This window comes from Carya illinoinensis, chromosome 11 (assembly GCF_018687715.1).
Source record: "Carya illinoinensis cultivar Pawnee chromosome 11, C.illinoinensisPawnee_v1, whole genome shotgun sequence".
Taxonomy (NCBI): domain Eukaryota; kingdom Viridiplantae; phylum Streptophyta; class Magnoliopsida; order Fagales; family Juglandaceae; genus Carya; species Carya illinoinensis.
Window position 1 is genome coordinate 9,406,463 of NC_056762.1, and position 72,089 is coordinate 9,478,551.

At 34.6% G+C, this 72,089-nt stretch overlaps 3 protein-coding genes and 1 long non-coding RNA gene across 8 annotated transcripts; 1 reads left to right on the forward strand and 3 right to left on the reverse strand.

Annotated features, from left to right (window-relative positions):
- Positions 1-13,313: 13,313 nt before the first annotated feature.
- Positions 13,314-26,013, reverse strand: LOC122281546 (protein Daple-like). Of its 4 annotated transcripts, none has more exons than XM_043093126.1 (10): positions 25,849-26,013; positions 24,987-25,018; positions 24,862-24,882; positions 24,060-24,119; positions 23,056-23,158; positions 21,592-22,189; positions 14,589-14,724; positions 14,276-14,443; positions 14,077-14,185; positions 13,314-13,991 (listed from the first exon to the last, which is right to left on the reverse strand). In XM_043093126.1, exons 2-9 carry the CDS (start codon positions 24,993-24,995, stop codon positions 14,129-14,131), a joined length of 1,152 nt encoding a protein of 383 aa, XP_042949060.1. In that variant the 5' UTR covers positions 24,996-25,018; positions 25,849-26,013; the 3' UTR covers positions 13,314-13,991; positions 14,077-14,128. The 4 variants fall into 4 exon arrangements, with proteins under 4 accessions (XP_042949060.1, XP_042949059.1, XP_042949061.1 ...); XM_043093125.1 differs by having other exon boundaries at positions 24,987-25,050; XM_043093127.1 differs by lacking the exon at positions 24,987-25,018.
- A 576-nt stretch (positions 26,014-26,589) lies between these two features.
- Positions 26,590-28,514, forward strand: LOC122281075. Its single transcript, XR_006230130.1, has 2 exons — positions 26,590-26,926; positions 28,018-28,514. It is a non-coding gene; the product is annotated as an uncharacterized LOC122281075 (long non-coding RNA).
- Positions 27,784-37,629, reverse strand: LOC122281074 (zinc finger protein 346-like). Its single transcript, XM_043092327.1, has 3 exons — positions 37,196-37,629; positions 32,271-32,762; positions 27,784-28,576 (listed from the first exon to the last, which is right to left on the reverse strand). Exons 1-3 carry the CDS (start codon positions 37,565-37,567, stop codon positions 28,007-28,009), a joined length of 1,434 nt encoding a protein of 477 aa, XP_042948261.1. The 5' UTR covers positions 37,568-37,629; the 3' UTR covers positions 27,784-28,006.
- Positions 37,630-63,921: 26,292 nt separating this feature from the next.
- LOC122280595 lies at positions 63,922-66,541 on the reverse strand. 2 transcript variants are annotated; one of them, XM_043091560.1, is made up of 2 exons: positions 66,382-66,535; positions 63,922-65,930 (listed from the first exon to the last, which is right to left on the reverse strand). In XM_043091560.1, the coding sequence occupies exon 2, from the start codon at positions 65,857-65,859 to the stop codon at positions 64,243-64,245; it is 1,617 nt and encodes a 538-aa protein (XP_042947494.1). In that variant the 5' UTR covers positions 65,860-65,930; positions 66,382-66,535; the 3' UTR covers positions 63,922-64,242. The 2 variants fall into 2 exon arrangements, with proteins under 2 accessions (XP_042947494.1, XP_042947493.1); XM_043091559.1 differs by having other exon boundaries at positions 63,922-66,541.
- Between the last annotated feature and the right edge of the window lie 5,548 nt (positions 66,542-72,089).

Below are 72,089 nucleotides of genomic sequence, written 5' to 3' on the forward strand. Positions count from 1 at the left end.
GAGCATAGCCATTGGCAAGAGGCACAATGAATCAAATGATTGTGTCTGTGACCTTCGTCTCTTAAAAAAAAAAAAAATCAAACGATTGTGTCACTCTACACTTCCTCAACCAACACTTACATGGAAACCATCACCATAGAAAAGATGCAAATCCAAGAGATATACGTTTAGTGTGTGATCACCCTCCCTTAAATCTACAAAATGAATGAGCACAATGAGATTGTGGTGCCAGTTGAGGAGGGATGGTGATGGAAGTAGATCACAATGCAGCATTGGGATTAGTTGTGGTGATAATGGCAGGGTGGTTATACAATTCTGGTGATAAAACTGGCAAAGAAGCAGGTTAGAGGTTGGTGGTACTCACTGTTTGTGGAACAATTGGAAAGCCCAGGAAAGTATGATATTATGAAAAATGATAGTTGCAGTCACGAGTGCGTAAACGTCATGTAATCACTTTGAAAAAAGTGAATAAATAAGAGACCAATATGAAAAGAAATTAATTTTTTAATAGTAGAATCCACTGTTTTTTAAAATGACTGCATGACGCTTACGCATTCCATAACTATATGTATCGTCACTCTAATATTATATTACATTTATTGGATAAGAGGAGGGCAACCAAAAAGCATGGCCTATTTTATTGTATTATGAATATCATTATTTAAAGATACAACTCCTTTGGTTTTCAAGCTAGAGGCTAGCAGGATCAAAACTTATAAAAATAAAAACTATTTCGCAATTCAAGGACATTTCTAATCAAATTTATACATCATGCAGTCAAATATCCTATGTTAATGACAACCTACATACCAAGAAAAAAGATTGAACATGTAAATGTATACAACATCAAATATTAGAAATTTACCTGATGACTTTAAAATCTCATGTAAAAGCTCATTAAGTTCAAGTTAATGCAGATGAAGCACAAACGATAAGGCAAGGAAAATTATACTGAATATCTCTCTTTGATTTGCGTTATCATATAAACTAATTTATTAAATTAGATATCCTGATTTGACAAATAAGAGCAGTACAGGTGGGAATTTGTGTTAGTAGGTCTTCACAAGCCATGGATATTTGATTATATGAATCAACCTCAATACGACCTGTTAAACTAAACCGTTTAGACCTTTCAATCCTAACATGGATCTTTTAAATAACGAGTCATGTCATTTCACCCATTTTAACATGCTTAATAATTAATTAAAAATAGGTCAGTATAACATACTCATTTCAATCCATTTTATGTAAATGAGTTGAACTCAACCATATAACCCATTCGATCTAATTAACATAATTTCACATAAAAAGTTAAAATCTATATTTATTGCTAGCCACAATATCTCAAAAAAAAAAAAAAATAAACTACCTACTAATAAGAAAATATCAATATTTTTTGGATCTTAATCTACAATAAAACTAGTAATACAAACCCAACAATAACAAATGTAAGCATAGATCCACACTTAAAATCCCAATAATAAAAACATAAGTATATTGAGAAATATGTACCAATATTACAATCTAACAATAATAAAATTGTAATTTTGAAATAAAATTTAAATCGGTTATTGTAGATTGACCTATTTATTAATCTTGTATTAACGGGTCAACTTATTTTGACTCGAACACATTTATATTAAACTCAAATCTATTAATTTCATATTGCATTCGTATTAGATTCACTAGTCATATCACATATTGCCACCAAATTCTGATCAATCTCAGTAGCGACAGGTAATTTGCTGACCCTAGTGGTGCAAGGTGAATAAAGTTTTGGTAGTATCCTGAGTTTTTACCTTAGCTATTGTCAAGCTTATGTTGACATCCGTTTTCCCCTCAGTCATGTAAGTAGCATAGTTCATGTACTTACCTTCCACTAAACTTGATAATGCTGTAAGTCTAGATGCATTGATTATATCAACTAATGAAGATGAACAAAGTCTAGCAAAAGCTCCCAAAGAGGAGGTTGTTTTCCATGAATCATAATCAAAAGGGTTGGTGCCAAAATTTGTTGTCATTATGGAAAGCTTAGAAGAAGTCCTCCTTGAATAATTTTGTTTTTACTTACCATCCAACTCATCAACATGGTTTGAGGAATTATGTTTTTTCTTATCATCCAACTCATCACATGGTCAAAAGGGTTTGAGCTAGAATAAAGAACATATTTAGGATCAACTAAGTTATGTTCTGCAATCTTCACTCGAGATTTATTTAAACCAGACATTTTGCAATGATAAATATGTAGACTTCAGTCACAAAAACTTTTTGGCGTACACAATCTTGCAAATGAAACTAGTATCTAAACTAGTAAGATACTATTGAACTTAACGAAGATCAATAATGATTATGCAGAAAGAAACAAGGACAAATATGAGTGGTTGCAACGAGCAAGAATTGAAAGGCAACAAACTAAATAGAAAGAGCATTTAGTATCAAAATAGGTAGCTCTCAAGAATGAGAAATGGCTGATGATATAAGTATAGGGGTGACAATTCGTGTTTTCGAATTGTATTCGTATCAGGTCAAGTCATAAACATTTGATTATATATGTCAATCTGAGTCTGACGTGTTAAACTAAATGTGTCAAACTTTCAAATTCTAACCCGACCTATTTAGATAACGGGTCGTATCGTATCATCTGTTTTGATCCATTTAATAATTAATTAGAAAAATGTCAATATGACACAACTCATTTTAACTCATTTTATATAAATGGGTTGAATTAATATGTATAATCTATTTGACCTAATTAACATAATTTCATATAAAAAGTTTAAATATATATTTATTAATAGCCACAATATCAAAAAAAAAAAAAAAACTACCTACTATTAAAAAAATATCAATATTTTCTAAATTTTGACATAAAATAAAACTAATATTACAAACCTTACAATAACAATAGGAGCATAGGTTTAGAATTACAATCTCAACAATAAAAACATAAGAATACTGAGATATACCAATATTATAATTTAATAATAATAAAATTATAATTTTAAAATAAAATCTAAATAGATCAAAACGGATTTATTCGGATTAAGCGAGTTGACCTATTATTGATCTGTTTATAAATCGTATATTAACAGGTAAACACGTTTTAACCCGAACTCATTAACATCAAACGTAAATCTATTAATTTCGTGTTGGATTCATAAATTGTGTCACACATTGCCGCCCATAAATATTACCAAAGGAATAAAGAAAAGTTAGTCATAGTTTTGTGTTAGTTGTTTTTTTTTTTTTAAATAAACATTCTGTGGGACACTCTGACAATAAAAGAAACAGAGTAAAAGGGAAAACATCAAACCAAAAGTTGAACTATCATATCTGCTAACAAATAATAAAAATGCACTTAAATAATAAACATACTCGTATACTCTGCTAGCTTGCTAAGTCGGAAACAAAATGCAGGAAAAGTCTTGAATACGAGGTTCTTCAATCTGGGTACCTCAGAGATTCCACCAAATGAATGAGACAATCCTGCAAGAATGGAGAGTTGCACAAAACAAAGCAATATCTATACTATATATAAAAGAGGCACTTGATTGACTTACAACTATTTCCATTTGTATAATTATGTTTTTTTTCTTTTAATTCATCTTTAAAAATATAATTAAATTTCTGTTATTCTAATATTAATTAGAATAAAATAATAATAAGAATGAAATATTAATATCATACAAATAATCTCAATTAAAGATTTTGATTTATTAAATTTTTATGAAATAAATTAACAACGTTGAGTATTTTTATATGAGAGAGAAGGCGACTTCAAAGGAAGACTTGGCAGAGGGTGTGGGGGCAGAAATACATAAATCGCATTAAAATAAAATAAAAAGTCTTGGGGTAGGAAACTGTGCCAGTTTGAAAGCAAGTAAATTTATGGTAGTCTTGTAGACGTCTTTGTTGACTTATTTATTTATTTATTATCTTAAAGACCAGTTCATTATGGTTGACAACTTGATGCGTATATATTTAGAAATTAAAGTTAAAAGATGAATAATAATTATAGTTGTGATTGTGTAAGAGCATTGGCATTAATTTGACCAAATTCATCTTTAAATTTGGCCAATATTAATACTTTTTCACATTTGCCTATTCCATCAAAATTTAATCTCTACATTAGATTAGCCATTCATTCTCTATATAATAATAAAATATTATTAGATTAATAAATTTTTTACCTAATTTATTTTTTCACATTTTGTAATTCTACCAATTAAATGTTAATAATAATTATATTCTAATTAGATTAATATTAAAAAAAGTATTATTAAATGTTAATAATAATAATTATATTATATTAAATTAATATTACAAAAAATTATTATTAAATGTTAATAGTAATTATATTCTAATTAAATTAATATTAAAAAAGTATTATTAAATGTTAATAGTAATTATATTCTAATTAAATTAATATTTAAAAAAGTATTATTAAATGTTAATAATAATTATATTCTAATTAAATTAATATTAAAAAATTATTATTAAATGTTAATAATAATAATTATTATATTATATTATATTAATATTACAAAAAGTATTATTAAATGCTAATAGTAATTATATTCTAATTAAATTAATATTAAAAAAAGTATTGTTAAATGTTAATAATAATTATATTATATTCAATTAATATTAAAAAATATTATTAAATGTTAATAATAATTATATTCTAAATGTTAAATGTTAATTATATTCTAATTAATTTAATTTATTTGTTTGGAATGAGAAATTAATATTTTAATGTTTGATGAATGAATAGTGGTCTTCCATCTTTAGCTAACCACTGTCGCAAAAGTCTAAATTATTTTAGATTTGCCTAATCCAACGTGAAGGATTTTTGAACCAAATTGTGTAAAATTTGACCAAGCATCTCATTTAGCCAAGCCAATGTGGATGCCCTAAGTGTCGCATAATTATTTTAAAAAAAGTGAATAAATATAAAACTCATAAAAAAAATTAATTTTTTAATAGTGAGCTACACTCTTTTTCAAAATGATTGTACTGCATTTACGTACTTTACGATTATATGTACTATTACTCAAGTTAAAAACTCGACCCGACCCACCTCCTCTTCTCAATAATTTTATTTTTAAAATTTATTCACAACTTAGTGTTTAATTCAAAGTTTTTGGGTTTCCATAATTAAAGAGAAGCAAACTAAATTAGACTTTTGAACATTTTTGTGTAAATCTTGAATAGATTGTAGTTGAACGACAAACAAACTGTTAATGGGCTCATAGGCCTACAACACTTATAGGCTTGGAAATGTAACTAACAACAGACTACATACTGATCTCAGACTTGGTGCAAAACAAATTCAAGATGTAAACAACCCAAAACAAGCAAATGGCCTAAATGGCCCAAATCCAACAACGGCCCTAGGCCCATCATGAGTCACTTCTCTCTTAACTGCATCTCAATCCTCTTCCTTCTCTCATTCTTAACTTCAGTAACCCTAAAGCTCCTATTGTTATGACCCCTTGGTAGTCTCGACCAACAAGTAGCTTAGGTATACAACAATGTCCCCCTCTATTAAAGCACCTTGTCTACAATGTGCAGGAAACAAGCTTTTAGCTTGTGGTAGCTTTAGCTTGTGACCCCACCATGAACTGCTATGTAGGTATTGTAGCAGCTTAGCTTGAAATCTAAATAGTTAGCTTTGATGGTATCCTGATTTGAGATTCAGCTTAGAAAACAGTCTTGAACCACTTAACTCATCTTGCAATTACTCCAACATTAGAATGGGAAACTTATCCTTCATAGTGACCTTGTTAAGAGCCCTGTAATCAACATACATCATTTATATTCTGTATGTCTTCCTGACTAACAATACTGGAGAGAAATAGAGATTTTTGCTGGTCTGAATTACCCCCAAGCTCGGGAGTTCTTGGACAATCCTCCCTATCTCATCCTTTTGAAAAAAAAGGGATGCGTATAGGGCCTAATAGAAACTGGTTTAGCCACTAGCAGTAGATTAATCGAGTGATCATGAGTCCTAAAAGGAGGGAGACCTTTTGGCTCCTTGAAAACTTTAGTGTACTATTGCAACATTCTCTTCATAGGCTCAGAGTGGTTCTACCCCAAAGTGAGTTCATATTCTTTTATGAACTGTAATATTACTCCCTTACTCTCTAACTTGTTGAACTTGTTGCAAGAACTTTCTTCCAACAACTATGTGGATGTCATTCCTTGGAAGGTTATGGATCGTTCCTCTACAAAAAAGCTACATGGTAAGTTGTTTAAAGTTCTGTGATATTGTGCCCAAGGTTTGTCGCCATTGCACACCCAAGACCAAATCACAATTAACCAATTCTAACACAATTAATTCCAAGGTGAATGGGACCCCCTGAATCACCACCTTAACTCCTAACCCCTTCCCTTCATTGAGCAATTCATCTCTATTAGCTACTCTTACTTTCACTTTTTCTTCCAAACAGATTAGTAATTTGGACCTGTTAGCCACAATGGGGTCTATGAAATTGTGGATGCTGCTTGAGTCTATCAAAACTACAACCCACTACCCTGCAACCTTCCCCTTAACCTTCATAGTCCAAGGGTTAGATGATCCTACCAAAGCATGCTGGGAGATCGCGGGTTTATTGGTTACCTTTGGTAGTTACACACTCTCCTTACCCAAATTAACTTGTGAAATCTAAGTAGGTAATTTGCATTCTCCATCCCCATCATCATCTACTTCCTTAATAAAGAACAACTTTGAATTTTTACATTTGTGCCCTGGATTTCATTTGGAATCATAATAACTCGATCACACCCACCTGCACTTCTCAATAATTTTATTTTTAAAATTTAATCACAACTTTTTGTTTTGCTCAAATTTTTTGGGCAGAATAGAATGAAGGAATATCTCTAATGTCTCTTCTAAACAAGGAAAACCAGTTCAACCAATTTTTCTTTGACAAGAATATAAAACTATGCCAAGTTGGGTTTCTATAATTAAAGACAAGAAAACCAAATTAGACTTTTGATCATTTTTGTATAAATCTTGTATAGATTCTAGAAACTAGAAAATATACATATATATATATATATATATATATTTTTAAAAAAATCTAGACAATGATTGTGAGGAGACATGAAGATTATAAAGGTTAAAATTTAGAAGAACTATTTTGACTAGAAGTTCTCGTGAGTGGGCCATTCTTGATAAAACAATTGAAATTGTGAAAAACAAATTCTCATTTTTGAAATTTAAATCAAAATGATCAAAATATCGGGACATATATATATGTGAAAGTGGCCAAAAAAAAAAAAAAATTGATAATTGGAAGTTTACCAATTTTAATATATTTTAAGCTTGCATATTTCATTATATATAACATTAGAGCATTTATGTTATAAATTGTTGAGGACACGTTTTGTGCCTTTCTTCTACTCTACTTAACCTGAAACTAGAGAGAAAATTGACTAGGTTTAGGCATGTGATGCCACTTGTGAGGTGGGAAAATCTCAAGGCCCAAGAACCAGGCCCAGCCCACCTATTTGGCTGATAAAAGATAAAAAGGAACAAGATATGAGAGGAGGTATGGGGTCAAGATGGTGCAGGAGGTAGGGTGGATTGTCAGTAAAAGTGTCAGGGAGGCATTGGGGGGGTGGGGGGTTAGAAGGTAGGGGAGGGGGTGTCGGGGGGTCATTTAAAAGGGAAAAACTCTCTCTCTCTCTCTCTCTCTCTCTCTCTCTCTCTCTCTCTCTCTCAGTTCCTTCCTCAGTTTTTCTCTTCTTCTTCAACTCCATCTTTAATCTCTGGACAGAGGACTCTGACGCAGGTTTTCTTCTCCAGCAAATGTATCCATAGTTTCCCCTGTATTGTGAGGGATGAAAGGCCATGAGAGGCTGTAAATGATAATATTATAGTAAATTTCTTCTCCTCAAAGGCGTGGATGTAGGCATTATACCGAATCACATAAATGTGTGTGTCCATCTATTTTATTTTCTTTGAATTTATTTCTTTTCACCGCCATGAATGTACTCGCTGACACCATACAATAACACCAAACCGCTACCAGGGGCACTAGACCACGTCGTTCGAGGCTTGTGTTGCCATAGTGGGTCGAAAATGACTCTTTATTTCATTCTAGCTTGTTGTGCGATTTTTACAGTATCAATAGTGGCGCCATCTGTGGAATTCGAACCCACGACCACATAGGCACTGTGAGGGAGGAAAATCTCAGGGTCCAAGGACCAAGCCCAGCCCACCTAGTTGGGTACTAAAGGACAAAAGGAGACAAAATATGAGAGGAGGCATAGGGTGTCAGGAGGGTGCAGGAGGTAGGGTGAGCTATCAGTAGGGGTGTCAGGGAGGCATGGGGGGTCAGAAGACAGGGTATAGGGTGTTAGGGGGTCATTTAAAAGGGAAAAACTCTCTCTCTCTCTCTCTCTCTCTCTCTCTCTCTCTCTCTCTCTCAGGGGCTTCTTCCTTAGTTCTTCTCTTCTTCTTCAACTCCACCTTCAATCTCTAGACAGAGGACTCCGACACAGGTGTTCTTCTCCAGTAAATGTATCCATAATTTTCCTTGTATAGTGAGAGATGAGAGGCCATGAGAGGTTGTAAACAAAAATATTATAGTAAATTCATTCTCCTCAAAGGCTCGTGGATGTAGGCATCATACCGAACTATGTAAATTTATGTGTCCATTCCTTTTTATTTTCTCTGTACTTATTTCCTTTCACCGCCATGAACGTATCTACTGACATCGTACAACAACACTGGACTACTACTGGGGGCACCAAACCATGCCGTTCGAGACTCGTGTCGCCTCAGTAGGCCGGAAATGACTTTTTCTCCTCTTACAGCTTATTGTGCAATTTTTACTGCTTCAACAATAGCGCCATCTATGGGATTTGAACCTACGACCACATGGGTACTGTGATGAGGTATTGTGAGGGGGGAAAATCCTAGGGCCCAAGGACCAGGCCTAGCTTACCTGAGTTGCTACTAGAAGATAAAAAGGGACAAGATATGAATGGAGGCATGGGGTGTTAGGAGGGTACAAGAGGTAGGATGGGCTGTCAGCAAGGGTGTCAGGGAGGCATGAGGGGTCAGATGGTAGGATAGGGGGTGTCAGGGGTTATTTAAAAGAGAAAATTTCTCTCTCTCTCTCTCTCTCTCTCTCTCTCTCTCTCTCTCTCTCTTTCTCTGGGGCTCATTCTTTAGTTTTTCTATTCTTCTTCAACTCCACCTTCAATCTTTGGACAGAGGACTCCGACATAGGTTTTCTTCTCCTTAATTGTATCAATGGCTTATCTTGTACAGTGAGAGATGAGAGGCCACGAGAGGTTGCAAACAAGAATATTATATTAAATTTCTTATCCTCAAACGCCTGTGGACGTAAGCATTATGTCGAACGACGTAAATATGTGTGTCCATCTATTTTATTTTCTCTGCACTTATTTCCTTTCACCGGCATGAACATATCCGCCGTCGTACAACAATATCGGACCGCTACCGAGGGCACTAGACCACGCCGTTTGAGGCTTGTGTCGCCTTAGTGGGCCAGGAGTGACTCTTTCTTCCATTACGACTTATTATGCAATTTTTACAGCTTCAACATTTCTAATGCCTAAGTCAATAGAATTTTACTATACTCTAATTGTGTATTAGCTCTCATGTTTTTTGTGTGTACCTTGTTCAGTATTTATATAGGATTTGCTGTCTTAACTTGGTCATTCTCTCTTGTAGGTTCGATTCTTCCCTCATTTCTTTGAATGGACTATCAACATTTAAGCTTCTTTTGAATGGCTCCCCAATTTGGAAGGCCTTAGTAATGCCTATATGTGTGCTCTAGCCTCTAGGTCTCCTCAACTGGCGAGTCCCTTTATCTTCATCTCTTATTATTCGAATGGGCCCACGGGCTTAGCCGAAGCCACTTCTTACTATGTAGGACTCATTTGCAAGGTTAGGAAGGGAAATGACCCAACATAAATCGTGTCAATTTTAAAATATTTCAAGTTTTTAGATTAAACATCTTATTTTGATATTTTCTTCACTTATTTATATCTTATTAAAAAAAATATTCATATGAAATAAGTTAAGCCAAAGACCAAAAGGCCCAAAAACTTATAAACAACATTTCTGTTATATCTTTCACAAAATAGTGTCGATTATTATGAAGATGGGACCCCCTAAAAAGTGAAAACTCCAATTCTTATGTAATCCAATTGGAGAACAACACATGGCAAAGGGATTATCATTTGAATAAATAGAATAATTATATTTACAAATCATTATAAAAAGATATGCCATTTATACACTGGCGTGGAGGGCATAACCTCTACACGTTTTCAAGTAGAAGAACTCGTATATGAATAATTAAGTTCAATACTTCAATCACCATAAGAGGTGTGTGTTGGATCAATGAGGAAGATAATGTAAATGGAAAGGCACATGACAACTCTCTCTCTCTCTCTCTCTCTCTCTCTCTCTCTCTCTCTCTCTCTCTCTCTCTCTATTATTGTTCAAAAGAAGACAATTATGTGGACAAAAGCATTTTTCCATCAAATTATGTTAAATTTTTGTATTTTTAATGACTCTGGACTTCACTTGGTTTATCGACACAAGATATCGAATCACTTAACGATTGTCTAAATTAGTCTTGGTATCATTAAAGATGGTGTCAACAAAAAAAATCAATCTGATCCAATCAATTCTTGGGATCAGATAGAGATAATGATACATCAGTGGCCTAGCAAGACAAAACATTCTCCAAGAGCTTGAAGTGTGTAATTTTTCATCTTATCAAAACCCCTTTTGAGCTCCACATTCCCCTCACCCAATATTTAGCACTATATTCCCACATATGCATATGAGTACTACTAGGTATAAGTTTTAGTTGTGCAAATCTTGCACAAACTTTTTATAAAAAAGGAGTGCTATTAAAAACTATTTTTTATATTCTTTCATGGTGGGGTCCACTATTTTAAAAAAGGACTACACAAGATTTATATATTTGAGATTTGTACAAATCATTACACTATGCATAATGCTCATATGTCACCACAAACAACTGAGTTTGGGCCTCAAATCTACCTATGTACTTGAGCTTTTCCCCATTTGTTTCCAAGGCGCTCCATGTTCTTTTAACTACGTAGATGAGAGCAAATACTTTCAAATTTTAACTTTCAAACAAGTTAGGGTGCCCCTTGTTTCATTCTCCAAGCTCCATAATCCAAATTTTGAATTGTAGTAGAAATTGCCTCGACAACAATAAACATTTGTTTAAGAAATCATGAGATTAAAGAGAGATGCATGGGATTTAAAAATACAAAACAAAACAAAAGCAAAAAGAAACAAAGGTGGGGGACTAAAGTTATCATATAGAAGTATCTCTTCACCCCCCCTCTTTTGAGGTCTTTGTTCCTTACTATTGTCATGGATGAACCACCACCCTATCATTTCCCCCCGCTTTTCCCTTTCTCCCCCCTTTCCCTCATTCTTCTACTCCTCATGGAATGAGTTTTGGTTTTTAATTCATATATCTTTAGCTTAGGTACATTCATGTCCACTCTTAGCTTTATTTCGCGGATGTGATTGCCTAAGCTTACCTTATTTGTAGCCTCTTTATCCCATGAAAAATATCTATTCATTATCTTCACACACCACATACCACATGTATTTTTATTTTTTTTTCTTACCAAATGTGTGGTGTAGGGATGATGAGTAGAATTCAATTAGTTTAAGAAAGAAATAAATAAATAAATATGGTATGTAGGGATGATGATTTGCAAAACTCAGTGTCACCTTCGTCTCATGTAACCAATGTCAGCATCAATCACCATGGCTATCATAACTTACATCACTTTTTCACTATGTCTAGCCCTTCAGCTAATATTTGAAAAATTAGATATTATAATTGTTATATATTTGTTTGAGCTAAGCTTTCAACCCCTTTTAGACCTTTTTATGAGAGTAAAAACGCTTATAAATACTTTTACAACAAAAGGCTTATAAATTGAGTTTCGCATAACAATTAAATTAATGTGACAATCCATGTTACTCAAATGCCACGGTAGCATTAAATATATATTAGTAAGAATATATCTAAAATATATTAAAAAAATGCTAGAAATTATAGCACTATCTCTCCTTGTTACTCCCATTCTATATATTGATGTGGTAGTGCTTACCCTTAGAGCAATCATTGTCATAAAAGATGAGAATTTAGGAGATTAAACACTATCATGCTTGCAGAGTGGGAGTAATGGTGGTAGAATAATGGTCTACTTTGGGGTGAACATTGGAGGCCACCACACAGAGATGACTAGATCCATCCTTGGTGTGGCCACACTGGCCAGTACTCTCCTAATAGTCATCATCGGTCAATTTTCTAATTAATATTTTTTTTAAAATTATTTTAAAAATCTCTTAAATTCATTTTTTAATTATTTTATTATTTTTAATTCTGATTTGACAGAAAGAGACATGGATTTTCATATCACTTTAGTGACTAACTTTACAATTTGATGCTAGTGTACTGCATAACTTTGATCGCTAGCGTGCCCACTAATACAATTTTTTATTTTTATTTTTATTTTTATTTTTATATTTTTTAACATATTTAAATATTTTTTAAAAATAATAAAAATATACTAATACATTAAAAGTCAATTTCTTAATTATTAAGTAAAGAAAAAATTAAAAAATAAAAAATAAACGATCAATATGAGAGGGCAAACTCATGGATACATACTAGCATTTTCCTATAATTTTATGGAAAATTCTTCTTATCATCCTCACACTTCACATACCATATTTATTTTAATTTTTTTCTATAATAAATATGTAGTGTGTGGATGATAAATAGAATAATTAAATTAATTTAATAAGAATAAAATGAAATAAAAAATTAAAAAAATAAAAAAATAATATTTTAATATATAAAGTGTGTGGTGTGGGATGATGTGTAGCATTTCTCATTACAAATTTTATTTTCTTAAAAGAAAGAAAAGAAAAAGAAAGTAATTGCAATGAGTTATAGAGCACAATATATATTAATGCAATACAATCTATTTTTATTTTTACTTTTACCTTTTTGAGAAAAAAAAAAAAAAAATAGCCTTAATATCTGATAGACTTGGAGATTTTGTTCAACTCAATTCTATTATCTGAAAAACAAACGTAGAAAAGGGTTGAAAAAAAAAAATGACATTTTGAACTGTGAGAATTCATGAACTATGCCATTAATACAGTTTTAGTTAAGAAATAGGTGTTAAAAACCAAACACCCACCATTCTGGAGCCCATGAACTTTATGCGCACGTAAGATATATCTGGGGGATTACGTCTCACACAACATGCAAGCAAGGGATCGAAATGGATCCTTTGCATGAATCATTATACTAAAAAATTGATACATAACTAATATTCTTGACTGCATAAGCACTAACAGTCTGATATAGAAATAGAGACTACATGGCTTTTTGACACTTTTGGCTATTAAGCCAACGTGCTCAGGAACATAAATATCTATATCTCTTCCTGAATCATATGCCAGAAAAGTGAAAAAAAGAGAGCCTGTGCAGTGTCTGCAGCGTGCTCCATTGGCATGCTGTGGAGATACTGTAATATTCAGTAAACTTTGCACCCTGTGCATGAGGAGACTATTGGACTTCAGAACTACCCAAACATTGGTGACGACGCATGTATACAAATTGCACTTACAGCACAACAGGTCGCATAACCTCTTCTTCGATTCCCAAGTAGATGGGGGGCAGCTTTATACCAGGCATCGTCATCCATAGTAAAATTGACAAGTTTTACTTTCTAAAGGTTCTTGCACAGAGCAATCTATAAAAAGACTCTTGAGTTTGGTACCCTTGACAGCTTCACAGTGTCTGACAGAAGTATCAGCCAGGCACAGAAAGATTAAGCATGCATCTAAGAAAAGAAAGAACAATATTCATGTTCTTACTGAAGTAGAGCACCTAACATAAACGCAAAGGATAGATCCACGGGCAAGGGACCTGTGCAAATACTATGTTGGTTACGCTACTTTGACATTGAGAAGAATGGAAAATTTAGATGGGAATTTAGAGTGAAAAAACATACCTGAATAACTTCTTCTACACACAGATCCTCAATCCTTTTGATAACACAATCTCTATACTTCATGGAGATGCCCAACAGCAGCAAATGATTTCCTCTTTTCTTTTTGGACCTTGATCACAAAACAAGATTGTGTCTTTTCAACCATAAGACTATTCCCTATGAGGCTGACAAGGAAGATTGCAAATATAAACATCAATACCTGTGCCTCTAACTCAGAAATTCTCTGTAAAGATGCCTGTTCAATGTAAGCACGACGCTTGCACTCTTCTTCAAGCAAACCGGTAATTTGGTACCTTAGCTCGGCCATTTCTTGTGCTAGGTCCTCTGCTTCTTCCTTTGCTTTCAACTTTTCCTCTCTCAATTCTTCCTAGAAACCATTGCCAGATACAATCAAGTCATGTAACCTCGAAGTCCAGAAAGGATTAAAACCTAGCGCACTGATCCCACTTGAAACATACTGCAATTAGTCATTTAGATCATGTTGAAGGCAATGCTTCCACATATGGTCATACCTTAAGTTGCTTCACAAGTAGTTCATATTCTTGGATCTGTCTTGACATATTCTCCATCTTCGTTCTTGAATCGGCATCAACTCTGCACTCCTTTGCCAACTGTGAAAGAAGTGGACCCAAGACTTCTCCACAAGTGCTTCAAGTATTATCCAATTATTAGTAAAGATGTCAAAACAAGAATTTTGACAGAAAGAAGCATATTAAAGTTTATAGCAATTGTCTAAAGGAAAAGGGTAGTGTTGAAAAAGAAATTTTGATCTCCTGTAAAGTCCATTCTCTATTCTCAAATTTACTATCATTATTTCCCTCCAAATACACCAAATGAGGCAAGAATGAACTATCTTCTACGCTACTACAATCTGTTGATTGTCACTTAACTCTCTCCAAAAATTCTCTCTCCGTACAAGTGCATTTTTATCTTTTCTTTTCACATTTCTGCCGTCGGAGATGGTTACTAGTTGATATTAACGTCGTCGGAAGGCAGGATGGGTTTCAGGCGGGAGTTTGCGATTGACACTAAGTTTTTTTCAGTTGTGAGAGAGGGTGGCTTGATTCGCATCACTGAGAGAGGAAGGAGGTTTAAACAAGAATTATTGCTTGGACTGGGGACTACGCAATGGCTAGGTGGAGCTCTGGAGGGCTGTGTGACAGATAGAAGAGAAGATTTCTTTTCATCTAGGAGGGAGGGTCACAGGAGTTTTATTATTCAAAGGTCCTCAAATAGTCGAGGTCGTTTCGTTAAGGTGGCAGTGTATGGTGATGGGGGACGAAACTGTTGCATTATTATCCCTGAAGAGGAAGGTAGTAATGGCTGGAGTAAACTACGTGAGGCACTGAAGGAGAGTTTACAGATGGTGAAAAACAGCCATGGCAAACCTGGTGAAGCTCTAAAGAGAGGGGGTGAGAAGGTAATTTCTTACAGAGAAGCTTTACTGAAGGAGGGGACGCATGCGGGGTTAACTGGTGCAAGAAGGGGTACTGTACATCGAGCCCATAGAGATCAGTCTAGGGAGACAGAGAGTGGCAGAGACGTGAGGGAGTTGGTACGTGATATGCAGGATCAGTTGAGGATGGTGCAGGAGGAGGTGTCCTTGGTGAGGAAGCTGGTCGAGGCATTTAAAGAAGGTGTGGAAACAGTGCGTTTTAGGGAAAGCAATTTAAGGAGGGTAGGAGGGGGAGCAGGCTGGTATGAGGATTCGGGCTGGGCTGGTCGTGGGCAAAGCCCACAGATCATAGGAGGGGCAGATATCATAAGGGGAAGGGCTGGAATGGGTATCAGGTGGGCCGGCCCTGGGTTGGGCCCGAGCACCAGCTGAAGAACTCGGCCCGGCAGGAATGGGCACGGGTCACGGGTAAGAAGTCGGGTCATTGGTCAGGCGATGGTCTTCTACCGGAATCTTCGTCGCGCCGGCAACAGAATCGGCCGGCCGACCAACAGATGACGCCGGCGACGCCGTCCGACCACCAGTTGATACCAGAAGTCACAAATCCCGTTGACACGACGAGCAACCATCAGCAGACCACGGTGCAGAGTACTGAGATGATGCCGACGGTGGTTCCTCCTCCACCCCAACGGCATCAGAACATGCCAGTAGACCATCCAACTGCGCCGGAGAGCCGGGAAGTTTTCTTCGAGCCTCAGACCACGCCGTTAGTGCCTCTAGTCATCCTTCCCTCATCACCGAGTGCCTGTTCTCTTAGGGGGTCTGTGCAGAACCAACCGACGGGGCTTGGGGAGGAAGGGGGGGGTCCGGCGAGACCCTTAGGGGTAATCTGTGATATTGTAAGAGTGGAACACAGTGAAGGAGGAGAAGAAGAGGATTCGGCCAGTGAGCTTTTTCTATCTGATGAAGAGAGTTCTCAAAGGCTCTTACAGGGGATTAATGAGCACGAAGGGGAAGGGGGTTTAGAGATTGGAGAAGTGAACTTGGAGGGGCAAAAGGATTTTAGGATACAAAATCCAATTCCTCTTAACTGTATGTACCCGGATCCTTCTAGTGTTTCAGATTGGGTGTTCCAAACGGTGAATGATATAAAGGACATGATGGGACTAAAGTGTGAAGGTTATGAAGAGCAATTCATGGCATTACTCACCGGCATTGAAGTGGGTCGTCAACAACAAAGGAAAATGGGGTCCAAGAAACAGCGGGAACTCAATAGGCTAACATGGTCCATGAATTCTGAAGGTAGCTCAAGTAGGGAGAGGTCAAAAGGGAAGGGGCTGGCTTACTCAAATAAATGAAACCAAAAATTCTATCGTGGAATGTCCGGGGTCTAAACGATGCCAGTAAGCGGCTTCAAGTAAGAAACTTATTGCGTGGTTGGAAGCCGGACATTGTTTGCTTACAAGAAACGAAATTGAAAATAGTCAATACAAAAATAATACGAAGTATATGGGGCTGTGTTCATGTCGATTGGGTGTATTTGGCAGCGAAGGGAGCCTCGGGAGGAGTGTTGGTGATGTGGGATCAACGGGTGGTGGAGAAATTGGAGGAGGCAGTGGGGTTGTTCTCAGTGGCATGTTCTTTTAGGAGTGTGATCGATGGGTTTATGTGGGCCTTTGCAGGTGTTTATGGACCCAACGCAGATAGTGACCGAAGACTTCTATGGGATGAACTAGTTGGATTACACAGCTGGTGGGATCTTCCTTGGTGCATAGGCGGTGATTTCAATGTAACAAGATTCCCAAGCGAGTGTTTTGGAAATAGACGAATGCGTCCAGCAATGTCAGATTTCTGGGAATGCATTTCTGAGATGAACCTAGTGGACTTACCACTAGCGGGGGGCTTATACAAGTGGGCGAATAATCAGACATGGTCTAGGTTAGATAGATTTCTAATCTCCCCGGAATGGAAAATTCACTATCCAAAGGTGTGGCAGAAGAGATTGCCTCGGTTGTGCTCGGATCATTGGCCCATCATGCTGGACGGTGGGGGAATTCAAAGAAGGCAGCAACACTTTAAGTTCGAAAACATGTGGATGCAAACTGAAGGCTTTGTGGAGAGGGTCGGACAGTGGTGGTCTTCATACCAGATTCAGGGTACTCCTAGTTTTGTTTTTGCTGGAAAGCTAAAGGCTTTAAAACAAGATCTAAAGCTTTGGAACAAGCAGTCCTTTGGCAATATCGGGGAACTCAAGAAAACAAAGCAGTGGGAGATACAAGAGTTAGAAAGGATTCAAGAGTTAAGGCCTTTGAATCAGGGGGAACAAGCCCAAAAATTAGCTTTGGTTGTAGAGCTCGAGAGGATCACTCTAATGGAAGAGATCTCGTGGAGGCAGAAGTCTAGAGCTATATGGCTGAAGGAAGGTGACCGTAGCACTAAGTTTTTTCACAGGGTTGCCAATTCACACAGGCGATCCAACAACATCGAGATGCTGAAGATTGATGGGTCAGAGTGCAGGGATGTGCAAGTGATTAACAATCACGTGGTTAGTTTTTATGAACAGCTTCTTATTGAGCAGGTGGGGTGGAGGCCTAAGCTAGAGGGGTTGGCTTTTGAGTCCATTGGACCTTTGGACTCTAATCGTTTGGAGAGACCGTTTGAAGAGGCAGAGGTGTTAGATGTGGTAAGGAAAATGGCGAAAGTCAAGGCTCCGGGTCCAGATGGGTACTCTATGGGTTTTTTCCAAACTTGTTGGGAGATCCTAAGGGAGGACTTAATGGAGGTGCTGCAGGAGTTTTATTCGTTTGGAAAGCTTGAGAAAAGCTTAAATGCCACTTTTATAGCCTTAATACCAAAAAGGGCGGGAGCGGAGAATATACAGGAGTTTCGCCCCATTAGCCTAGTCAACGGGGTCTATAAGATTTTATCCAAGATACTGGCAAATCGCCTTAGTCAGATCGTTGGAAAGATTATTTCAAAGCCTCAAAATGCATTTGTAAAGGACAGACAGATCCTAGATGCAGTGTTCATCGCCAATGAATGCTTGGACAGTAGATTAAAAGCGGGTCATCCAGGGATTATATGTAAGCTAGACATGGAGAAGGCGTATGATCATGTTAATTGGGACTTTCTAATTGATATTTTGGGGAAGTGTGGTTTTGGGGAGAGATGGCGTATGTGGATCCGATGGTGCATTTCTACGGCGAAATTCTCAGTCTTAATAAATGGAACCCCTACTAGTTTTTTCAATAGCACACGAGGACTAAGACAGGGAGATCCGTTGTCCCCATTACTCTTTGTCATTGTAATGGAGGCTTTGAGCAGAATGATCTCAGTCCTGGTTGCAAATGGGCATATGACTGGTTACTTGATTGGAACCCCAGGAGGGGGTAGTATTAACATTTCCCATTTGTTGTTTGCAGATGACACCCTAATTTTCTATGAGGCGAACCAACTCCAAGTTAGAGTACTGAAGGCACTCCTACTTTGCTTTGAGGTAGCGTTAGGCTTGAAAGTGAATCTAGACAAATCAGAGATGGTGCCTATTGGTGGTGTTCAGCGTCTAAGACACTTGGCAAATACTTTGGGGTGTAAGACTGCTACACTCCCCATGACATATCTAGGCCTTCCGTTGGGGGCCCCCTCGAGAGCAGTTGCGTTATGGGATACAATGATTGAGAGAGTAGAGCGACGTTTAGCAGGTTGGAAGAGAATGTACTTATCAAAAGGGGGTCGGGTAACGCTAATAAAGAGTACCCTATCTAACCTCCCAACATATTTTCTTTCCCTGTTTCCTATTCCGGCAAGGGTGGCACTTCGTATTGAGAAACTACAACGGGACTTCTTGTGGGGCGGAATAGGAGAGGAGTTTAAGTTTCATCTAGTCAGGTGGGAACAGGTTTGTAAGCCCATCTCGAGTGGGGGGTTGGGCATTAGAAAGCTGAGAATCTTTAATCAGGCGCTACTTGGAAAGTGATTGTGGAGATACCATAGAGAACCAGAAGCTCTCTGGAAGGTGGTGATTGCAAATAAGTATGGAGAATTATGGGGTGGTTGGTGTTCTAAGGAAGTGCGAGGGGCTCATGGCGTGGGATTGTGGAAACATATTAGACAGGGATGGGAGGTTTTCTCTCACTATACGAGGCTTCGTTTAGGAGAGGGAAACAGGATCAAATTCTGGTATGACACCTGGTGTGGCAATTGTGCGTTTAAGGATTTATTCCCGACATTATTTTTGGTTGCAAGCGACAAAGAGAAATCAGTGGCAGAAGTCATGGTGGTCATGGGGGAGCAAATTCAGTGGAATATCAGTTTTAGCAGGGCTGCTCAAGATTGGGAAATGGACACTTTTGAAGCCTTTTTCAGCCTCTTGTACTCAACCAAACCAAGTGTTCAGCTTCTAGATTCGTTGTGGTGGGTACTGTCGGGAAAAGGTATGTTTTCAGTTCGTGTTTTCTACAAGGCTCTAACACAAGGGCAACCCTCACAGTTTCCTTGGAAAAAGCTTTGGAAACACAAGGCGCCCCTCAAAGCGGCTTTCTTTGTGTGGTCCGCTTCTTTGGGCAAGATCCTCACAACGGATAATTTGAGAAAACGAAGGGTGATCATCGTAGATTGGTGTTGCATGTGCAAGAAGGGGGGAGAATCTGTTGACCATCTTTTATTACACTGTGAGGTAGCTCGAGGGTTATGGAACGAGGTTTTCTGTAGACTAGACTTGGGTTGGGTTATGCCGGAATCAGTTGTGGCGGTTCTTGCTAGCTGGACAGGTCTGAGGGGCAACAACCAGATTAAGGCAATTTGGAAGATGATCCCGATATGCATTATGTGGTGCGTGTGGCAAGAGCGCAATGATCGGACTTTCGAGGATAAAGAGAGATCAATGGAGGAGCTGAAAGTCTTCTTTTTTAGAACTCTCTGTACTTGGGCTATTGCTGTTAGTTTTAATGGCCAGAATTTACATGAGTTTCTTATTTCTTTCGATCCTACGTAGTGTAGGACATTCTTTGTACTGAACGTGGCATTTTGCCTATTCTTTTGAATATATCTTCTTACTTTTCTCAAAAAAAAGGAATTTTGACAGAAAACAAAGTGACAGATATAAATTTATGCAATAATTTAATAAGCTGTTAGGGTTTGAAAACAAAACTTACTGCATCAATTTCTTCTCAAGACAACCATAAACAACATTTTTTTAAAAGAACTTTTTTTAGCAACCTTATAAGACAAACTTATCGTATCCAAAAAAACTTCAAAAGATGGACCAGTTTAAGGCCTAAATGGTAGTGCAAGGTAGCCATATGAATCAAAATTGATGATTTATAATCTATTGAAGAAGAATTTTTTATTTTTTATTTTTTTAATATCATTGGGTGTCCGGGCCAGCTTGCGCACCTTGACTAATCCCATGGGATCTTGAAGTTAACGGCCAGACAAACCTCAAGTGGCCCTGAGGGAACTCGAACTAGTGACCATTGGAGAGCAAACCCAAGGCCTGATCAATTGAGCTACTCCTCAGGGTAAGAAATTTCTTTTATCTTCTAAGATCATCCCTCTAAGATTGTGCCTTTTCCAAGTTAAAAACATAATTTCAAACATCCATCCCCCACCCACCCAAAAAATCATAATATCATTTTTCATTGTCGTTTTCATGAAACACACTATAATTTCAGGCACATGATAAAATTTTCCCCTAAAATACAAACAGTGACAGTTTTCATGAAACACATTATAATTTAAGGTACATGATATTCAACCAGTTACCAAGAAACAACCACCCAGATTTGTAGTAAAGCACCAATAAAATGACTGCACCAACAAAGACCTCAAGATTCAAGACAGATCCCAAGTGGTGGTAGCCACTAACCAATCAAAATATAACTAATTATTATTCTAATGCTACAAAATATGATGTCTTGATAAGTGAAGAGAACGAATCAGATAGATAACAGCGAATAAGAATTTATGGCTAGAGACTATTGATAGATGGTTAGCAAAAGTCCATGTGGCAGGTCTAAAAAGTGGACTGGAAAAAAAGAGCTTCTTCTCTCTAACACATTACAATGTTTCTGGACATAAATCACACACAAATTAATGCATAATTATAAAGTGTAACATACCCGAATTCTTTTAATATACTAAGCTTATCCTCTGGCTTGCTCAAGCAGATCTGAGACTTCTGATAGGATCTGTCCTTGTTTTGCAGCCATTCTTCAATCCCTTGACAAAATAGTCTAGCATTCTTTTCAGACATATCAAGCTTCTCTTTCAGTTCCTTATTTTCCTCATCCAGAGATTCAATAATTTTCTGTGCATCCTGAAACTGAGCCTCAAGCTCTTGAATAATCCCATTCATCCTAGCTCTTTCTTCAGTAGTTTCCTCCTGGATTTTATTAGCCTCAAAGCAACTCTGTTCCAAGGCCATGATATCAAGTTTCATGCTTTCTATTTCACATTGAGACTCTAATGCCATGGTTGCGATGGATTCCTCTAATTTCTCTATGCATAAAGCTGAATTTTGTAACTCTGCTTCTTTTCTATCTAGTTCCTGCAGCAAGAGCAAGCGCTCTGAATCAGACCTCTTTAGCTCCTCCCTTGACCTGTCAACTTTGTCATGTAAATCTTCAATGTCTGCTAATTTCAGCTCAAGGCTGTGTACATGCTCTATCAGGCAGTTCACCTCCGTGTTCCTCACATTTAGTTGATCCTGCAGGTAATCTGAGATGAAGCTGTGATTGAGTTAAAGAGCACCTTCCATCAATGTGCATATGCTGTTACATTTTCATTGACAATACCAGAAAGGATGTCTGAAGTAACCCATTTGACGGATGAAAAATATCTAAAGAAAATTTTTTAACTCTATGAATTATATATTATATAAATATCCAATGGTTGAACACAACTGATCTTGTTGGTGGAACCGACATATACATGAACTGCTTTCCCCTAAACCATGCACAAATTCTGCATGAACTATATAGAGAAGAGAGGGCATTAAGCCCCACCTCTAGATATGATTTTTCAGGATAACTGATCGGGGAATAAAACTCAAGAGCTGAACAAAACACCCAAATATTTATCCTTGCATAGGGTTATCCTAAATCACCATGGCCATGTCAAAGTTTCCTCAAGGTAGCTCCGTTTGGATGTTAAGAGTATCTCAGATCATCTGTGAATAGTAGTGAAATATTTTGTGAATAGTATTGAATAGTTTGTGAATAGTCGTGAACCATTTGTGAATAGCAATGAAGTAGTCTGAGAATATCTGAGAATAGTTGTGTTCCCAAACAAGTCCTAATGTAAGGACAAAGAACTAAAAAACACAAAGACACAATGGATACATTGCTCAAACAACGATATAAAATTTGAGTTTCCACAACCTTAGAACCATAGAGCAAGTGAATGTATTCCAAAATAATGGACGTATTACAATTTTACACATGAAAAAGTTAGCTCATCTTAATATTCTTTTGATCAGAATGGCATGAAACAAATTCCTTAAATAATAAAATGAAAATTGTACAATCACTTAAAATAATGGAAAACCTAAGAAAACATTTATGTATAGATACAAGAATAACTACCTATTTCTTGAGAGCAGTTCAATAGCTCTTTTTCCAACTTTTGAATGTGTTTCTTGTCTTCTGAACGAGCCTTTGACAATGATTTCACATGTTGTTCTAGTCTCTGCATGAAACAAATGTCTTCATTTGCTACGATGAGATTAAATGCTTGGTGTGTTTTGCGGCAGTGGACAAAATTTCTTGCCGTGAACACATTTAAAAAAAAACTATAAAAAACCTATAAAAAAACGAGTCTTCATTGATATTCTGTCAGAATATATTCTTCTTGTTAAACATATACTTCTTTATGGACCAAAGAAGAGGAATGGAACAAACAGTTAAAGCCATCTTTTGTTTGTTTTTTTTTATGTCCTTTTATTCGTTTTACCTTTTTTGCCCTCTGATTGACCTTCTGATTCAAATGAGAGGTTTTCATCATGTTATTCTGATAAGTATCAGAATACAATTTGTGCACAAATTGGAGTATAGGTATATCCGACTTGGACACTCTTTGTCCAGCAGCTGACTTGCAAAGGCATGGTATCAAGTACAACAATATGGTTTATAATATTTACTGGGTGGATTTTTCAATCTACTTTTACATGCCATAACCCAAAAAATGCAATTAGAAGATTGGTATGAGAGGTTCAACCATAACCACCCATGCAGTGTTATAAAAATTAATTATTACCTTTGCAATCCCATATCCAAATCATGCAGTTCAAAACAGGGTACCACTGGATTCCAAGAGTAAATTTGCAATACTACTTTTTTAATCTTGACTAGTTCCTCTATTACAGGACAATGTGAAAGACAATGAACTGAAAATCAATAGAAAAATAAACACATCAAGAGGCCATGGAAATGGGAAAATAAGTATTTCCATGATTCATCCAAAGGAGAAAAATCAATGACTTCAGCTTATAATAAAAAATAATTCTTTTTTTTTTTCTTTTTTTTTTTCTTTTTTTCTGTTTCATAACCTAATGGAATTGAAAGAAAACCATATAGCATGCAAACATTACCCGAATCAGTTCAAAGCTTTCAGATTGTGAGTCTTTCAGCATGTTCTTTTCTTTCTTTAACTGCATGCAAATAAAGAAAATATGTAGATAGATCAATAAGGGGATGAACAAAAATCAAGTAGAATGAAAATTGAAATTTATACATATTAAAAAATTCAATTACTAACAAACAGCCAATGGCTCGTAAATATTACTAAACCAAAGTCTTCTGAAAAAGGACAACTGGCCACTTCTTTTTCTTTTTTCAGCTCTCAATCATTAATACTAAACTCAGAAACGATTTTAGGAAAATGGAAATGAATGGCTCACGCGATAATGTTTACAAGTTAAAACCTCAAAATGTTCCTTGCAAATTATTCTTTGCTAGAGTGGGGTTATCTTGGGCAATGCCGAGAAGGGTGGTTGAGTTTCTAGCAAATTGGAGAGGCTTACATGGTACTCACAAATCATAGTAATTTGAAAGATGGTTCAGATTTGTCTATGGTGGTGCCTTTAGAGAGAGAGGAATGAAAGAAGTTTTAGAGGTCACAAGCTGTCAATGGATGAGTTTAGAATATTTTTCTTTAATATTTTATTTCTTGTATTTCTTGTATTTCTCTCATCAATAAAGTTCTTACTTACTGATAAAAAAAATCATTGATGGTGATTTTGATATACAAGCAAATATAAATTAATGACAAGAACTCAACTTAAAAACTATCTGCTTACAATACTCTCAGACAATCTTAAAGCCACAAATCGCAACTCCTCTAACATGTTTAGAATTATATTTAAAAGTAGATACAATAGGCACAAAACATACCTCTCTACATCTAGTCTCAATCTGAAAGAGTTCCTCGATGTCAGAAAAGTTTTCAGTGTCAGTCTTTGTCTCATGCGACATACGTGCAAGTAAAAAATACACAGATGTGCAAAACAAATAAATACCTGTATCATTTCTTAAAAGATTAAGTCCATCCCTAAAAATAGGAAGAGCAATACATGGCATCATCTATAATAAACAAATGATGAACTTAGATGATGCAACATAAAGATAATATGCAGCGTAATTGTGTAACCTTTCAATGAAAGCCCAGAAACAGAAAAAAATACAAAAAACACACAAAAAAAAAGGAAGCTAAAAGAGGCAAAAAGAAATGCGAGAAGTTGGTTGTATGTCATCCTAAGGACACAAGAATCACAGTCCATTCATCTTTCCGCAAAATGGGGACAGCATTGATAATGAACATTCATTAAAAAAAAAATTAATTAATTAATTAAGAGAAAGAAAAGAAAATTTACAAATTGAAAAAAAAAAAAAAAAATCCCTTCCACGCATTGACATGAGATAAAATCCATCCCCCCCACCCCCAACAAACAAAAAAGAAGTGCGGAAATATTTTCCCAATGTTATCTAAATAAAGGGTAAATTGTATCAATTTCACTTTAAATACTCCCCAAATTTGAGTTTAGTTTAGGTTCCCACTAATATGTATGATGGAGCAGCTCCCGAAAAGAAAGTAATAATATTCACTGAATCCCAAAGAAAATGAATAAATATATTCACGTTAATAGGTTTACATCTCTCTGAAAAGTTGAAAACCATATCAGAAAGAAAGAATAAATAGAAAAAATAAAATAAAATAAAACATAGTATGATTCATTTGATGCTAAAATGCAACCCTTCAATAGAAGTGAAAGAAAACCGAACCCTATTCATCAATGATCAAACCACCCATTCAACTCCAATATAAATTAACAAAGCGAAATAAATCGACACAACCACCTAAAATTTCGGAAGCGTTTATACCTCGGAAGTATGAATCAGAATCCGAAAGATTCAAACTTTCAAGACTGAGAGATTTGGGTTTGTGATTCTGGTTGGGAAATTTTGAAACGATTGTAGAATTTGGATTTTGGTTGTGGCCAGCTTAAAAGCGTAATTTGAATGGGAGCGGTTTAGCTTAAAGAAGAAAGAATGGGAGCTATTTGAGAGTTGAGTTGCCAACTCATACGGGTCGGGTCAATAACAAGTAGATGGATACTATCTTACCCGCTGTCGCTGAGTAAAATCTTTTGAGTAATTCCTTACTATTTTACTATTTTGTTAAGATGAGTCATGACTGAAAACTCAGGTACTCGAAATAATACTAACAATTATATTTGAATGGAGGGCATACAGATTCATTGAAAGTTATTTATGATCTGATGGCATATGATTTTAAAAAATCTGAATTCGAGACTTTTCATCCATGTTTTAAAAATAAAAAAGACAATAAAAAGTAGAAATTTATGATTGAAAATTGTGATTTCATTTTTTAGTAAGTAATTTTAGTGAGACAAAGAAAATAATTAATTTTTTCTTTTCAATTTTCATAAAGCTATTTGCCATTTCAAATATTCATCCAGCGTTCCGTTTGTTTATTCGGCCCTTTTTTTAGTTTTAGTTCTTATTCTTAAGCTGCATTTGGGTATTGAGAATACTGAGAAATTCTCAACACTTCTCACTACTATTCATTACTTTATTATTATTTTTCACTATTTTCATTACTATTTATTATTTTTTATCTATTTTTTTTTATTATTTATTACTTTATTATTATTTTTTACCTCTTTAGAGGAATTTTTGAGTACCAAGTCTTTCTCCGCCGCTAACTCAAAATCATCGTCACCTGCAAGATAAGGCCGAAAACTTGATTTTATTAAGTGGAGAAAAGACCTTTCTATTATATTAGTAAAGCAACAAGCAAGAGATTCGCGCAAAGGTATTCGATTTTATTCGAGTCTAAGGTCGAACGTGTAAATGGAATACGACATCAGTTTTCAAAAATTATCTTGGAGGGAGGTAGGAGGTTCTATATCAAAAGGGAAGCCAATCCTTTAGCAAGGTAAGTTTGTCTTCCAAAATCCATTATTGGATGCTAGCTTTATAGCTTTTAGGGCTTTCTATTTGCCTTCCCATTTTAACGTACTGTGCACACATCTTTTGCCTCATGCCATCATGATGTTACCTATGAATATCAAAATGGTCTTAATTTTTGATTTTTTATAGGTGGGGTTCAAGGTCGTCTACTTGATAAAAAGATTAATTTAATATAGCTTTAGGAAACAGTATGATATCAATCGTTTCTGAGTTGAAAGTTAAACGTTTTATGTAGTTTGAAAATCCTACTTCAATAGGTCATAACTTTCATGGCTGCTTTTTTTAACCTTTCAAGATTTACAAGAAGATAAAATATTTTCATAAAGATCTTATGAAGTAATTCTGTTACGTACAGTTATTTTTGTATATTTTTTACACATTCCACTGATATAATTGATCAAATTAATTATTTTATATTAAAAAAATGATATAACTAATCAGTAGAGTGTACAAAAAGTATGCAAAAGTAACTATATATAGAATTTTTGTATGAGATAAGATGGGAAAATGCAGGCAAATCTGTCAAATTTTATTCAAAAACTCTTTTAAATATAAATATAAGTGAAAATTCTCAAACCATGTTCTACCAAGTAAGAAGGAGATATAATGATGAAACTAGTAAACTTAATGTTTTGCTATATAATTAGTTTTATTGTCTTTTCTTTTTAGTAAGAGGACGAGACTCCAATTAATGACTTTGATGATAATTTCAACATAATAGAGACCAATGGGGGTGGTGTTTTTGGTTCCTAAATGGGAATTTTACATGGATTCATGAGAACTATGATGGTTGTTTGCATTTTCTGACATGGAAACCATCCAGAAAAGAAATCACACCATTTCTATATATTAAATTGTACGTTACATAAGTTGCAATATTTAAATATACTACAGGTGTGCCCTATAAACATGATGCATTTTTGTTCTAACAATAAGTGAAGCCAGGTTTTCTCAAAGCTCTGTTAAGTAAGCAAAAGGAGAATGTACAAAAAGCTATGAAAAATAATCAGGATAACTGGTACTTTATTTCCAAGCAATAAGGTGTTTATGCTGCAGTTATCAGTTGAGGGCCTCCAGCTCCAGTTGCAGTTCCAGCTTCCACCTGTTTCTTCACCATGGCGGCATGCTTCTGACCGGCAAGATGAGAATTGAACACTGTCTGGCTGTTGCACACCACATTGCATATGCTGCACGTTCTAACAGCTCCAGCTGCTGCTCCACCTTGCAAAATCTTTAGTTTCTTCATCTCCAGCTCTTCTGGTGCCAGCGACCGTGCTACCTTCTTCCTCGAATTTGGTACGACGCTATTGCCTTTACTGGCCTCTGGGTTTTCCATTGGTCCAATCACTGGATTTGTTGAGGCTGGTGTAGCATTTGAGGTAAGGGCAGTAGTATCATTATTTGATTTTGACAGTTTCTCCAAGTTCTTCTGGTGTTTCTTTCCTAATAGGTGTTTGGTGTAGATATCAGTGCTGTTACAATTGATTTTGCACACTTCACACCAAGCAGATTGAACGACCTTGTTTTTCTTTAGAGTATTTTTCCAAATGCTACCATCTTGAGCCCTGATTGCAGCAATATATGGGCCAACGCCATTGAGAGATATTAAGCGAGCCTGCATAGTGACCAAAATAGAATCATATAGAAAAATATAACAATTGTGTTGCCTTGAAAGTACTGCTTTTTATTTCTTATTTCCAATAGTTCTTGCATTAGTAGTCATACGCCATATTTAGTATGCAGTGGCTAAACCATCCCGATGTGCTTCTAATATAACTAAACGGTACATTATTTTCTTTTTTTTTATAAGTAAAAATATTATATATATATCAATAGGAGTAACCAAGTACACTAAACGTATGCAAGAAAACATCTAGCCCATACTAGCTAGGCCCCAAATGACCCATGAAGCCCATGAAAATTATAAGTCTATCCAAAATGCATCAAGCCCGATCCCAACCCCAAAATACATCCATCCAAAATACACACGTCCCCAACCCCAATCCCCTGTAAGACTAATAATACTCCACCCAAAACTCCCTCTACTAGGCTGTCTTCATAATGCCCTCCCTTTCTTCTTCCCTCAACTTGAGTTACCTCCGTTAGCATCGTAGTTAATTGTCCAAGAAAGACATTTTAACTCCCTGCTTTTCTTAAAACTTGATTTGGTTTCAAGTGAGTGGCCCGCCTGTATTGTAGTGAGTAGTGCTTTAAATTGGTCTTCACATCCTCCGTATGAAAGCCCCACAATGAGCTAAATCTCGTTAACCTTATGCAGAATCCAATTTGATGGTGAACTTGCTATGTTGTTTGTCAGAGGAAGATAAACTAGGGGAACGACATTATCTCCAGACACAGTTCCCAACTATTGCCGACCCTAGACATTCTTCCTCACAAGGCACCAATGATAAACCCGTAATTTTCTCCCCCACAGTATCCTGCTTTCAAATCCCAAACCTCCTCAACAGCCATATTGTTGCTGTCCATTATTGTTGTCACCATTAGAGGTGCCTGCACCTTTGGCATAGGTGTCGTCGATCAATCAATGAGAACATTGCTTGTAAGTGCTCCACCCCCCGACGATCCTTTATGTGCCATAGAAGGCATAGAACAAGAATTCATTTTCATCTTTTGAAAGAAGCTCTTTTGCTTCTTCCAAAGTACTCAAAACCCTGGAAGGACCCCCATCTTCAACTAAAAGTGAACCCTGGAAAAAGGTACCAACCCCAAATGCAACTGGTGACTGAGGGTAGTTAGATGACAAACCGACATGAACAGGGACACCGGCATCCAACAACCCTATATGTGACGATGTCGAAGTGCCCTTTGCCGATGCACTTGAGGCTTTCAAACCCGTAGGATCTACTCCCTGGGCCCCCGTGTCCGTTTTCAACCCACCACCTAAACCCTTGACCAGGTCCAACCCCTTATCCACATTAATCATAAGATCTCTCACATACTCCATAACCCCTCGTCAATTGAGCTTTCACATCCCACAAAACCCCCTCCACTTCTCCCACACTCAAACACTCAATCGAGGTAGCCATTCCACCCTACACTGCATGGTGCTTACCTCCCACTTCTCGCAATGTCACCCGACAGCCTTTGTCTCCCAATTTCACTCGACTGGACTACCTGCCGATGACCTCAACGCCATTGCGTATGAGGCACCTTTGACCAAGGAAGGCCTTCCCACTATCTTTCCATCAATGAACGCCCCTCTATTTGCACAATTAAGAATAGAGGCTTTGGACCAAGTGACACTTTGAATGGAATTCAGAAAACCTTTCCATCCAATGTCATTTGCGGGGATCACCAACAAACCTTTTCTTCTCCCATTCTAAAATTCTAAAAGTTGCAAAAAACTACCCCTTGCATTAATATGATATTGAATTACGAGAACTCTATTACCCATCCTTAACTATCTGAAGAATCCATCATGACAGATGAGTTCTAAACAATCCTCTATCCCCTTACCAACTCATAAAGCTGCCATCCCACATAGGCACATGAACTTAGCTATCCTTTTACTACGTTCAAAGATGCGAAAACTATTTCCTCCCTCTTTTGTAAAAACAAAAGTTTTTTATTCCACCTTTAACCACCTCTCACCTTCCATCTAAAACGAATCAGCGTCGCGCATCATCATCCTCTAGTCCCAAATCACAGCATCATCTCCCAAAACATGCAGATCTGAGCTAACAAAATCACAGGAGTGGTTTCCTGAGAAAATTAGATTGCTGAAAGGAGGACCAACACTGGAGTGCCCTCAAAGGAGTCACCTGAACTTGATAGTATTGTTTGTGGTGGTGGAGGCATAGATCCGACGGACGACGGTCCTAGAAATCTCCTTGAAGATTTTGAATCTCGTCGCTAGAGGGAGGACTAACGTCGGAGTGTCCTCACAGGAGTCGCTGGAGCCCGTCGGTCTTTTCTGTGTTAGAGAGGCACAAGTACGACGATCGATGACGCCTCCAAGAATACTCCTCAACATCTCCAAGAAATTTGAGAAAGATCAGGTTGCCGGAGGGAGGACCAACGCCGGAAGTGTCCTCATCAGAGACATTGGAGTCCGTCGGCCTTGTCTGTGGCGATGGTGGGGTGTCTTAGGTGAAGGATGACGCTAGTCAGTGCCTTAGGTGAACTGCATCAATACATTAACCAAATATAATAATAATAATAATAAGTACATTAATTTTAGAGCAACATGATTAATTATTAACCAAATACTATTATCATTTTCTCCTCCCCACCTACCCCTTCTCTTTATCCAAGCAACAAAATACTGTTATCAATGGAATCAGAGAGAAACCATGCATATAACGAAATGTACACCACACTACGTATACCAAACCAAAGAGAAGAGAAGGTCATATTTTGTGGCAAGCCCGTGAACACATAAATAGCGAAAGTAGAAGGTGCAGCATAAGAAGTGGAGAACTAGCATAATAGAGGAATAAGTGTGAGAGGTGGTAATGAAATGCAATCAAGGAATAAACATATCCATCCAATTAGATATGCATGTCATTTATTAGACAAAATAGAACCCTCACAAGTACTTGTTATAGTACTTAGAGAAACCATAGAGATATAAATAGTATGAAAATTTGACGATAAACTTTGTTGAATGACTAGAAACAATTACAACAACAATTCAAGGCCAAGAAGGAAGCAACTCAAAGAGATTCTATGCGGTATAAATGAATGTTTTTCCTTTTCTGTAGCTAAAATAACATAAACTGAACTAGGCGGTCCAACTAGACACGCTTATTCTTCATTTTGACAACATGCACACCATCTGCAATTACTTCTTATACAACTCAGTTCTGCAAATCAATGGAGGACACAAATCAAAAGCATTAAAGTGAAACTCCAATAATAGTTATAACATCTTAATGTTTAGAGGACCTGCATAAAAGATAACTCAGTGGATCTAAGATGACTCATTATTTGCATATAATGACAACATATTGTATATATTATTAATCTACACCATTGATAAAATCACTGATAATACTTGCACAGTCCATGGTAGCTGCAATCAAAATCAAGAGAAGAAAGAAATGATTGGTGGAAGATGTAAGTTTCAAAAGAAGGCTTGAAGAAATTACACGAATACAAGTTAATCTCATAGATCAACAAAAGAAAATTAACTTCAATAGTTTATGCAAGCCGTGAAGGAATATTCATTTCCATGAAAGATAAGCAGTGGTTGGTGGAAGGTATGGAAGAATCTTCAAAAGCAAAGCAATTGCTAAACAGTGTACACAAGTCAATCCTGCAAAAAGCTAGTTAACAGCTTAATTTACCTGAGAAGCATGTTTTTTCCCAGCCAGATGTTTATTGAACACTTCTTGGCTATTGCAAGCAATATTGCATATTGAGCAAATCCTGACAGAATCAACTGCTGCCCCACCTGCCAAAAGCTTCCGTTTCTTTGTCTCCACCTCCTCACCATCAACCAAACCCGAAGCCCCAAATATTGTCTGTCCATCTATACTGGGCACCTGGCTTGGTATGTCACTCATTGTAACAGAGCTTCCTGGTAACATTGTAGAAGTAGGATTATTTTGTACTTGCAAATTCCTATTATGTCTCTTTCCCTGTATGTGTTTCTCGTAAGCCTCTTTGCCACTACAATCAATTTTGCAGAGATCACACCTATTGGACTTAAAAATATCAGTTTGATTTGGTATTATCCCTGTGGCATCTTTTGCCAAAGTTTGATTTACCAAATAGTTGCTCCATAAAGAACTTGAACTAGTGGGCGCAATAGAATTCTCGTGCAAAGAATTGATAGCCTACAAATCAAACAATATGGGTTTAAGAAACACTGTAAATCAAACTATTCAGAGTGCATATATGAGAATTTATGGCTTGTACAATGTTCAGTTAGATAAGAACAGTCCTGCTCACACTACTCAGATGTGTATGATCATAAACATGCATTTACATATGTAAATTGGAATATTTCTCTAGTTGAGAAGATTTCTCTGCATTCTTCTAGACTAGTTCATTTTCGTTCTTCTAGGAAATTCATCTCTGTCCAGCTAGGAGCTGCAAAAAACCCTCCTCGGATTTCAATGTACTGCATCCAAAATCAGAACATGCAGCCATCTTATCCACTGAACTAGCAAGATCACCTAGCGGGCCTTTTATTTTGTAGGCAAGATTGCCAATGCTTATCATCAGATTTCACTAAGAAAAATCGAAGTGAGACTGCACCATTTTGTGAAACACAGCGATAGTTGGCACTCTATCATCTTTTTTTTTTTCCTTCTGTCAGCATGCACTTTTTTCTTCCTGCAGCCTTTGCAAACATCATGTTTGCACCCCCCCCCCCCCCCTCTCTTCTCTTCCTCCTCCAGCCTCCAATGTGTGGTCTTCATCCCTAAGCTTCAATCACATCACCATTAAGTTAAGCCCTCCCAACCATCTAAAATTGAAATTTCACATTCTAACAGCCCTCAAAGTTTATGGTTTCCTAGGCTTCATTGACGGCAGCAACCCAGAAGTTGTGCCAAGATCAGCTTACGACAAGCAAGATGTACTGCTGGCTTCAAATGGTTGAGGATAAGCCTGATTTGGAGAAGAGGGTGGACTTGATATTAACATTCATAGCGTTGACCCTATAACTATAGAGCGGATGCGAGAGTTAATATGACTATGTAGTTCTGTATTATAGAGATTCTATCTCCCACGTTATGTTGAACTTATACAGATCTTTTAAGTGAGGAAGTACCTATTTATGGTTTATTAATCATTAGGATGTTTAGTCCATTCTGGTATCAAATATTTTTATCATCCTTAATTCTGCTGCGATTATTACATACTACTAGTTGCATATTAGAATGCATTGCATATTAACTGTTGTGAACAAGGGTATATAACTATGCGTTGCATGTTCCAACGCTCTAAGTTTCCTTTCCATCCCAAGCAGTATCATGGGGGTGTCACATTTATACTCTTCTAGAGTTTTCTAAAGGATATGGAAATTAAGGCCCCGTTTGGATAGTGAAAGGGTTTCAATCTCATTATTACAATTTTCCCAAATTCTTACACAAAATATAATAAAAAATTCAACTTTTTTCAAATCTCAAAATAATAATAATATTAAGAAATAATATTCTATCAATATTTTATTCAACTTTCAACTTTTACCTAAACTCATCTTATCTCAACTCACCATCCAAATGACACCTAAATGAAAAGCTTTCATGAAAAAAATGCTCTTTTTATGCAATGAAAGGAAATGAGATGTTTTCTTTTAGAAATGAAATGATGCTTTATGAATCTATGCCAAGTATTAATGTTTTGAAGGATATGTATGTAATGGCCTGTCCCCCTTTTTATGCATCTTTATGATAATTGTACGCATGATGAAATGGGTATTATATGTGGTAATTATTGTCTTTATGATCCATGAAATGAAATGGTGAGTTCTATGCGCAATGTTATGAACTGATGTTTTATGAAATGAAATGAACTGATGAATGAAAAGGAAATGATTGAAATGAATGAATTAAAATAAAGGAAATGAATGTTTTGTTATATGAAGCTACGTAATAGCCAATGATTGAATGAATGATGGTACTAATAGATTGAGCAGATTGTAATGTCGAGTAAGTAGTACAAGCGGTGCACCCAATGTTGTCCCCTGACTAAAAGAGATTCCTAACACATGGCCACGGGCAAAGTCCAGGTCCAAAACACTACTAACCGTAATATACGGGGGCATAACAGTTTGTACCGACCAATCGAAAGTGATAATAGTTAAATTGGATATTATGAAATCTTTCAACTCTTTATGAAAGAATGTACAAGGTGTGGGAAAAGTTTTTATAAAGGAGAAAAACCATTTAAGAAAAAAAGCCCACCTTGTAATGTTTTTATTTTTTTATTGGCATCGGGTGTCCAAAAACTATGTCCCAACTAATTTCGGGAGTGCATAGGCACTTGGCAATGAGTTTTCTAAAAGTGCACCTTGGGTAATTTAAAGAGAAAATTCTCAGTCCAATGGTCCCTAGAGATTTTTTGCACCTAAGAGGATTTGAAACTTAGACCTGTGGAAAGCATATCCCCAAGCCCAAAGCCTTTACCACTTGAGCCAACTCCTAGGGGTTCCACCTTGTAATGTTTTCAAAAGCAGAAAATGATTTATGTAATGTAGGTAGATGAATGAAAAATATATGAATAAAAGCTTATGTTAATATATGTTTACAGTATGAGGTAATGTTTGCTAAGAGCTTGTTTGCGAACACAAACCATCTAATCTTATCTCATATAAAAATTTCTCATAATTTCCTTCCCAAACATCATTCAAACACAAATACCTTTCAATTTCAAATTTTTAAATTTTTTATGTAATCATTATAATCATTAGAACTTCCTCAAACTTCCAAAAAAAAAAACACAAAAAATAATATTTTTTTTTATAATTAATAAGAGATTTATTACCAAAAATAAGCATATCCCAAGTACACAGGAGGTATTATTTATTAACAAAAAATAATGCAACTTTTACAAATTCAATACCAAAATAATATTCTAATAAGATTTTAAATTTATCATATTTGTATTCAATTGTTTCTCTCTTATTTTCTAAAACCCAATAAAATATCTTAACTTAAACTATATCACTACTATTCACAAATTATTTCATTAATATTCACAAATTTCTCATCTCATCTCATTCTCTAAACATCTCCTAAGTATTCAACTCATTTTGTTTTTATATGTACCCCATCTGGGAATGAAATGAGAAAGCGTTAGGATGAACATGGCTCAAGGAAAATGTGATAGAAGCCTAGGCATGTTTTATTTAGTGTATGAACTTATATTTTGTTCTTATCAAAAAAAAAAAATGAACTTATATTTTGTAAAAAATACTTTGTAATTCAATTTAATGAATTCTGCTGCAAAATCTCTTAAATTTACAAAGTAGATTTAAGTTTTTAACTATGGAATCTTTTGCATCCTAGGAAAGAAAGGAAAAGTTATAAAAAGTTTTGTAATTCCCGTCTCATTTTCTAAAAATATTTCTTAAAGTCCCACCCAAGGACGAGTGTTCAAATCCACCGTATGTACCAAAGCAAGCACCTTGGGCCTGGTTCAATAACTTATTGCACCACCATGGGCAACCATGTTTCACTTTTTATTGCCAACCTAACCTTTTTGCTTGACACTCTTATCTAAGGTACCATTATGATTTTAGTTTATGTTGATAACCAAGTCATAACCACCAAGTTGATGGATTTGAGGATACAGTATTCCAGTTGAGCACCATTTCTGAGCATAGGGCCCTTACATTACAGGTTTTCTGTTCTGGAAATTGAACTTTTCCACATCAATCTAAGTATTTGGTTAACAACCTCACAAAGCATGATATGGCCACCGCTTGCAAACCTTATGCTTCCTTACTATTGCCATTATCAAACGTTCTAAAAAGGATGGAAATCTTCCTTTATCTAACCCCACTACCGATCAAAGCATTGCTGGGCTCGTCAATAAATCACTTTTACCAAGGCAAATGTCAACTTTTGCCGCTAAAGGATATTTGCCAATTGACTTTGCAACACAAGAAGAATACTTGGGCATATAGAGGGCATTATTGATTATGGTCTTACACATCCGGTCATACTTTTTTTTTATGATGGGGAACCACCCCACGGTAGAGCCCTTAGAACTCACCCATGGAACCTAAACCCCCGGGGTGACTAGCACAGCAACCCACGCCATGGCGCCCCCCACTTAAATAGCAGTTTGATCCCAGGGAGAATCAAACCTGAGACATGGGGTTCATGCACACAAGTTCACACTTAGCACTTGGGCTATCCACGGGTGGGTCATCTGGTCATACTTTTCTTACCGCTTACTTTGGTGCAGATTGAGCTGGTGATTCTAATGAATGCACTCTACTAGTCTTTGCAGTTTGGCTTTGAAAGCTGGAGCTTCCATAAATCCATTTCACTAGTAGTTCACTGCACTTTCCTTTACTTTGAGGGGTGTAGAAAACCACTCCATAAACCCACTTCACTAACCACGATCCCACATAGAGAGACCCAAAAATTCCATTTCTAGTCAAACCAATACCGGTACACCACAAAGAGAATTAAATTGCGCACAAAAGAAAGTTATATAAAGAGCTCAAAAACCCGAAAATTACTTACACGCAAGAATAAAATTGCCCAAACCCCATAAAAAGTAAATCCAGCCGAGAGAGAGAGAGACTTACAGCCTCATATCCAATGGGTTCGGAGACCCAATTCTGCGAACTTGCATTTGGGTCCACATAATACTGAAAATGTGCTCCATGTTCGACATTGGTTGATGGGTAAGAGCCCGGATTGGCAAACGGGTCTGTTCCAGGAGGGTGGAGGTCTGAACTGGAGGTTAGAGCAGAGGGAAGCACTGGCTGAGGAAAAGATAGAAAAGGGTTAGGGAGGGTGGTGTGAGGCTGGCGAGAGAAGTGGGAGGCAAAGGTGGAGGAGGGTGGTGGTGGTGCCTGGTGATGCATTAAGGTTTGTGAAATTGAAGAAAAGCTGGAGTTAGAGTCAGAGTTTGGCTGTTGCTGTTGCTGTGAAGTCAATATGGCGGTATGGTCCATGGAAAAAGCATCTGATCGCAGAAAGAGACCTTTGCAGAGTCGGTGAAATGGTGAATCCTTAATGTGGAAAAATGCCTATAAATAGGCCTAAGAGACATGGGTGTGTTGAACTTGGGCCAACGTCACGATTCTTCGCGGCCCTATCCACTTGAGCCGTTTAGTTAAAATAAAGGTGAAATGAATGGAGTTAAAAAGTTAAATAAATTATTATTAAAATATTATTTTTTAATATTATTATTATTTTAAAATTTTAAAATATTTATTATATTTTATATAAAAATTTAAAAAAATTATAACATTAAAATAAGATAAAATATTTTCATACACAAAAATTTTAAACCTTGAACTTCGTGTGTCATAAATATAAATAATTCCAAAACTCTAAGAGTATTGTCATTGCCCAATGCAAGAATAAAAATAAATAGAATTTTGTGTAAAGTTGTTTGTAATGGCCTAATCAAAATTGGTAAGTTTGACATAAATGCTACAGTCATTCTTAAGAGCTCTTCAAGTCTGGCAAGATACTGTACAAAGAGCAAACAATATTTTATCAATTTTCTTCTACCCGTTCCTCTCTCTTTCCCTCGGTTTCTCGTTTATTTCCCAAAATCCTCCAAGTTTCTTTTCTCTTTCTTTCTCCCGAACTTGATTCTTTCTTATTCACTAGTCGCCCTTCTTCAGCCCGTAATCCCTATTTAGGTCCAGTGGTCGCCTTCTCCAGCGGATCTCGTCGTCTCCAAGCTCTCCAAAATAAGTCTCTCTTCCTCACTCTTCTCTCCTTCTTCTCTGTTGACGTGGCTGTCAGTCGGTATGTAGCCATCTTCTCTCTCTCTTCTCCGATTTACTTTTTATCTTCAACAACTTGATTAAATCACATCCTCTTTTATCCAGCCAAGTCGAATCAATTGCTCAGCATCGGCTTGCTCCACGAATCATGCTGAAGGTTCTTCTTCCTCCACGAATCTGCCACTATCGATAGCGTCTGTTGGGGTAAATGCTTTGCTTTTTTTTTTTTTTTTTTTTTTTTGAGAATGAAATGGTATACGGGATATCATCTATTAAATTTTCTATAGTATTTTTTTGGAAAACTATTGATATTAAAAATGACAAGAACTAGATCTACATTTAGCACTTTCAAATTTGCCGTTAGCTTGGAAGTAGGAGATTATATGATGATAATTTCTGCCATTGGGCGACAAATTGGTGGCTACTAAAATCTGGAAGTGCTTGGACCTTGTATATTACACATTGACAACAAATGAAGTCTACTAATACAATAATACAATACTTAGAGGAAATATAAGCCTCATAAAATGTCCTCAGATGGGAAAAGAAAGTTTAGTACAAAAATCTTGATGTCTTCTGTATTTATTGAGTTAAACAGTGAACCATTGGAAACCTTGTTAAATCTGCTTCAAAATCTTGATCTCTTTTGAATTTTATAAATATGTTAAAAGGTTTTATCAGAAAAAAGAAGAGTATGATCTATACTATGTGTGTTGGAACTTGCCACCATGAATGATGGCATGCAATCAGAGAGTTATCTTAGCATCCTGATGGTTTTTTTAACATTGCTTTTCAATGTTGTTAGGGCTTCTGACTTACATATATATATATATTATATAAAACCTTGCCAAGAAAATGTTTTTTGAGGTTTTGAATTACTTTCCTTAAATAGTCATGGGCATGGGTTTAACTAGGAGTTAGGACAAATTGGTTTGACTAGTTTGGATTTGATCAAGTTTTGTTTTATATAGACTTATCAAAAAACAAGTTTTGTAATAAGTAGTCAGAAAACAAGCAAAAATTGGAGTTCTGAACTTTAAAATAGTTCTAGACTTTAAACAAGCAAAGAAAAAAAGTAAAATAGTTGAGTTACTTTAAACTTTATAAATGTAAATTTTATGGATTTATTTTATTTTAATAAAACTTTAGCTAAGATTTCTGACCATTTCCATTTTATCTGTTTTATGGTGGTGTTTTTATTATTATTTGGGGGCTAGAACATACCAATTAATAGAGACTTAAAGGTAAAAGGTCTAACTTTTAATTGGAGTTCCATTTGGTGAGTGTCATGATTTGGTAGAAGTCATTAAAATTGGAGTTCCATTTTAATATCCTGAAAGCTTCATTTGACTTGCTAGTTTTGAGGTGCCATCCCTTAATGTTCCAGTTTTTAGTTTTAATACTTCCTAAATACTGTTTTGCGAAGAATCTAATGGACAAATATGGGTCTTAGTTAATACTTAAAAATGATACTAAATTAGGAGCATTATCATTGTCTTCTTCACATGATAATGCTAGCTAGTATGATATTCTGTTACAATTTAGAAGCATCTTTTTTCCCATGTACAAAGTAATTTTTGAACCACAAATCCCAATCCGGCCCTATAGGCACAATGAATATGAAAGATATATATCAGTAGCTTCTCCTACTAATGCTATGCTAGTATAGGTTGTTGCTTGACATTGTTGTAAAGCCATTTCGCTCCTTTTAGAAAGGTCTAGGTATAAGCACAACAGGCTAGGACTATGTTAAATTGGGACTGTACAAGCACATCAGGCTGGGAGTTCTATTACTCCTCTTTTTATTTCTTCTTCTCTTTTCCGTGTTCTTTTTTTTTTTTTTTTTGCTTATAATCAGTCAATTATTGATTGGTTGTGTCCAGTACTCAGCTACTATAAACTAGTTTGGATTAGTGACAAGTTGTGTAAACTATCCAGTACTCAGCATCTATACAACATGAAGATGTCTCATGTTAAAAGAGAAAGTAAATGTGCTCAGTAGAGAGACAGAGAGGACATTAAAAATAGGGGCAAAAATTGACTCTCTCTAACTTAAAATACATACTAGAAGAATGGAATGAATAAAATTAGTATTAACCATTAACTACAAAACTAAGTCAAGTCATGATATTATGAGCGTGAATAACATTCATTACAAACCATCTACAAAATTCAATTCTTCATCTAGTTTGTGAATTTTGAAGGGTTATGTTGTGGAAGCTTTTAGTATATTCAGGTCCATGCCTTTTCTTTTCCCAATTTTTTTATACTTATATTTTTTTTCTATATGTTTTTGAATCCCTCATGGTTGTTTGTAATTATATCATGATTGACTTTTTTATGGAGGCAAATATTTTTATATGCAAGTAAAATATGAGTCCGAAATATTTTTCTACATCTCTCAAGTTTCTAATTGTTAATGAATTCTGAAAGTATCTTTCTGATAATGGTTGTTCGTTTTCTATCACCTTGTATTTTCTTTATTTTACTTTTTTTTATTCTTTCTTTCCTTATTTTTGTGTGTAAGGGCTGACTTTAATAATGGTGTTTTCAAGTGATCTTCAAAACTCTCTACTTCTAGCCTTACTTGCTTGGTCAGGAATATAGTTTCATTGCTGGTATTTTTTCTCCTATTGGTATTTTCACATGTTGTCTTGCTATTTTCTTGGTTATATCAATTATTCAATTCCACTTTGGTTTCCATGTAGGCTGTTCTCCTTTGTATCTATAAAATGATATTGAGATAAATGATATATGAACTAAGATACTGCAATATGATGTTGAGATGCTTTATAATTCTCAGTAATATGATGCTAAGAATTTAATATTGGACTTGACTATTGGGCAACTTGTCTGACTCCTTGAAAATTTAATATTTTTCAAGGATGGACACACATTTTGATGATGACCTATTCTTCACCACTCTATTACAAAGTGGAAGAGGAGGTTATAATAGCACCCCAACACAACATGATAATGTTGTTGTCCAAACAACTTTAAATGACGGTGAAAAGATGCATCTTTCAAAAAAAGTTTAATGAGGTGCATCTTTCACTGTTGAAAAATATAACCTCCTCGTCTCAGCTTAGTTCAACATTAGCATTAATACGATAAGGGGTACCGATCAAAAGTCCACTCAAATATGGGAAACAATTACCATATTTTATCATGAATATAAAAAACCGAACATTGCCAACCATTCTGAAAGCTCTTAGATGAATCGGTGGTCCACGATTTAAAAGTGGACAAATAAATTTTGTGCATATATAGCACAGGTAGAATCATTGCACTCAAGTGGTGCAACGGAGTAAGACAAGGTATGTACCCTAAAATCTTTTTTCATTTAATCTGTAATGAACTTACTTATGAATTAACAAATATTTCTTTCACCTTTGTAGATTGAGAAAGCAAAGGTATTGTACAAAGAGATGTTGGGTAGTAATTTCGCAATGGAGCACTGTTGGTGTCTTCTGAGACACCAACCAAAATGATAGCAACACATCTCCACCTTTGGTAAGAAGAGAAGGTCACCTGAAAAAGTATCTAATGTTGTTGATGTTGACCAAGCTGAGGAGGACATAAAGGTTCTTGCTGAGAGACCTCCAAGCAAAAAAACTGAAAAATAAAGGGAGAGGAAGCGAAAGTCCATGGAAGGCAACAATAGTGAGATCAAGACTGCCTTCGCTAAAATGATTGAGGATCGAGCAACGACTATGGAAGAGCGTAGAAATGCGACCCTGGAGGCAGACCTAGAAAGATCAGCATCATTTGAACTAAAGAAGAAGAAATTCGAGGCAAAGATGATGTTGCTAGATCTAAGTGGTCTAAATGCCATGCAACAAGAATATTTTGGCTATATTCAATGGAAAATTTTTTAGTAATTGAGAAAGGATACCGGGGGGACATCTACATCTCCTTCGACATTTTATTGAGGTGTCTAACGTCAAATGTTGGTAGTGAAGATTATTTTTGAATTATTAGTGGCTCTCAACCACACGTGGGCTGGATAAACATGTTGCTGGGTAGCAACTAAATTAATGGACTGTTTTAGTAATTAGTGGACTGGTTGGTTTGTAGTGGAATGTTTTGGGGTACATTAGTGGACTGTAGTGGGGTTTTTTGTAGACTGTTAGTTTGTACATTTGTGGACTATGTTGATAATATACAAATAGAGTATTGTGGATGTTAGTATTATTTCAAAACATAGTAGCTCTTTCTAACTATTTGAGTAATTTTTTAGATATCTTTGTATTTTTTTTTTTTTTTTTACAATTTTCTAACATAGCAGGGAGAAGGTTATTGTGAAAATATTAACTATTTTTTACAACATGACACCGGTTGCCCTCTAAATTTGTATACACCTACAAAAGAAAAGCAGTTAGAATAATCTTGGATATGAACTAGAAAAAAATATCTACATAAGCTCGGATATTCCATGAACTAGAAAGAAATTCAATATCATAGCTTTGCTTCAAGTTGAATATTGAATTACAAATTATATGAACTCCAAATCTAAATTACAAATTAGAATTAGAAATCCAAATTAGGTACGGCCATGAATATTCCATAAATGATCGATAAGGTCAGCCTGGAGTTGACTATGAGTGCTTCTATCTCTAATTTGATGATGTTGTGCAATGAACTCTATGAATTCAAGTATATTATCGCGTGAAATTAGCTTATTTGGAGTCTCTTTTGTTTGTTCATAAATGAATTGCTCAACTTCGAGATATAGATGCCGCTCGATCATCTTCAACGATCATATTATGTAAAATAATGTATGCGTACATAATGTCTTTTAATACTTTAGTACGAAAAAACCTCACAGGTCCACGTACAATTGCAAATCTATTTTGGAGTACTCCAAATGCACGCTCCACATATTTCCTTATAGACTCCTGGCAAGCAGCAAAGTGTTTTTTCTTATTTCCCTAAGGACATGGAATTTTTTTCACTTATGTTACCCACGAATGATATATACCACCTGCAAAATAATAACACATTGTATATTCATAACCATTGATTGTGTAATTGCACGGAGGAGCACGACTTTCAGTCAACGCAGCAAAAACAGAAGATCGATCAAGTACGTTGATATCGTTATGCGACTCAAGCAAACCAAAAAAAACATGCCAAATCCAAAGATCATAAGATGCAGCAACCTCCAAAATAATAGTTAGTTCATTCACATGACTAGAATACATACATTTCCATGCAGTAGGACAATTCTTCTATTTCCAGTGCATACAATCAATGCTACCCAACATATGTGGGAATCGACGTCTTTGTCCGGCATCTAGTAACTTCACTATATCACTTCTGTTTGGAGATCTCAAATACTCATTGCCAAAAATTGAGACAATTGCCTTAACAAATTTCTTCATGCTTTGTCGTGTTGTACTTTCTTTAATTCTGATGTACTCGTCTATTAGATCTGCGGTGACCTTATATGCTAGCATCCTAATCGATGCAGTCATCTTTTGAAGGGAAGAAAACCAAGTCTCCTACTAGCATATCTTTTTTGGACAAAATAATCATCGTGGGAGACTACTGCAACATGTATGCATCAAAAAAGATCACGACTCATTCAAAACTTTCTCCTAAAAAGATGGGGCGGATATATTAGTGTTTCAGCAAAATAATCATTCCAAAGGCATTGATGACCTTCTAATGAATCACGTCTGATGAACTTACGACGTTGAGGAGTACGACGGGGTGTAGAAGATGTTCCCTCATATATCATTGCAATTGATTGCATCATATCCAACTCATAATTAGAATAATCATCATCAAAATTTGAAAATGGATCCATAGCAAATTGAGGGAAGAAAAATAAAGGATTGGAGGAAATAAGTTTGGCTTTTAATGAGTAAAGGATGAGTCTATTTATAGAGTTTGATCCTCAATTATTAGTTACAACTAAAAAAGTTGGTAAAAGAAGAAGAGTTGGCAAAAATTAGTTCATTCAAGAATTGTAGATGGTGATTGGTTGTTATAAAAAGTTGTTGGCATGTTTGTTGACTTCAACCACAATTCTAAATATAAAAGTTGGGTAGAATAAATGTTAGTATGTTTATATATGTGATTGTTGGGTGAATGGTTGGCAAAATATATTTATTGAATAATTAAGTCAAGGGAAAAATAGTATATTTATAATAATTTGTAGTTAAATAATAATTTATTTAATAAAGTTATTAACTAATATATGAAGTGTATTTGTAAAATATAAAAAAAAATTAAGTATTATTAAAACATATAATATTTTATTATTATTTAGACTTTAAGATAGATAGTCCAATGTGAATTAATCTATCTAGAAATCTATTTTAGAGCTAAAAGTTAACATTCTAGCTAAATTATAGACTTGGCAATGACTAGGCCATTGACAATGCTCTAAGCAGACATCTATATTTCATTCTTTGTTTCGACTGTCTTGCTCCTTTTTATTTTTTTTCCAAGTGTAAGCTTCTCCTCTTTACTTGCATGGACATCCGTGCATACGAATCAAGTATCTTGGTGTACCTAATAATCTATACATACGATATATTTATTATCTTATTTATTATTGACTTTACTTTGATTTATATTATATACTTATCAAGTCGACTGTTCGGGCTAAGTATTATAGAGGAGGGGGGTCTCCTGCAGCGAGTGGGCTGTGTTTGGGTGTTGAGGATACCTTAACACTTCTCAACATACTCTATTACTATTTATTATTTTATTATTATTTTTTATCTACTTTTTATTACTATTCAATATTCTATTATTACTTTTAACATACTTTTTCATTACTATTCACAACATACCTCAACACCAAAACCCAACCTAAAGTTGGCTATTAAGTCGGTGTTCCTTCTCTTCTCTTCGTAAGGTGCAGTTTTTTTTGTTTGGGATAGTGCAAGTGTTAAAATTATCAACCATTTCTTGTGAAAACCAGAGTAGTAGTATTGTTATGGAGGAGGAGGAGCTTGCAAAGATTTTGGAGATACTTAATCCATCTAGGGAGGAGAGTGATGTCTTCCTAGTATCTACTAAGGGAATGAAAGAGATGGGTGATTGAGGGAAACATTGTATTATTGGATGGGTGATGACAGACAAGGGGTTTAATCAGGAAGCTTTTGGAATAACTATCTCACAAGTATGGAGGCCAGAAGGCTGGGTGAAGTTTAAGGAAATGGAGGATCACATGTTCTTAATTGAGTTTCAAAAATTACCTGATAAGGAAAGAGTTCTTGCTGGTCGTCCATGGTTTTTTGATAGAATTCTATTGTCCTTACAAGAAGTGGATGAAGCTATTCCAATTGATGCAATGCAGGTTAATTTTGAACCTTTTTGGATTTAAATGCATAATCTTCTTAAGTTAGTAATGAATGAAGAGTGTGCTATAAATGAAGAGTAAATAGTCAAGGGGAGAAAATGATAGACTTACAATTTGGTCCAAAGGCTTAGGGCTCAACCTATGAACTCTTCCATCTTTGATTATAAAAAAAATATGGAGGTGCAGCCAATACAAATCACTAGAAAGGGTGGTAAAAGGATGAGGGATATAGTGGTTACAATGAAGAGGTAAAGTTTGACTATAAAGATTGGACTGGGATTAGTAGCTGGAGACCATGGAGGTAACATTTACAAAGAAAATTACTCAAGTTGGATTTAATGATCCCCTCTTGGCAGAAGCACTAGGTGCCTTTCAAGCAGTAAAGATGGTAGCTGAATTAGGAATGGACTATGTCCTTTTTGAAGGAGATTCCTCCCAGGTTGTTAAGGGCCTTAATTCCCAGGTAGAGAGATGGGATAGAGTAGGGGTGGTGTTATTTGATATTCGCATGCAGCTTACTTCTTTTCCTAGTTGAAAGTTTTTGTTTGTTAAGAGAAGTGATAATGATCTAGCTTATTGTTTAGCAAAATCTTTCCTTGAGTTTGATGAGGGTTTAGTTGTATTCGATTTGAGGCCAGGATGTAGTCATGTAATCTCTCAGAGTTTTAAGTTAATATAGTTTATCTTGATTTCAAAAATAAAAAAAAAATCAAGTCGATTGGTCACTTAATTTTTTTTTTTCAACAATTGACGATATTATATGCCTAGTTGACTATATATTTTGGAGATATTTATAAATTATTTTGGTCTCATCTATCTCATCTCATTTATTTTCTTTTTCAAATATTACTAAAATACAAACATTTTTAAACTATTCATTATAACTTTCTTAAACTTAAAAAAAATAATAAATAATTCAACTTTTTCAAATAAAATAAAAATTTTATTAAAAAATTATATTTTAACAATATTTTAACTTTATAATATTTTTAATTCAACTTTTTCTTTTTCATTTTTCACAACTCTATAAAACAACTCAAACTATCTCACTACTATTCACAAACGATCTTACTACTATTTACAAAATTCTTATCTCATCTCATTCTCCGAACGCTCTCTTAGTCTTTACTAGGAAGAGTATAACACAAACTATAGCTACTGATTTTGCTTCATCCAATAATTTAATTTTTACTATAAATGGAAAATAGATTATTTGGTATAATTTTAAACATAAGATCTCAATGTAGAATATGCTTTACGATCTTTAATGAGGAAAAACTAAACTTATAACCCACAAATTACTATTTTTTTAATATGTATCTTAAATTAGCAAAATTTGTATTTGCACCCTAAAATTTTATTTAGTTCTAAATTTATGCCACTGATTAAGATTTTTTAATTAGTTCTAACCAATGAGATCTAACCTTTTTATCAATTTGAGGATGGAAATTGTAATTCGCCTTTCAATAATATAACATACAAAATACAAATAATAGTAAATATGATTATTTGTAATGAAAACGTATTTTTTTGAAATTAATTTTTGTCAATGTAGTACTTGCGTGGTGGACCAATGGTTAATTATCATTGTAAATAGTCTTTTGCAACGAAAAATAGACTATTTACAACAATTTTTTCCTTATAAAAGTCTAATATCTTGTAGTGATTTTTTTACCAAAGACCGAAAGCATGACTGAATGATTAGAAAGCCTAATGGTTTGGGCCGTTTAGCAAATTTCCTATTCCAAAGTACTATCAAGTATCAAGTTTTGATCGGTTCTTATTCTACATGTTTATAGTAAGAATGATGTTTTTATTTGTTGTAGTCAATGGCGGAATGTAAAGGATGGATTACATGTGGATACATGTAGGAATATCTCCATATCAACTATTTGGAGCTCCACCAGTATATTATAGAGGAATGTAAATGATGGATTACATGTAGATACATGTAGGGATATCTCCATATCAACCAGTACACTATTGGATTAGTTGGAATTTTACTGCTGCTAATACTCTCTACAGACAAATGTCCAAAAGACAACATTCTGCCTAAATAAAAACTCAACCTCACCATTCATAGAAAGAGATGACTCAACCTCTATAGACAAGCTGTCCAAGAGAAGGCAATAAGTTTGTCTATTTTCAGTCACAAAAGTCGGATATGAAAGATTTGGTAGTGGCTTTTCTTGTGATTCGACATGTGTGGCATATGAAGACCACGTGCAGTTGTGAGTGGCAAATGAGTACCACACGTAGTGATTTTAGCAAAACCACAACTATCCTCTAAATGATTTGTGGCTTGAGACTCTTCTTATAAAGGAATATCCCCTGATTGTATTATAACTTTGCACACATTACAATCTCAGCATGTTTACTGTTATATACAATTTATGATATGAACTAATTACAGAAACTAATTCATTACAACGCTAAAAACATGTTCCACAATATTAGCTAATGAAGCCATGATTCTTACCCGTCAATCATACGTTGAGGTGGTCATTTGATTTGCATATTTGACTGTTACTTTCCTTATTGAGCAAAGCATCATTCATGGCATCTCCCTTGATATGCCCCCACAAGAACGGGCTGCCATCAGCAATACCGATCTTGTCTCTAAGATATTGAGCTCTTTGTTGTAATAAAGACTTGATGAGTAGATCAGTGAGTTGATCTTGAGTATGCACATGACGAAAGCTTAGTTTTCCTTTTTGTACCAAGTCACAGACTAAGTGAAGGTCAATTTGAATATGCTTTATTCATAAATGTTGAACTGGATTAAAGCTTAAAAGTGTTGCATCAAGATTATCACACAAGAGAAGTGGAGGCTTTGTAAGAGGAAACTGCAACTCTTGAACTAGAGAAAGAATCCATATTGTCCTGGACCTAGCATTAGCAAGTGCTCGATATTCCACTTTGGTAGAAGATCCTGCAATTGAACGTTGTTTCTTTGAGCTCCATGATATAGGATTTTATCCAAGAAAAATGAGATATGCTGATATAGAACTTCGATCATCAAAATTTCTCACCCAATTGGTATCGAAGTAAGTCAAAAGGGTGGGAGCTGCATCCTTGTGGAACATAAGGCCATGAAAAATGGTGTTTTTCAGGTAGCGCAGTAGGCATTTGATGGCAACCCAATATGTGGTTATTGGTTGATGCATGAGTTGTGAAAGCTTGTTTACTTCGAAGTTGGTATTCGACCTAGTTAGCAATAAATATTGCAAGGCCCCAATGATTTTTTTGTATTTAGTTTGGTCCATAGTAGAGGCGCCATCCAATAGTTTTAAGGACACATATGTGGATAATGGCGTGCTCACATCCTTTGCAACATCCATGCTGGTTTTTACAGCAACTCCCGAATATATTTTTGTTGAGAGAGAAATAGTCCATTGTTGGTGTGAATGACCCCAACTCCAAGAAAGAAATGGAGAAGACCTAAGTCCTTGAGGGAGAACCTGTCACCAAGTTTATGAACAATGCTGCTAATAAAATCTGAATTATTTCCAGTAATAACTAGATCATCCACATAAATAAGAAACTATGCAACTATAAAATTTGAGTGATACATGACATTGACAAAGCCAAAATCCAACAATGCTTGTTTCAAGGATGAGTACCAAGCCCAAGGGGCTTGTTTTAGCCTATAAATTTCTTTTTGAAGATGACAAACATGATTTGGCTTTTCGAGATCACGAAATTCGGGTGGTTGAATCATATATACATCTTCTAATAAATGACCAAGGAGAAATGCATTGTTGACATCCATTTGTTGTAATGGCTAGCCCTGCATCACAACAATAGAGAGAACAATATGTATTGTAGCATGCTTCACCACCGGACTAAAATTTTCAGTATAATCAAGCCCAAGGTGTTGGTTATAACCTTTTGTAACCAACCAAGCTTTAAACATGTAAATGGAACCATCAACATTCCTTAGTCGAAAACCACATTTACACCCAACTATGTTTGAGCCCTTTTTTAGTGGAATTAGATCCTAAGTATTGTGTTGCATAAGTGTAGTAAGTTCAGTGGACATTGCTGCACGCCATTGAGGTTCAGACAATGCTTGGCTAACGCAAGATGGTTTCATGTTTTGTGACTAGGAACAGTTGTTTGGGTTTAAAAATCTTATTCATAGACCTAGTAACCATTTGATGAGTTCACACAGGTTGAGATTCACACAGGTAAAGAAGAAGATAGAGAAGAGGAACTCACCAAGTTATGCGAAGGAGCTGGGGGAGACACATCCATAGGCTGCTCGGTGTTGGCGTGATCAAATTTTGGTGTCACTGGTGACAGAGTAAAAGGAACAGGTATTATAGTGGGTTGAGGCAGAAAAATATATGGTGAAGATACATGTAAAGGCTGTGTTTCATGATCTAAGTTAGAGGATGTTGCAAGAAAAAATTGTTTTTCATCAAATATAACATGTCTTGAACAATATACTCGAGTGGTTGCAGGATCAAAGCAGAGGTATGCATTTTGTGTTGTGGAATAACATACAAAAACACAAGACTTAAACTTTGATTGAAATTTATACTAATTATAAGGCCGAGTAAGTGGAAAATAGAGGCAACCAAACTGCTTTAATTTGAGATAGTTTGAAGTTTGACCAAAGAGTACCTCAAATGGCGATTTATTTTGGAGTATGGAGGTTGGCAGCCAATTAATGAGATATGTGGCAACTTGGAAAGAGGGGCATGTGAGCATCGGTGAGAAGGGTAAGTCCAGTTTCAACAAAATGGTGATGTCAGTGTTCGGACATGCCATTTTGTTGGGGAGTGTGTGGTGTAGTGGCATAGTGACTTACGCCATGAAGAGTAAGATAGGACTTGAGTGCAATGTACTCGGCTACCATTATCGGAATAGAGGCTTTTTATGGTGGCATTGAACCAATTTTCTCTAAGATGTTTGAATTGAGGAAAAATACAATTGACACTTGATTTGTGTGGTATTGGATAAAACCAAATGTATCGAGTATAGTGATCTATAAAAATCAAATAATACTTTGGTCCATCAACTCCAACAACTTGAGAAGGACTCCAAACATCTGAATAAATAAGATCAAGTGGTGTTGTGCTTTTGAGACGATGTGAATGAAACGGTTGCTTATGCGCTTTATTGATGGAACATGAAGTAAATAAGATGAATTTGATTTTTCTAAAACAGGTAATGAAAAAACATGGACAAGTTATTGGACAATTTTTGGAGAGGGATGAACCATCGTTTTATGCCAGCCATCAGTGGTGGTTTGCTCATGCACATAAGCAACAATAGGTTTTGAGATTGTAGCCAGTGACTCCAGAAGAGAGTACACACCATCCTTACATTTGCCTTTGAGAAGCGCTGCCCCCATGATCCGATCCTTCACAGAAAAAAAAAAAAAAAAAAAAAAGGAGGGATGAAACTCTAGATAGACATTATTGTGCTTAGTAAAATGATGAACTGACACTATTTTCTTTTTTTTTAATGTTGGGAACATAAAGAGTGTCACGGAGCTGAAAATCATGAGTAGGAGATACAAAAGTTAAGGAACCAATAGGTGTGATAGGCAAACCTGAGCCATCATCAACGACCACTTCATCTGTCCCTAGGGGTGTAACTGGTCTAGTTTGATTCTGGACAAATCTAGGATCGAATCGGTAGGCACCGGTTTTGTATTTTTTAAAACCGATTACGTACCGGTTTTCCTCTTAAACTAGTACTCCAGTTTTATTGGTTTCTGGCCTAGTTCAGTCCGATTTTTTAGTTTTAATAAAATACAAATTTGTCATAAAAAATTCTGTTTTATTAAAAATCTATTACTATTTACAAAAATTTTCTTTACAAAAAAAATCTGCTATTTAAAAAAAATCTACTATAAAAAATCTGCTTTATAAAAATAAATCTATTATGTAAAAAAATTCTACTATAAAAAATCTACTTTATAAAAAAAATCTACCATCTAAACAAAATTCTACTATATAAAAAACTGTTATAAAACAAAAACTAAAATATGAAATCTAGTATAAAAAATCTGCTATAAGCCTATCAGCCTTTAAATAAAACTGATACAAAAAAATAAAATCAACAATAAAAAGAAAATTCCGCCTTGAAATAAAATAAGTCCAAAAGTCTAAATTACAAGTCCAAAAGTCTAACAAATTACAAATCCAAATACCAAAAGTCTAAAGTACAAATCAAAAAGTCTAAAAAATTACAAGTCCAAATTAAAAATCCAAATTAGAAGTTTAAATTACAAGAATATTCAATAAAAAATTGTACAACTAGAACAAATAGCTAATAATAGTTATGCACCAAGCCACCAACTCCAATAGTCCACTCAACAAACCTTGCAATTATATGAAAATAAATCAAGCAATTAATTTCAATAAAAAGTTAATAATTACATTAAATGAAAAAAAAAAAACTTTAGAAAAGATATTATACAAGTTGTTCTACCTTAAATTGTATCATCTTCAACTAAAGAAGTAGGTCTTGAAGAACTTCGTAAGTCTTTCATAAGTTCTACACAAAAGGGAAAAAATAAAGCATAATAATTAAAACAAATTACTAATATAATATACATTTTAAAGACATTAAAAGAAAAGGTGAATGATGCTATATAGTACATACTTGTATCAAATTTCTCAAACTCTTTAACATCATCCATTAAAGTGCGAATGTTAAATGAGGCAAAAGATGAGCGAAGTAAATTTTGTGTACAAATAAGGGCTTTAACCATAAGTGGAGATAGGCTGTTGCGGAAAAGATCAAAAACTCGACCTGCTGTGCTAAAAGCTGATTCAAAGGCCACTGTAGATATCGAAACTGTAAGAACATCCCGCACAACTCTAGAAAGCATGGGGTATCTAATGCTGTTAACCTTCCACCATTTCAACAAGTCAAATTTTACATTATCTTCTTCACATTTTTCAACTAAATACCTCTCCAATTCAGATTTAATCTCCAAAGAGTTCTCAAACTCCAAACGCTTCTTAATTTTTGCACGGATATATGATCTCATTGATCTGAAATCACCTTGATCTACCCTAGGATTTGAACTTGTAATACTAGCCCATCCCTCACTTGATTGGCTCATAGTTTGATCTTGTGCCCCAACATCACTTTTGTCATTTGCACAATAATTATTGTATAAACGAGTCAAAGTATCTTTAACCTGATCCAACAACATAAGAACTTTCGAAGTATTATCCTTATAGAATCCTTTAAAAAGAATATCTAGACAACGCATTTTATATCGAGGATCAAGAACTAACGCAATATACAACAAAAGATTCATTTTTTCAATATTTCTCCAATACTTCTCAAATTTAGATTTCATACTAAATACTATTGTCCTCAAATTATGAGGTCCTTCCACACACTTCAAATGAATTGCAGCATGAATTGTCGCTAGCTCAAATATAAAATAGTTGCAAGTGACATAATTGGCACCAGAGAAACGCAAGTTTGCATTGTCAAAATTTTTTAAAAATTTTATAAACAACCTACTCTTATCCCAATCAACCAATAGTTGGAGGCCCTAACTTGGATGCCCCTCCTTTACCCAACTCACTAACACCATCATCATCCTCATTATTATCCTCCCCAATGCTTTTAACATATCCTGAATCTTCATCCTCTAGCCGTTGAAATATTTTTTGAAACTTTTCAGTCTTTTACAACATCTTATAAGTGGAGTTCCAACGAGTTAGCACATCTAAGCATACACTACTTTTACAAGTAATATCCTCACTATCACAATATTGTTTAAATGTGTTCTACCTTTGTGGAGATGATTTCACATATTTTATAGCCCCTCGAATTCGTGCAATTGATTGATCATGTTCTTTTAACCCATCCCGAACAATTAAGTTCAAGATATGAGCACAACATCTCATATGCAAGAACTCATGTTCCAAAATCGTATTTTTTTTATTCCTTGTCTTTCTTTTAATATATGAAACTATCCCATTATTTAAACTTGTATTATCAAGTATAATTATAAATATTTTGGGCCTCCCCCATTCAAGCAAACATATTTTGATTTTTTTTCCTTTGTCTCACCCTTATGGTTTTCCACCTTACAAAAACTATTAATTCTTTTATTTATTTTCCAATCTTCACCAATAAAATGTGTGGTGAGACACATGTAATTAAAATTTTACACCGATGTCCATGTATTCGTGGTTAGACAAATGTGCTGCTCCTTAAGAGCACTTTTCAACTTGTTTTTCTCTCTCAAATAAAGTTTAAAAATATCTTTTACAACTGTTGCATGTAGATGAAATTCCATTCCACATAGGTTGCACAACAAGTATAAATTTCTTAAACCCCTCCCCTTCCACAAATTTAAAAAGAAACTCATCAATAATCAACATTTTTGGTAAGGTTGCTCTACACGTCTCAACACTAAAAGTAATAGATATAAACCCTCCACTGCTTTCTCCAGACTGGAAACCTAATACAGATTGGTTTCTATCCACTTTCCTAAGTGGAGATGTCTTACATGTCTTTTTTCAAGTGTTGTAATATTGATTTTGTGCCATTTATATTAAGATTACAGGCATAAGTAATCTCGCAAAAATTACACGCAGTTCTAGGTCTTGAATTATCCTCAGTTTTGATCTTTTTAAAATAGTCTCAAACTCAGATCTTTTCCTACCACTCCCAGGACCAATAGATGGCTTACTTACATTAGATTTGGGAGAAAACAGATCATTAGTTACAGTTGATTCCATGGTCTTTTGACTCCTTTCCATTGAAGGTCTCATCTTGCCAGGTGTTTCATTTGATTGATCCATCTATAGTTACAACAATAAATAGTATTAATATTAGAATATTAGAATAGCTTTATAAAACATATTACAATTTACATAAATTACAATTACACACTTTATAAACTAGATTACAATCACACAAAACAAATTACACACAATTATAGTATTATACAAACACAAAAATTGTAATTACAAGAATACAAAGGTGTACAAGAAATTGTAATACACTATTAAAATAGTTAATTACTGCAAGAATAGGACTAGCCCAGTGTACAAGAAATTGTAATTATAATTACATACAATTATACAAACACAATCACAAAAATCCTAAATTTCAGATTCAACAATCCTAATAACACAAATACTAAATTTCGGATTCAACAACCTTAATAATGCAAATCCTCAATTTTGGATTCAACAACCCTAATAACAACCCTAAATTTTGGATTCAACAACCCTAATAACACAAAAATCCTAAATTTTGGATTCATAGTATTAGCGGGTTTCATTTTTCAAAATAATTTCAAATAACTTAAATAAGTGAAATGAAAAAGAAGATGGAGAAAAATTACCGTGAGAGAGGGGCTGCATAAGAGGAGGTTCCACGGCGTCTGCGAGACTCGAGAGTGAGGTGAGGTAGAGGGCTGTGCATGGAAGAGAAGAAAAACTGAAGAAGAAGAAGAAGAAAAATAGAGATGCACGTTGCAGCAGAACCAGGAGGAAGAACCGAAGAAGAAGAGAGGGGGTCGACGCAGTAGGAGATGGGGCACGGCACGAGACTTAGAAGAGGAAGAAAAAAATAAAAATAAAACTTAACTAACCCTAATTCAATCAAAACGCACCATATAAGTTTGGGGAAATTCGGACTGGGTTGAACTCATGAAGGTTGGGCTGGGCTGTGCATGGAAGTGCAATGGGCTGAGCCCAAAACAGAAGAAAAACACACTCAAATGGCCAAAATAAGCCCAGTCCAAAAATAGAGGGTCCAATAAAATAAAAATAGTACAATAAAATAAATACAAGACAATTAAAAACACTACAACAATTATATTATTAAATGCAAAGCAATTTAAGTACAAAACAATAACTAAGACTATTATAGTATTAGTGTTACTACTACATATAGTAATATTAATACTATAAGTCTATATATAAACTATATAGTTATACATTAAAGAATATAATTATTAATGACTATTTGTATTAGTATATATGTATATAATAAACTATTAGTATTAATAGTACTATAAGTCTATATTAGACTATTAGTATAGCTATATATTAGTATTAGTTATGGTGATTTAGTATAACGAAATTAGTATAAGTATAACTATAGTCTATATTAGAATATTAGTATTAGTATATATGTGATTATTTTTTCTGTGATTATTTAGTATAGTGATTTATATACTAATTTATAAATAGACTTAAATAATATTACCAATAGTAATATTGTATTAGACTATTAGTATCATTATAAATATTAGTATTCATTATAGTGATTATAATAACTATTAACTAAACATTAATATTTGTTAATTGTTATAGTGAGTTTATTTTATTATAACTATATTATTGATAGACTATATTGAGAGTATTAGTAGATTAATTTAGTATTAGTGTTACTATATCATTATTTTATATATGATTATTTAGTATAATGATTTATATACTAATTTATAAATAGACTTAAAAGTATAATACTAATAGTAATATAGTATTAGATTATCAATATTTAGTATTAGGTCATAAAATTTAAATTGTATTAATATAATAGACTATATATATATAATAGACTAATAGACTATATGGTTATACATAATAAATTAAAGAATATAATAAACTATTAGTATTAATACTATAAGTCTATATTAGACTATTAGTATTAGTATATATATATTAGTATTAGTTATAGCTATATTATATATTAGACTATTAGTATAGATATATATTAGTATTAGTTTTGGTGATTTAGTATAACTATATTAGTATGAGTATATCTATCGCCTATATTAGAATACTAGTATTAGTATATATGTGATTATTTTTTATGTGATTAATGATTATAAATAGACTTATAAAGTATATTACCAATAGTAATATTGTATTAGACTATTAGTATCATTATAAATATTAGTATTAATTATAGTGATTATAAATATTAGTATTAATTATAGTGATTATTATAACTATATTATTGATAGACTATATTGATAGTGTTAGTATAGTAATTTAGTATTATTATTACTATATCATTATTTTATATGTGATTATTTAGTATAATGATTTATATACTAATTTATACATAGACTGAAAGTATAATACTAATAGTAAATTAGTAATATAGTATTAGATTATTAATATTTAGTATTAGGTCATAAAATGTAAATTGTATAACTATAAATTACATACTAATATATATAATTTATATTTATCTACTAATGCCTTATGTACTTATGAAAAAAAATATTGAGAGTTTTAAGTTTATTAGGCCATCAAAATTTAGTAATAATATTTGAGTAATTTTTTTTTCCTTCTGGGTTCTTACTTCTTATGATAAAATGTTACTAATAATATATATTTATAATATTATATATTTAAAGCATATGATGAATTAAATTTTCATGTTTAAGATTAAACATTTATTTTATAAATTATAATAACATTATCTTATATATAATTATAATTTATATTATTATATATTATATATATATTAATAAATAAATAAATAAACAGTACTGGTCTAGTCCGAGCCAAAATTAACCGTAAACGGCCGGTTTCAGCCAGTTTTTTTATTTATGGAAACAGGTTCCGGACCGAACCGGTCCAAAAACTGCATGACCGGGCCGATTTTTAGGTTTTTCGGGTCTTTTTTTTTTTTTTTTACATCCATATTTGTCCCAGCATATTCAGAGTGAAGAGAAAGATTAACCATGTCATCTATCATATTGTAAGATGCAGCAGAATCCACTAGCCATTTTGCATTATTACATTTGATTGAAGTAGCGCAATTTGTAGTGACCTCATTGCTAGAGAATTTCATGCACTGCTTTGCAGTATGACCAAGTTGATCACATTACTGGCATTTAGGCTTATACTTGTGATAGCGACCAAATGAGTTGGAGGAATTATTGTTCCACCGTTTGGAAGACTCACGGCCTTTATTTGAGTTCATTTGTTGATGGCCAGAACCATCATTAGCAAGGTGAGAACCACTTCGCTTCTGAGTGTAGTGAGCAAAGACAACCATTGGCTAGGTTATGGTGTCGAGACGATGAAGATAACTTTCATGTCCAACCAACAAGTCATGAAGTTCTTCAAGAGTGAGTGAAGTTTCACAAGTTCTTGTTGGCGTTGCTATTTCTCAGTATGTTGGTCCTAGACCATTTAGTACATAGAGAGTTAAATCATCATTTGATATAGGATGATCAATGAGTACCAACTCATCAACGAGAAGCTTGATTGGATATAAAAATTGAATGACAGTGCAATCATCTCGCTGAGATAGTGTAAGCTCCTCTTTTAATTGCATTGCAGGGTTCGAGATTTAAGACGAGTAAGTGTGCTCCAAGTCTCGTGGGATGTCTTGAATGAGGCTATGAGACGGGTAACAGAGGTGGATGTGGATGTATGAATAGCATGAAGAAGGAGCTTGTCCTGATGGACCTAGTGTGCACAAGCAGCATTTGAAGTTTCATGATTGGAGTTGTCAAGAACAGGATAGGTAAAGATTCCAGTGACAAAGTTTAGAAGATCATATCCGATAAGCAATGCTTCAAATTGAGCCCGCCATTGGGGAAAGGTTATGGGAGTGAGTTTCTGGTTGATCTGGGTGGAAGCATTGATGGAGATAAGAGAAGGTTTGGATGAGGTGGGAATAAAAGCGTTAGGCCCAATAGTGGAAGACATGTCAAAGGTTAAAGATAAAATCTCGTTAGAGAATTTCTCTCCTGATACCATGTAAAAGAATATCCTCTGTTTGTATTATAACTTTACACACATTACAATCTTAGCATGTTTGCTATTATATACAGTTTACGTAAACAATTTATAGTATGAACTAATTACAACAACTAATTAAATACAATGCTAAAAACATGTTCCACAATATAAGCAAATGAAAGCCATGATTTTTGCTCGTCGATCATACGTTGAGGTGGTCATTTGATTTGCATATCTAATTGTTACTTTCCTTATTGAACAGAGCATCATTCACGGCATCTTCCTTGATACTTCTTGTGCTGCGTGTGTCTCTCAAGAGTTATCGAAATACTGTAAATATGACTTTTTCGGCATTGAAAGAAGAAAAATAAACTAGGAAAGGAGGGAAAAAGAGGGAGAAGGAGGAGGAGAAAAGAGAAAAGAGTAAAGGAAAGGGGGAAGGAGGAGGAAGGCCTCTTGTGAAACTCAGATTTAGCATTTTTTTTTAGTGAGAAAGAGGGTTCTTGAAGGGAAAGATTGCATTTTTTTTTTCATCTGAAATCATTGAAAAGATTAGTTTGACTTTATCTGTGTATAAATGAATTTTTTATGAACATGATATCATTGAGAATGATATACATCTTATCAAAATTTATTGTATTTATAGATAAACACAATAAGTTATAAATAAATAATCTATTTTGTAAGAAGTAAGTAATTCTGAAAAAGTTTAAACTCATTTAAAATGATGAGCCGTATATGAACAAAAAAATATAATTCGGTGATAAGTTCAAATTCGACTCATGTTTAAATAAAATTTGGACAAATAATATTTAACCATCCATTACTCACCAAGCTCTACTTGTTAATACCATTAGTCCCATCGTAATGGATCTTTTGTGGCGATACTTTTTGTAGCCTTAGATCTTTTTCAACAAATGTTAATAATATAGGCACTGCTACACCCATCAAGAGTGGGTATCGAGAAATACCAAAAGTGTAATTTTTTTTTTCAAATATTTTTTAAACCCCTTAAATATTTAAAAAAAATACAAATTCATTAAAAAAATACTTTCTTAACCATTAAATAAATAAATAAAAGCAATTGGTACACTTTGTCGGTGCGTTTTCTTGGTGGAAATATTATTTCCTTAATAATATATGTGCGTGTGTGTGTGAAGGAGATATTACAAAGATGAGAATAATGTGGTGCCCTCGACTCTCACGTGCGATTTGGTAGGAGTTGGGACACTAGGGTGATGGCCACTTGGGTCACACACCCTATTGCTAAGTGCTAGTGTGTGGACATGCAATATGTGTACAATATAATATATATAGAGAAAAAATAATAATGCACTCTAAAAACTAAGTACTAGAAAATTTAAAAGTTACAACCCAACAAGAAATCCTCCATAAAGTTATTACAGTCATCCAACTGATCAAAATGAACGTAAACCCCTCAACTGCAATGAAATGAAAATGAAAAAAATAAATAAACCCCCAATCGTCACTCCTCCGATGGGGTCGGTCCATCATGCTCAAACTCGTCCTCTACATCAAAGTCTATAGTTCCGTGAACCCTAGGTGAGAATGCCACAATAAGATCTTGCAATCTCAACAAGTAAAATTATAGTTCGGCAACCAAGAACTTTAAACAAGATGCATACAACATACCGAGACAACAATAATAAGAAAAAACCAAATTACCCATTCTTCATAATTTCTACTCAAAAGTTTCATCAATTAAGCCACTTATGCAAAATCACATTTACAAACACACGTGACATTTATTTAATTATGGTGTGCACCATGGTCTCCCCTATGGACCATCTGCACACTCTGGCTCCCTCTGTCATACCATAGATAACGATCATGTGTGTGACTTCATAACAAGTGATGCCCAACTCTGTGCTCGACACAATGGTAACCAAACATTCTTTAGCCCCATCCATCAAAGGGGCTATGGAGTCAAACCAAAAGCGATAACGTCTTAGCCAAGCCTACTATTGTCTAGTGACTGCTCAAGGGACATCACTCAGTTTTATACGCTCCTGAGTGACCAGAGGAGCGCTACCGAGATAATAGCTCATCTTGACTTGGGGTCGTGATACGCACGAACCAAACAATATGCTTTTAACCATTGACGCCAAAATAATTTTATTGGTTTCACAGTACAACCATAGAGCACAATTAATAAAACCATGGCAATCCATAACGATTTTAAAATGCAAATGTATGACAGAGAGTTATTGGATGGCATGTATAGTACAAACTAACAGCATATAGTTCATTATACAGACATCACAATTGTCATAGTTCCAACAATTTTACAATTTTTAAACTACACGCAATTCCCAATGCTCCATCTAGTCCTCAGCCAACAATCAAATACCAAACTACAGTATAAAATCCCAAGACTTCACTGGGCCATGGGCCACTAACCGAACACAACCAAACTGCATCAAAACACAGTTTTTCTAGCATTAGAAATTTGAGGTAAGTCTGGAGTTTTACTTATAATAGTGGAAATGCAAGTTACTAAATGATCAAGCGCAACAAATTTAAGTCTTCTATGGGCAAGCAAGAATGCATGACGCTGCACAAATACAAGAAAATAGTCACTCAAAACTGATGCTATCTAAAGATAAATAAACAAGATAAGTGGCATGTGGCTTACTATTATGCCATTTGGAGGGATGGAGCATGGCAGCGATAGTGGCAACGCTACGGAGACAAGGGGGAGCTGGAGGAAATAATGGAAATCTACGACTAGGAGGCTAATGGGTGACAAATTCAATGTAATAAAGGGTGGAGGAAGGGGATTTTGCGGTGGAGTATGGAGGAGCACAGCGGGATAGTGGAAAAAGTGAGCTTTATCTCACGAGTTGGGTGATTTTGAGGGAGGAAAGGGTTGATTAGATTGGTGGTGGGGAGGGGCGTTTTAGGTCACAAGTGCTGGTAGCGGAAGAAGAAGAAGATGAAAAGAAGAAGAAGAAAAAGAAAGATGAATGAGAGGGAGTCGTGCAACGCAAGGGGAGAAAAGGGGAGGGAAAAGGAAAACCTTAAAGTTTTTTCTTCCTAGGCCAAAACGTTGCAGTGTGGCAGGGTAGGGAAAAACAATTTCCAGCACTAAACTATCAAAATGACGCTATTTCAATTAGGGGAAGGGGCTGGGCTTCAAGCACACAGGCTGGGCTTGAAATCCATTCATTTCACATTATAAAACAATTAGCCCAACTCACACAAAGACCTACTTCACATAATTAAATCCACTCACCTCAAATTGGGCTTCAAAATCACCAAAGTAATGCACAAGAACAAACTTGGGCCCTCACAAAGAACATCAATATAGAATCACAATAAAACTAAATAAATCACGTTACCTAATTTTCCATAATTGAAGCTTTGTCTGAAACGATACAATGTCCTAATCAAAAGCATTTAATACGAGTTGGAAGTCATCAGATATTAGAAACGATGGTGGAAAGGATGATGTATGTCAACAATTGATCCATCACATTGCTCACCTGGTGGTCAAGTAGTAAAATGGAAGTATTGGGGGTGCGGGGACGTCTTTGCCAACCAAATTTATGCATGCCACAAAAGTTATGGCTTAATATGTCTTTATATGATATATTACATCAACGTACTTTATAATAAAAGTAATTTTATAATTTAATGTACTACATTAAACAACATCAGTTTATGAGTTTATTTTTGTGAGATCTTTTCGTAACTAAAACATTTATCTTCAAAAATAAAAATAAAAAACAATGGGTGAGGGGATATCTTTGGGGAGCATAGAAGGGATAAAATAAAAGACAACCTATAACTTATTTATCTTTCTACTTTATTATGAAGAGTAATGCTACTTGTAACATCACTAATAAAACATACAAGTAATATCCTGACAAATATGCACTATTTATTCAAACAAAAAAAAAAACTAAAATTAAAATTAAAAAATTAGTGTTATGTGGGTGTTACATTAGTGAATTTATAAGCAACATATATTACTCCAGTTTGATATTTTAGTTTTTCAAATTCCTAGTTCCTTTAATTTATTACAAGGTATTCTGAAGACTTGCAAATGGACCAAGTCCATTCTCCTTTTATGTCCCATTGTAAGACAGCCCTATTGATCACAAACCTACCCAAATAAAACTTTGCAAGTTTGAGGACTGAGACATAAATTTCTCATTTGATCTCATCCTATCTTATTCTTTAATATAATTCAAATATAAAATTTTCAAACTAATCATCACAACTTTTTTAATTTAAAAAAAAAAATTCTAACTTCTTCAAATCTGCAAATAAAAATAATATTATAAAATTTTATTCTTACAATATTTTGACTTTATAATAATTTTTATTCAACTTTTTTTCTCTCATTTTTTAAAATTAAAAAATTACTCAACTCAATCTATTTCACTACTATTCACAAATCATCTTACTATTATTTACAAAATTTTAATGTCATCTCGCTCTCCAAACCTACCCTAAAACAATTTGCTCCAGTTGTCAGTCTCTATCTCATTTAAAGTGGTTTTCAGTATTTATCAGGACATGATTCTCCAATGCACACACCCATATATTTATTTTTCAAGGTATTGTCCCTCAGTTGGGTTCTCCAAAAATAAATGAAAGATTTTCTAACACCGGGTTGACTTTGGATTGCAGTTGACTCAAGTTTAATAATATAGTCTCACGTCTTAAGAAACGATAGGATGCCACGTGTCAGCTTGCTCTCTCTCTTTTTTTTTGGGAGAGAGAGAGAGAGAGAGAGAGAGAGAGAGAGAGAGAGAGAGAGAGAGTTGCTTCTATACAGAGAGCTTTATTATTTTGAAAAAAAAAAAAGAAATCCTTTTGCCCTTTCTAAGATATATGGAAAGTTAGTCCTTTGTACTACTATCTCGAACTCATGTAGCCAAGTCTCTAGCAAATTTGATAATAAAGTTTCAGATCTCTGAGGAAAGCTTAACCCAATTTATTGCAAGTTCTTATCTTTCAGCATCCATGCATGCATGGTGTGACCAATGAGGCCAAAACATGCTCGCGTGATTCATCCACCTAACAAAAAACTGCAATTTGCAGACAGCTTGAGTTTTTAATTCTCACATAAATCTCAATTTGTTTTGATTGAGATATTGCTCATATATAAGATATGATATTTTTCGGTTGAGAAGCAGCTAGTACCTGCTTTATCTTGCAGAAATAACTCCATACTTAATTATATCTTGTGGTCCATTCTCTCTTCTGCTATAAAGAAAAATAGATATTGAGCATAGTATGCAGATTAGGGGTTTGATGGCATGACTTGTGATCTTGTGAAGACTTAAGTTTGAGAGGGAAAGGAGGGGGAGTGTGAGATAGGTTGTCATGTTTTATGGAGGGTGACTAAACAACCACCTTCAGCTCACATGCCATCTTTATGTAATGTAACATTATAAAATTGCCTTTTATCTCCTCATGACTTGGCATACCGGTACCTGTTTTCAACATCTCACTCATTTTCTCTTTGATGCCAAGAATAAATAATTACACCAAAAACAGAAGTGATATATGAAAAAAGTACATCTCTAATGGAAGCTGAGAGTATGAGAAGAAATATAAGAACCAGGTTACAGAACTGAAGTTTCAAGTTGAAACAAATTGATATGAGCATTTAGTATGCAGTAAAGGTGGCTTATTCCAGCTTTGACAGACGGAAAAAAAAAAATGTTAACAAAAACTTATCTATGAAATTCGAAGATGGCCTACTTGAAGGCGATGAGCAGGAATGACTAGGTGAAATACTTGAAAGAATTAATGAAATAGTATCTGGAAACTTGTTGTGTCTGTGTATACACTTGGGGAGTCTTTAGTGGAAACCGTGGCCAAGACTAAGAAATTCGGTTAGAGATCCAATTCACGAGGGCCTCGTGCTTGTGGGTGCTTCCCACCCACCACGGCGGGAACCCGACATGGCCATTGCTCTCTTCTTCAACAGGAGCAGGAAGATTAAGGTCAAGAAAGTCCCGAATTTCCGGGACTGGTTTCTGAATCACAATGGTAGGAATAGGATTGTGTCTAGCGTCAGAGCCCCCAACCAAATGGGATCTTTTGTGTCCTCCCAAGGCTTGGCCTGATGGAAAAACCTTGAGGCAAATTGGGCACTTATGCCCCTTACTCTTCTTGGACCCTTGGCTTGTCTCAGTCTTTTTATCACAACCAGCAGCTATTTCTTGGTCAATGGAATTCTCATTCTTGCAGAATTTCACGAGCTTACTATCTGCAGTAGGGTCAGGAGAGAGTTCGGTTTCGATGCTATTCTCACTACTCTCAATCCTTGAAGCAAAGCAGCCTTTGATCTTTTTATGACTAGCTCTGTGTCCTCCAAGAGCTTGGTATGACTGAAAGATTTTGTTGCAAGTAGTACACTCAAATTTGCTCCTCTTATGGGGATTCTTGCAGATTTCAGACTCTAAAGAATTGGTAGTCAAATTTTTCAAGGACTCGGATCTCAATTCAGGATCATAGGAATCGTGGAACTTTCTCTTGCTTGAGTTACACTTAATGGAAGCCAATTGAGCTTGACTTAAAGCAGTCTCCTTCAAAAAATTCTTCCCCAATTCAACTTCAGAATCGTCAAATCCAAATTCATCATCGATCTGAGATGTCTTTATCATCTCATCATTGAAAAACCCATCATTTGAAGCTTCAGTTTTGTTTCTTCTAGACCGACTTCTTGAATTGCCAGAAGTACAGAATTCTGACCGTCTCCCTTTGAGCTCCTCAGAATCCAAATTACCAGGCTCCAACTTCTTATAACTGAGTTTCTTCACTTTCTCATTCTCACTATCATTACAGACAGAAATCTTGCCCTCAATTTTGGAAATTGGTTTAGTTTGAAAAGATTCTGGAGTTTCTAAGAACACTGAATTATTATCAGAAGACTCAGCAGAAGAATTCAAACCACCCCAATGACCCACATCCCTAGAAAGCATCATCAAGCACATAGCAACCTCTTCTCGTTCTTGCTCAATCTCAGAAGCAGAAGAGGAAGCATTGGCTAAAGAAAAAGAAGAGGTTTCAGTGGCCGTGTACCTTGTTTTTCTTTCCGATCTCCTCCTCCGATTTGGAGCTGCGGTTTCATTGTCGGATTGACTGTCCATGGCCAGCTTCTGGTTAGCACTAGTCAATGAATCCTGATCCTCCAAGCTATTGGAATTCTTCTCTTTTTCTGAGTGACACTTCATGTGACCAAAGAGAGCTTTCCAAGACTGAAACTTTTTTCCACATTCTTTGCAGAACTTGTCAAAGAGTGAAGCCTCTTCACCTGAATCTGCAAGCCTCCTAGTTTTCTTGGGATTCTCTCTGAGGCCGTAACCAGCATGAGTCCCAGCTTCCAAACCCATCTCAGTACTTGTCTGGTTTCTGCCAGTGTTGAAAGAGGAGAGCTTTATTTTGCTGAGTTTTCCTTCTATTTCAGCTGAATTATTTCTCAAATGAGACCTCATATGGCCTCCCAAGGATCTACCACAAGGAAACCTCTTGCTGCAGAACTTGCATACATGTACTAATGCTCGACCTTCTTCCATTGAATTAGAATTACAGTACAACAAAGGAAAACACAGATCAGATTAGCAAATGGAACTTCAAATCTGATCACAGAATTTGTAACAATGCAAGGATTTCTCAGCTTCTTAAACTAAAAAGCCAAATGATAATGAAACAGAGGACCGCAAGGAAAAGAGAACGGAGTACAAATCAGAAAATTAAGCTGAAAGCTCAAATCTGGTTAGGAAATTGTGTTAGATCATGGTTTCTTGCTCCCCGAACTAATCAGAGAAGAACCCATCTCAGATTTAACAGAATTGTAAATCAGAAACCAAGATCTGACGCACGCACGAGGAAAGGAGGAGAGGAGATGAGAGGACAAGTAAATGTGTAGTAGCTTTATTCTCTCACTAGTAGCTCTCTCATGGGTAGTTGAAATTTGAAGAAAAAATCAAACTTGAAGAAGGTGGGGGGTCTGTTACCTTTGTTGCTAATGATGGCGATGAACAAGCCAAGGAAGAAAAATTAAAAAGACTAAAAAATGAGTGAGCGAGCGCTCGTTTCTCTTTTCTCCCACTACTTTCTCTCTCCGGAATTGACTATATTTGGAGGAGAAATCCATGCATGGAAGCAAAGATAAAAGAAAGAGAGGGGTGGGGTGAGGTAAAGGAGTGGAAAGATAGCAGCACGTGTACTCAACCGAGGATCCCACGCCACCACAAATCCAACGGCTTCAGATTTGTCCAGGTGAGCATCCCTATGGATGAGGAACCCACTAAACTAACTGCCTTCCTTAACTATTCTTTCCTTTGTCTTGCTATCAAGGAATACTCTCTTTCTCTCTCTCTCTCTGAAATACACAGCCCCTTAAGTGAAAGGTTCCACTCTCCGGCCGTTATTCTTTTGGACTTTCTCTTTTGGTTTTTTTTTTTTTTTTTTTTTTTTTTAAATATTATTATTATTTTTTTATTTTTCCAAAGACGTAAATCATGATTTTCCAAGTTGGGTCCACCAAGTTATCTTCAAACTGGTTCCATCAGTTTTCCAAAGTAGTGAAGCATTCTACTGTACCATAGTCTATATAAATTATCTTTGGCTATTCTATGGGTGTTTGAGTGGTTTGGTGTGCTTATTGGTTGGTGATGAAATTGAGATGATAATTTCTCAAAAGCTTTGGCATTTTTTCATTAGCCAGATTGCAATAATTAAAAGAGTACTAGAGGTTGGAGAGTTCCATTAATGATACTATTACAATGTCACATTAGTGCAATAGAAAAGAAAAAGGAAATGCTCCCATGCCGCCCAAATGTACCGTTCAGGTAAAAGATATTATTATTATTATTTTTTATTTAATGATTAAGAATGTAATTTTAAGTATATTAGTGTATTTTTTTTATACTTAATAATTAAGAAAGTAATTAAAAAAATATGAAAATAAAATTAAAAAAAAAACCGCTAGACAGTACACCCAGTAATATGAATGGGGCGGCATAGTAGACAGACCCAAAAAAAAAATATATATATCTTTATATATATAAAGTGGCTATCTAACGGAATTTTATTGATTTAACGGTTTTTATTGTTTTACCGTTAAAATTAACGTCGTTAGTTATATGAATAAATTAAAGTGGTTCTCTCTCTCTTCCTAAAAGTTCTTACTTTTTTAATCTCTCTCCCCAATCACTTGTGAATAAATTTATAGTTATTAAAATTTATGTAGCATGCATTGATCTTATAACCCATGCATTGATGATAATTTATTTATGAGGTATATTAGATATCAATATATATACATATATATTATATATATATAAATATATAAATATATATTCTATATTCTATTATATATATATGATATTTTATATAAATTATAATTTATATATAAATTTATATATGTGATTTAAAATTTTTTTTCATTCCTTATATAAACAAAGAGAAATGTAAAATAATTAAGTTTAAATCTATTTACTAACTACATTTACGAATACAATTATTCTAATAAAATATTATTTATTTGTCAATTTAAATTCATTATGAAACATTAAAATCAAATAATAATATCTTATAAAAACCTTAGTATTTTATTTCTTTATAAAAATTATATCACTTTTTAAAAATAATCGCTTTATTAAACTAAAAAAACGTGCTCTACACGTTACTTTACTGTTAACGATTTATCTCCTGCACTGCATAGTTTTAGTTCAAGGTTCTTTTTTTTTTAAATTCTAAATGTTTTAAAATTGATTTAAGTTTATCTTACTATTTGATGTTAGAAATTATATTTGTTTTTTTTTTCTAAAAGCATTACATTATTAATCAAAATTGTTTCTTTAATAAAAACAATATTAATTCTTAAAAATAATATTTCTATACATTGAGCGAACGTCCCTTGGATGTTGCCCAAGTACTAGTAGTACAAAAAGTGGCAAATCAAGTTAAATTAATGGCTATATGTAGAGGTTAAATCCTATCTTATTATAAAGTGTGAGGTTGAGTCTCTGTTTTGGTAGCGAGTGTAGTCTCTTAAATATTTGTTTGTAAAAAGTATCGGCAATAGTGAAGACCCGACTAGTCACAAAAGGAAATAGCGTTCTAGTGAAACTCCAAATGCAATGCATTATTTTAGTTTATGATATCATGTTTGATATGAGGATATTTCGAAATGTATCTGGTCATATACGTAAGTTTATCTAATGAATGAATGATGGCAATTTTCATTAAGAAAAATTAAATTAATGGTTGATTCTAATATTTTTTGTTGTTTGATTAAGAATCAAGAAAATGAGTGATTATTAAGACGGTTAATATAACACTCTTATATAAAAGACCACACTAAGGAGTAAGGAAGGGTGCATTGTTGTATACTGAAGCGGAGAAAGCATTGGAGAGTTTCGTTTTCTAATTATCAACCATGAAAGTATAAGAACTCTTAATTTTAGAGAACAATAACATAGCAAGACAATGTAGAGCAGAAGGATCGAGCTTCAAGAAGCTTCTAAGATGGTTGTACAGTTATACCAATGCGTGGAGTTCACACACTGAGGAAAGAAACTGTGCTGATACGAACAGATAGATTTATAGAGAAATAGAGAATGCCTTTATTTTTTTGTAATATTTACTTTTATATTAATTTAATCATTCAACCGATACTTTGTTACGTTTACTTGGTAAAGAATCATGAATATATAACATCTTTCCTGCAAGAGCCAAAGTGATGGTGCTGTTTCTCTAGGCATGGATCCAATAAATTAGGTAGAGCCTGAGATGGATATATATATATATATATATATATAATTAAATTTTATATATAGTCATTTTTGTATACTCTTTACGTACTTTACTAATATGATTGTCTATAAAAAAACATCTGATCGTAGTTCCTATTCTTTTTAAGGATAAAAGGGTATATAAATTAAAAAGATTTTTTTATTTTGTTTATGTTTTTCATTTTTATATTAAGAAACTAGAATTTATGGCATTAATTCCTAATTGTTTCAGAATATAAATCATTTAATTTGAAACTCATCTATATATTGTGGATTTACATGCATATATGTCCTACTCATGACAACGCCCATTTTAATTTGCAAGATCAAACCCTTTATATATATATATATATATATATAAGGAGTAGTTCAAAATTGATTGGATATCTAACTGATTATGACTTTGGAGAGGTGAAAATAACTTATTTACAAGTTTAATTTGTAAATAATTGAAACAGATATTACAAAGTAGACATAGAGATATGTTAATCTCTAAGGGAATCTTCTCTTTATAGGATCGGTAATCCCCTCATAAATGCACCTTAATATATAATTAATTAGAACAAGCTGCCAAAGCTTTTGGGTGAAATATTTAATTAGTATAAGCTTCTTAGGCTAGCTTGTGAGTGCTTTTCATATCTATATTTTTAAGTTTGTGACAGACAAAAGAGGTGCTGGTTGTAGTCTTTGTTATCATTATGGAGTTCTGCTCAGATAAATAATGTATCATTTATTGTAAAATTCTGATGAGTTAAAAAAAAAAAAAGCACAAATATTTTCTAAACAAAAATTTCAATATACAATTATTTTTAAGTATTCTTTATTCATTCTACTAATATGATTGGTTGTATTATTTTTTTAATAGAAAATAACTGTTTTGATCAATTATATCAGTGAAATACGTAAAGAATATGTAAAAATGACTGTGTATAATAGAACTCAATAAAGTCTTTACACGACGGCAAAGTTGTCAATTGGCAGAGACATGGAGGCCATGGGGAGGATGGCCGGCGATCGAGAGAGATGGTGAGAAACAGTGCCGGCCGCTTTGTTATTGAAGCCGGCTCTCATCGCACTAACCGTAACGTGAATGTCTTATTAGCGCGCAGCAGCTACGAAAATTTATATGATATATGATATATATAGCCAATTGACTTTGTGCCCTTTTCTGCCGGCAGTTGAGTACAATGTTTAGCTGTAACTTGTCTATGTGTGATTGGATTTTCAGCATTTCTTGCTTTTCTTTTTGTTTTTGTTTTCAACTGCAAACAGGGGCTGCACCAAAAAGGGCTAGCTAGCTTGTGGTGTGCATGATAATGTGTGAGCCATTAATTATGCTGATCTCTTTTTTGGTTGATATTTGATGAACAACTTCAAACAGTACATTATACATGATGATCATGATCGGTCTTTTCTTTTATAGCTAGCTTGGTTGGAGTGGTTATGTATTTGTGAGTATCTGATCTCGTTAGGTTATACACTTCAGGTGAGATTTATTTTTTTAAAAATTAAATTAAATATTATTATAATATTATTTTTATTTTAAAATTTAAAAAAATTGAATTATTTATTATATTTTATATATATAGAAATTTATAAAAATTGTAATAATTATATAAAATAAAATAGTTTAAATTAGTACCTAGAAGAAGAGCACGAAATGTTTAGCACATTTATTTTGATTATGTTGGGGATGTTACCGAGTCATAGATTTCACTTTAATAAACTCTATCATCCTTCGTAACGTGTAAAAGATATGATAGAACAAGACATGTACAATAAATTTATAAAAGAAAAATAATTATGACTAGCAAATGGAGGAGTACTACCTAAAATGTCTAGATGGCATTTTTAGGGTTCTTCTCGACCTCTTCCACGAGATCCTGACCTCTATTATCTCTCATCTTTCCCGTCTCTTGGTAACATATGTAAAGACATATGAACGCTAGTAATCTATAAACATTTTATAGTGAAACTTTATTCCCATGACTAAGATCAAAAGATTAATATTAGATTAGGTTTCAATTTTCATCAGGCATAATGACTACTGCTAGCTGAAGGAGACTTCACTTGAGAGTGAAGAGAAAAGAGTTGGCCCTTCAAAAGTGATGGTGAAATAGACATGAAGTACACTCCTTCCAAGGAAAGATAGTACTCCTTAATGTCTTCTGCCATTCCTACTTCTAGCAGTGTATTGAGAGAGTCTGAAAGTTAAAGATCATGCCCCACATTGGCTTTGTGCTTCCCTCAAGCTCTTACTACCATATATCCTCCCTATATATCCATGCCAAATTCCTAACATGACCATTTTTTTTAAACCAATTAATATATACAAAAAGTTGATGTGCTGTTATTTTTACATATTTTTTTTGTGCATTACAATAATGTGTTTGAATGCGTCATTTTTTAATATAAAATAGTTGTTTTAGCCAATCAAATTAGTAAAATATATAAAGAGTACGCAAAAGTGACTGTTTGTAACATAACTCATACATGTTTTTGTGCCACATAGATACCATGTTAGCAAAAATCTTATGTTTATTTTTTATTTTTTAGAAAAAAGAGAGCCTGTTACCCTAAACATGCATAATACAAGTAGCTGAATAATTAGTCTTATAAGTAGTATTCTTCAATTTAATTTTGACTAAGATCCAACCAAACAAAATCAATCATATTTCTTTCAAGCTGTAAATTATTTCCTTCATAATATTTTAGTTCAAAGCCAATATTGATTTTGTTTTCTTCTTTCTTCTTCTCCCTTCAATTTCCCTTTCTCCTATTACCCCTCCAACTTATAAGAAAGAAACATTTTTATCTCTTGTAAATATGTAAACTATTTCTCTTACTACTTCACCATCAAGAAACTATGGGAGAAATATACAAAACCTCCTCCAACTATCATCAAATTTACAATCACCTCTCAA

What these genes read in the sequence shown, in the direction of transcription:
- LOC122281546 (XM_043093123.1), bottom strand. Translation starts at nt 24,942, where the DNA reads ATGTCGCATGAGACAAAGACTGACACTGAAAACTTTTCTGACATCGAG. An exon ending in AAAGCTTTGAACTGATTCGG is followed by an intron (nt 23,159 to 24,059) that starts GTAATGTTTGCA and finishes TGTTTCATGCAG; the next exon opens with AGACTAGAACAACATGTGAA. An exon ending in TACTTGTGAAGCAACTTAAG is followed by an intron (nt 14,444 to 14,588) that starts GTATGACCATAT and finishes AATGGTTTCTAG; the next exon opens with GAAGAATTGAGAGAGGAAAA.
- LOC122281074 (XM_043092327.1), bottom strand. Translation starts at nt 37,567, where the DNA reads ATGGACCATACCGCCATATTGACTTCACAGCAACAGCAACAGCCAAAC. An exon ending in AACCCATTGGATATGAGGCT is followed by an intron (nt 32,763 to 37,195) that starts GTAAGTCTCTCT and finishes TTTGATTTGTAG; the next exon opens with GCTATCAATTCTTTGCACGA. An exon ending in GGAAAAAACATGCTTCTCAG is followed by an intron (nt 28,577 to 32,270) that starts GTAAATTAAGCT and finishes GTCACTATGCAG; the next exon opens with GCTCGCTTAATATCTCTCAA.
- LOC122280595 (XM_043091559.1), bottom strand. Translation starts at nt 65,940, where the DNA reads ATGGAAGAAGGTCGAGCATTAGTACATGTATGCAAGTTCTGCAGCAAG.